At 38.1% G+C, this 72,089-nt stretch overlaps 3 protein-coding genes across 9 annotated transcripts in view; all 3 read right to left on the bottom strand.

Annotated features, from left to right (window-relative positions):
- Positions 1-7,717, bottom strand: part of pcmtd1 (protein-L-isoaspartate (D-aspartate) O-methyltransferase domain containing 1) — a 14,244-nt gene extending 6,527 nt beyond the window's left edge. Inside the window, exons 1-2 of one of the 2 annotated variants that reach the window (XM_034888038.1) lie at positions 7,475-7,717; positions 282-750 (exon numbers count right to left, since the gene is read on the bottom strand). In XM_034888038.1, the coding sequence (XP_034743929.1) occupies positions 282-588 (307 nt within the window). In that variant the 5' untranslated portion in view covers positions 589-750; positions 7,475-7,717. The remainder of the gene's footprint in view (positions 1-281; positions 751-7,474) is intronic. The other variant, XM_034888039.1, reaches the window with a different exon arrangement.
- Positions 7,718-11,357: 3,640 nt separating this feature from the next.
- Positions 11,358-51,620, bottom strand: st18 (ST18 C2H2C-type zinc finger transcription factor). Of its 5 annotated transcripts, none has more exons than XM_034888313.1 (23): positions 51,490-51,619; positions 50,321-50,495; positions 32,262-32,377; positions 29,324-29,375; positions 28,452-28,482; positions 28,006-28,193; positions 23,578-24,288; positions 22,735-22,869; positions 21,789-21,879; positions 21,602-21,694; positions 20,878-21,086; positions 20,406-20,605; positions 18,263-18,508; positions 16,963-17,072; positions 16,311-16,373; positions 15,926-15,994; positions 15,626-15,688; positions 15,243-15,323; positions 13,676-13,897; positions 13,436-13,524; positions 13,218-13,321; positions 12,959-13,105; positions 11,358-12,835 (listed from the first exon to the last, which is right to left on the bottom strand). In XM_034888313.1, exons 1-23 carry the CDS (start codon positions 51,541-51,543, stop codon positions 12,695-12,697), a joined length of 3,390 nt encoding a protein of 1,129 aa, XP_034744204.1. In that variant the 5' UTR covers positions 51,544-51,619; the 3' UTR covers positions 11,358-12,694. The 5 variants fall into 5 exon arrangements, with proteins under 5 accessions (XP_034744204.1, XP_034744205.1, XP_034744206.1 ...); XM_034888314.1 differs by having other exon boundaries at positions 12,959-13,102; XM_034888315.1 differs by lacking the exon at positions 15,243-15,323 and having other exon boundaries at positions 51,490-51,620.
- A 6,844-nt stretch (positions 51,621-58,464) lies between these two features.
- rb1cc1 (RB1-inducible coiled-coil 1) lies at positions 58,465-71,600 on the bottom strand. Of its 2 annotated transcripts, XM_034887757.1 has the most exons (23): positions 71,270-71,600; positions 70,180-70,312; positions 69,962-70,088; positions 69,685-69,855; positions 69,317-69,519; positions 68,633-69,074; positions 68,355-68,525; positions 68,084-68,268; positions 67,728-67,914; positions 66,957-67,038; positions 66,783-66,847; positions 66,586-66,689; positions 66,054-66,180; positions 63,969-65,896; positions 63,561-63,747; positions 62,607-62,715; positions 61,982-62,279; positions 60,863-60,914; positions 60,717-60,764; positions 60,224-60,282; positions 59,903-60,030; positions 59,594-59,664; positions 58,465-59,364 (listed from the first exon to the last, which is right to left on the bottom strand). In XM_034887757.1, the coding sequence occupies exons 2-23, from the start codon at positions 70,248-70,250 to the stop codon at positions 59,287-59,289; spliced, it is 4,893 nt and encodes a 1,630-aa protein (XP_034743648.1). In that variant the 5' UTR covers positions 70,251-70,312; positions 71,270-71,600; the 3' UTR covers positions 58,465-59,286. The 2 variants fall into 2 exon arrangements, with proteins under 2 accessions (XP_034743648.1, XP_034743649.1); XM_034887758.1 differs by lacking the exon at positions 60,717-60,764.
- Positions 71,601-72,089: the final 489 nt, after the last annotated feature.

The following is a 72,089-nucleotide window of genomic DNA, read 5'->3' as shown; positions in this document are numbered from 1 at the left end:
ATTTTATTCATTTTCCTGATTTGCTGATTTTGTTTGAGTTTTGGGTTGTTGAGGAAACAAGCAATTTGTAGATGGTGCCTTGGGCAGACCACACCATTTTTCCATAAATCTGAAAAATAATTGTCATTATCAAATTTAAATCCTAGCAGTCCTATTATCACTGATGGTGATTTGTGTTCACACAGTGTACTTTAGTATAGTAAATTTATTTAACCTAGATTTTACAGAACACCTGAGCACTTCCCACACATGATAAACACAGCTGGGTACACTATGCTTACCTATGATAAGGGCAACCATTGTGCTCAGGTAGCCAGTTCCACTGCCCAGATTGAGGAAAGAAAGTCCAGGCTGCAGTTTAAGGGCCTCCATCACCTCGGAGTATATACACGGAGCAGACAGGTGGATGTTGCCGTGCTTCCACGCCAAGTCTTTGTAGGCACTGTCCCTGTAGCCGTCCAGGTAGTAGTCACCACGGTCTATGGCTCGGAAAGCCTGTTCAACTTTTTCTGTGCGGATATACTGGGCCTCCTTCAGATTATCAATGAGGTCGTCATTGTCCTCCCCAGCGCTCACGGCTCCCCCCATGGTGAAAAGAGAAAAGGAAACACAAGGACCAAAGTCGTACTCAGGCTAAGTGATTCCTCCTCAGACTGGCATGGAGATGAACGGCCGACCTGAAGGATGCTGCCGGTGTGACTCCTCGACCGTCAGAGTTTAAACTTTGGACATGTCCAGGCAGACGGTGACCTGAGGAATAATAAATAAACACGTTAGGGCAACGTGCCTGTTAAGAAATACAATGGCTACTGATGAAAGAATAGATGTATTTATCTTCTCCCACAACTGGGATCACCTTTTTGAAAAAAAAAAATTAACAGACTAAAGAATGAATGTAAATTTCCTTTCAGGATGAAGTCTTTTTTTTTTTTTTTTAAGATCCAAAGAAATAACTGTAGCCATATTCATTTGCATATTTATAGCAAACCATATACTCACCAGCAGGTCATTGTTTGAAAACAATCCACTAATACAACATTAAAGCCTCTGTAAACCCACAAAAGGTGATTTCAGTTTTTCTGGCTGATTAGACTCTGCTCTGGTTGAAGGGGGGCCGGAGCTTTGAAAGGAATTTATTACGTCACAAATTTCATCTACCAATAAGGGTGATAAAGATGTCATTTGTCCTGCCCTAACAGATGCAACAAAGCTAAAAGGAGGCTCAGGAAGATGTCACTCAATCGGTCTTTACACCCCCACACAGTCCTGGGAAGAGGTCTAATCAGCCAGAACAACTAAGACACCTGTGTGGGTGTCCAGGGCCTTTTAATTGATCATATAATTTGCGAACTCGTAAAAGGGAGCCTTCAGATTACTATATTGCATATAAAAAATTGCCTCCACTTCACAGAGATTAACCTCTTCCCTTACACCAGTTGTTTACTCATATTTAGAGCATATAGGCCTTCTTCACAACAGATATTCTTCATGATGGCTCTATACAATTTAGGTTTATGGTCCCTGGTATAATACATGATGGCTCACTAGCAGAGCTTTATGGAACAGAGCCATCCTTTGTTACAGCTGAGATTTTCCTGCATATACATTTTAAAATATCATACTATGTCCAACATGCACAATGTAATTTGCTGTATACTGAATACATTGTTTTTAGAGCTGAAACAATTAGTTTATTGAATAGTCAAATGCCAATAATTTACTGCTTCACTCAATCTGGTTAATTAAAACTGATCTTTGCTGATCTGAAAGTTACTTAAATTGTGAATGCTGTGCTACCGGCTTCAATATGTGATGCTATTAAGTACCACATTGTAGCAATAAAAAGAAAATTCCTACCACATGATGGTTTTTACACATTTTATTGATGCTTTGATGACTAAATGCCCCATACTGGCACAGAGTGAAAGGGTATAGCTGGAGATGCAGCCGAGGGAGACAGGTCTTGGATTGCCTCTCTGCCTTCTCAGCATCTCCACATCTGACTCAGCTAATAAAGATTAAATTCAGGGGTGACTTTGTAGTAGAGGCTTGGTAAGCGTAATTTTCCATTGGCTCTTTCTCACAGACAAAAAGAATCGTTGATTCACTCCCCATCACTAATTGTACAAAAGTGTATTTTTTCCCCTAGTTTTTCCCCTCTACCCCCTCTTTGTTGCTTAGTCATTTGAGTTACCTGTAGTTTAAAGAAAATGGGTCAGGTGAGGTAGCTATACTACAAGCAAATTGCTTTTGGTCACTGCTGTACAGTCTTACAATGAGTCCAGAGTCTTGTAACAGAGGTCCTCATTTACCCAATTGTTTAAAATAAATCAAAAAGGACCATCTAGGTAATAACATTTGTTGCTATAGTGAAGCTATTCCTGTACAGAAAAGAAAACCCTCTTTGTAAACAGGAATTCACTGCTAAACACACTGGATGTCCTGCCCCTGGTGTGAATGGAAAGTGCATTGACGCCGTTCCAGGTCATGACTTGCTGCTATGACCCAGCTAGGGACAACTCACTGAACCACACAGGATGACGAAACATGTAACGGATCCCCCGGCTACACAAGATAAACTCTAGTGCTGTAACTAAACACCAAAGGCCTGTTTAGGCAGCAAACCGGCATGTACACACTGCCAATCAGCAGACCTGTGCGAGGTACACTGATAATCTTCATGATTACCGGCATTTACAGCTTAAAGTTAGTCATTTTATCAGCTAATATGCAGATCTAGCAGCAAAAAAGATTACGTCAATTCCTCTGCAATATATAGTAGTACAATCAAATGTGTTTCAATGAATGTCAAATCTACTGTCTCATGTTTGCATTTGTCATGTTGTAATGACAGCAACTTTTTTTGTAATGATTTGTCTTTAAAGCTGCAATACACATAGTTTTTGTAAACATTCAAATCTTGCCTGTGAATTTACATTTCTTGACTCCGGTGAGTGAATGTTTTTTCCTATATCCACTGCAGCAGAAATGTGAGCATGTTAGGTTCTAGGGGTGTGACGAGACGCTTACTCCACGAGACGAGACACATCACGAGATTGGGTTCATGCGAACGAGACGAGATTTTTTTTAAAAATTTAAAGAAATCCTCGATGACTCAACTGAAAAATCACAAAATGCAAAACAATTTAGGTGCATTTTGAAATCAACTATTAATGATGAATGTTATTTAACTTTTTTTTTACTATTTTAATGAATTATATGCAGTAAAGGACGTGCAAACACTGCAAAATGTTTTGTATAAACTCTACCAACTGGCTTCTGCCCTGTACAATTACACACGAGAAATCTAACTCCTTTCCACAAGCCGAACATAAAAAAATAAACAGTATAAATAAAATAAATTTGTAAATAACAACAGAAAAATAACACTTTAAATGCAAACAGTGTTTTTGCATAGTGCTCGTGTTAGCCGCGGTATACGGCATTTTTTTCTTACAATGTTTACATATTGTGTTCGTCTTGTCTGTCACTCTTTCGCCGTTTATCATTTCTGCAGGAAAACCAAAACGTTGCCACACAAATGATTTAAAAGTGGCAGGGGGATCTTCAATAGTAATTTCACGTTCCATCACGCTGACATCACATCGCCTCACGAGACAACTTTTCACCTCGACGAGAAATCTCGTCACGTTTTAATCTCGCGAGATCTCGTCACACCCTTATTAGGTTGACATTGAAGAATAAACATCAAAGGATAATATAACGTGTAATAAATGAGATCTAGCTGTAGGGAAAATAAATCCAGTGACATTTTTCTCTGCAATGTCAAACTTTATTTATTTTAGTAATACATGTGAGCAAACACTCCCCAAAATACAAATTCCTCAGACGCACTCGTGTTTCCTCAAAAAATAAAAAGGTATCCAAAATGAATGTTATTCAAGTCATACACCAGCATATTTCTCTGTGCAAAGAAGCAACTAATAATTACCTGTGTTTTGTTTCTCTTCGTAGTGAGTGAGATAAATAACACCTGTACATTGTATTGTAAATCAAAACAACACTTCAAATATTACCTTTTCCTCAAAAACTAATGAATTCCAAGGGCATGCACAACATAAATCATGATGATTTTGGTCACCCTATGACCTGTTTTTCTAGCACCACTGTTCCATGGAAGTTTTACATAATATACCTCAAAATCTAAACAGAGGAATACTGTGATGTTTGCTGAATACGGTTCAATAACCTACAGTGCTGACCTCTGCGCTAGTGTCAAACCTAGAGGAAACCCTTTACACATGATGTCTAATTTCATGTTTTAGGGCAGATAGTTACTGTCCGATAGTTTATGGTTTAAAGTTTTTTTTTGGCCTTTATTGACAGGGAAGTTGAAAAAATGAAAGGGGAGAGAGAGGGGGAATGACATGCAGCAAAGGGCTGGAGGCTGGAGTCAAACTCTGGCCCGCTGCGTCGAGGAGTAAACCTCTGTATGGGGGCCCGCTCTACCAACTGAGCTATCCGGGCGCCCGCAAGTTCATGCTTTCTTGAACATAGAGCATTTTTCCATTTCTGTTAAAAGGCCACATTGATCTTCTTTTGGTACAAATCAGTTGTCTATCCGATCCTAAAAATCCATTACAGTGGTATGTCTTCCTCTCTAGTTATAAAGTTTTTGGCAATGTTTGGTAGTATAAGATCAAGACTTTCATTCCGACAACTACCCAAGATGTCCCATATTCTAACGAGTCGCTCACCATAACGAGCCATTCCTTTAGTATCGTCCTCAGACTGGAATATAAAAGGACTGGCATGAAAACCTGAAGATTGTTATGCTCAGTACTAGTTGAGGATAAATCCTTTTAATCTGGGTAACAATGGGACTTTCCTCTGACTCCATCCCCAGGCTAGTAGTAACAATCTTTATGCAACTTTGACCACTAGACTGAGTTAAATAGCCACAAACAGCCAGATGATGCGACAGTAGAAACGTTAGTTATACCAGGCGACAGGAACCATGTGAGTGTGAAACGGAAGCAACTCAAATTTTCAAGATTTACCAGGACTTTGGTGGTCACTTTTTGATCCTATTGACTCTGCATATTTATTTTTAAAGAGGTCATACAGTTTTGGAATAAACATTTTCAACTCAACCAGATGTATCTTTCCTTCAATTTGTGGCACCTGGATGAACCTGCAACTCGGTCTTGCATTGCATACATTTTATTTATCTGTTTTTGTTTCTCTAATGTGTGATGAGAATGATTGCATCCCAAGGCCATTAACTATAAGTGTCTTACAATGCTGCAAACACTTTAACAGGAGCTAAAGGTTCTAGTGGAATAATTGATTAGTAGATTGACAGACAATTACTGTCATTGGCAACAATTTTGATGACTTTAAATAGTCCTTAGTCTTTTCTAAAAAGAGAACTGGCAAACAATTGTTTCCAACTTCTGAAATGCCAAGATGTCCTTTCATATATTTGTATTAAACAGAATATATTTGGGCTTTTGGAATGAAATAAGACATTTAAAGATGCCTCTTTGGGCGCATTTTATATATAAAACTAACTTGACCAAAGAATAACTTAATTGCGGCCCTAGTCATTAGGATTTGTGTACAGTAGATGATTCAGTTGTGAGGATCTGCTGCTTTTCTTTGCATGTGACCGTTAACTGAATTTTTAAATTGTGAAAGAACATTTAACCATTTTTTTATAAAGAACAAACAAGAATGTAATTGGCAGATAAATGGATATTGACAATAAAGAAGCACCACCTGTGCGTAAGTTCAAACTTAACCATAAATGATTACTAATTAAATACCAATTATTAATGATACTTGAGTTATTCCTTATGCATTACTAAAATAAAAGTAGTTGCATGACTGAGCTCAGTTACAACATAAATAATAAATAGTTACACATGCCCCTAGGGTATAATGTAAATCAAAATGTTACATGAACTGGAGTTTTTTTGACACACAGCATCATCTTTCCATTAATTGGATGCGGTTTTGCAACACAGTAAAAGTAGAGACCTAATTTACTTAAATGTAATACACGATCTAGACGTGCTACAATGCCATAGTTGCACCCCGAGGGTAGGCTTTTATCTAAAAATAAGGCCCTATTGTCACACTGTAATGTTTTTATTTTTAATCTTTTGCATGTTTTTGTGTGTAACAATTATAGTGCACTCGCCGTAAAGGAGCATAGGCACATTTTACTGATGCTCTGTTAAAATAACAATGAAATGCTAAGTTACTGACTTCATAACAGGTTTTTGTTGGTCAATAGTGCGATCAAGTTCCGCTGAACCAAGATAGCAATACACAAAGAATGCACCTGAACACACCTCTCTGTAAGACCAAGCATGCCCATTGGCGCACAGATGGGCGAGGTGCATTTCATTCAAATCATGTGGGCGCTGGATAGGAAATTAACTGCGTCGGACTTGAACTAGCGAAGACACTTGCGTCGGGCTTTGCGCTGCGTCAGGTGCAAGATAGGGCCCCTAGTCTTGTTTATTCAACTGTATGGTACTTTGCATTATTTTCTAAGGTGTTTCTAATATTATTGAACACACCTTCACACAAACTTATAGCAGGGACGTGGTTGCTTCACGTCATACAGATGTTTCTAGCCCCAAAACTGACACCTGGTGAAGCCAATCAGCTCTCCACTTGATCACGTGCTGCAGTTGCCACACAGACAGCGGCGCATCAGCCAATCAGCGGCCTGGACACTTTCTGCACTGCGTGTGACGATGGAGCAAAACAACAGCGTTTTCATGAAACGTTTTCAAGCGAGATTAGTCACCGCTGTTTTCTTAAATCCTACCTGACCACTTCTGTGAGAAATACATGGCGAGAGAAGCATGCATTACACGAGTTGACAAATACTAAACAGAGACTGTGTGCTTGTGCATACACAGCTTTTGTTCCTACTTGTCGACCATGAACGCTGCTGGCCAGCTCTCTGCAGTGCGATTAACCTCAATCTTATAGCAGAGACTAGCTAGCTAAGTATGTTATAAATAAAAGGAAAAAAGAGAGACTGAAATATCCTTGCATGTTGGATTTGAACTGCTGTGGAAAAATCCCACGAAAAAAACATAGCATTGATTCCTCGGAGTTTCTTCCGCTTATAAACTAGAAACCGCACACACATCAAAATAAAAAAGCAAAATATGTCAGTTTTGCAAATGTTGGTAAAATTGGTTTTACATTAAAGTGTTTTACGTTTACATATATGTCGGGACAACGCCATCGAAGTTGCCAATAAATCTGGCTTACGTTCACTTTTGTGGGCCTGAGTGCGCCATCATCAAAACAGACAAAGCAGGTTAGGTAATCTCACGTCTTTATCCTGCAGCTAGCAAACACACAAAAACAGCGAGTGTGGAGTGTCACCTTTTGATGAAGCTAACACAATTATTACGCTGCCAACTCTACAAACCCAGCTAGCTAACTCACATACACAAACTAATGAATACATACAAATACTCACAACAATGCCGTGTCGCATTTACTTACTCCTTGTAACTGGATGCTCAGTGTAATGCGACGGTCACTGACTTTCATACGTTAGCAGTGTCCTTTTAAAGGCTGACTGCTAGTAAACTCTGCTAATCAGGTAGCTGGTTCGGATGAAAAGGTAAACTTACGGCGAGGCGTTGTGTCGAAGTGAAGAAGAAGACGACAGAAGCAGCTGAGAGGATGTAAACACACGTCACGTGGTTTAACATGTCGATAGAGGCAGGCACTGTTACTCACATGCATCCACAATATGTATCCTTCTATTGAACACTATATATTTTTCACATGCAGATATTAGTTGGGTCAATCAGTCCGTCATAATCAATTATCTGTCCAGGATAGCATTTATTTTAAAATAATTCTACCTAGTTTTTTACTATTTCAAAGGCTCTTCTACCTCTAGCTTAGTGCAGGCCCTGCATGTACTAGCCTACTTATATATGATATGATATAGACTGCACTACAGACAACAGATTTTTTTTTTTTTTTATCATCTCTCTCCGAAAAAGGTTGACTAAAAACAAACAGAGTAAGAAGTTCAGGAATATTATACTGTAGCTGGCCACACTGTGACAAGCCTGTTCATTATTATGTCCTTTAAGAGAGGAGTGCATCATTTTAAATTTCCTGGAAAGTTTCACCCACCTTGTAACCTCACAGTTCCCCAGAGGAAAGGTTTAAATTTAGCGTGCAGCTGGTTTTCTTGCCTGTTCTGGAAGTCTGGGAATGGACGATCCCCAGCAGACAGGCCAGGTTTCAGCGACCTTGCTCCACCTCATCTTTTGATAATACTATAGGTTACGTGTTTTCAAGAAGAATGTTTTGTGTTCAAGATATGTAGGCAGTTCACGAAAATTAACTTTCAATCCAAGCCGCACTTTTTTTCTGATTTCAGTGTCTTTGTTTAGAGTGCTGGAGCCCGAAGGTCTGCATATACGTTTCTACAACAACGGCAAAGATAGTACACTAGTATTTTATATGGAATATTAAAAGGCAATTCTCTGGTTTTTCCAGCCCAACTTGTTTTTAGATCAGAAAACATTATGGTTGATTAGTTGCCAAAGTTGTCTGAGTAGAGCTCTGCAGCTTTGGTGTTTCTAGGAGTGACAAATTTGTTAACGTCCTCAGTTGGTGGTTTCAATGCATAACACAGACGTATTGAGCTTTACTTGCATGACCATAAATATACGAGGTCGCTGTCAGTTTAACGTGGGTTCATTTAAGTTTCAAGCAATAGAATACTGCTCATATAGCAGGATCATTTAGTGTGTAACTCAGGCCATACTTGGAGGGGAGATGCTGATTAGTTGGACCTGTTATGGCCCTGTTTGTTATATCATAAATAATATGTGATATCTGAAATCAGAACCAGGATTTTAGAAATACTGAGGTCAGGATACTCAACAACACTAAGTGAATTTTGACTAACCACCGAAAAAATCTTTCTGATTTTACTGAATATTTTTCATGCACCTTCTCCACGCTGCCTTCAGTGTCCTCAATTGTATTTAAGGCTTTCAACAAATATTACTTTAAAAAAAATAAAATAAAAGCAAGATCCTGGATTTTGTTACACTTGCTTCTAACATTAAACCAAATATATTGTAATCATCTGTATTATTAACAGACATTGTTGACTACAGCAGGGTTAGCTGGGGTGAGAGTATGTATGTGGCCATCAAGCTTCTTAATATATCTGTACCAACACTCTCACAGTTAACACACACAGCATATACATTACAGGAAGACAGGGCCACAAGTGCCAAGACAGAAACTCTGTGTGGTGGTGTTGAATGTGAGCCAACAGCCTCATATTTTGAATGTTGTGTTGTGACTACACCACAAGTGAAACTTATCTGGGTGAAATGCTGTCTTTGTTTCAATGGCACCTTGCATATCCTGACTCTTATTTCGCACTCGAATGTAAGTCAATAAATGCATGAAAGATACAGAGACTTAAATATGTATTGGAAGACATTTCTGCGTGTGTGTAATACTCACTTGTATCTCTGAAACATCCATGATTGCAATCATTGCGTGGTAGGGTAACAAGATCACTGATGATGATCGAAAAAGGATTAAAGTTAAATAAAAAAAGGTTGCTTCTGCAACTGACTCCTGATTAATTAGGAATGGTTTCAGAGTTCAAACCATACTTTTTGATAGTTTGAAGGCTATCTCCTTTATTGGTGGTTTAGTCTTTAAAGTGTAACATGTAGAGTTAGCGCGTTGAGGTTCAAGATTGTTTGTACAACTCAAGTGTCACAGCTGTGCGAACTAACTGAGATATGTTTTTTTTGTATTGGATACTTTTATGATGTTTATGTTCAAGGTTTCATTTTATATTTAATTTTATTGGTTTCGTTTTCTGTTATTGTTTCACTTGCGCTACACTAATATCCTCTTTGAGTATCTATGAGTGGTGTGTTAGTGTTACTACTGTTGTGGCAGTGTGTTTTCATATGTTGTCTGACTTGTGTCTCTTGTCACCTATTATACATGGGCGACCAAACTAGATTCTCCATTAATAAAGTAAAAAATTAGCCTAGTCGTTTGACAGAAATTTCATCAGCCACAGTTTTGATAATTGATTGATGTTTAGTGTGTATGTTTGTTTAAAAAAAAATGACCCAATGACTTACAATTCCGAACAACGTTAGTTCTGAATTGTAATTAATGTGTTAATTAAGTGATTGAGAACATAATTGGGGGATTAAGTGATTTAAAAAAAAAAAAAAGTCATTATTTGCAGGCCTAAATTGCATACATTGAAGGGGATTGTAGTGTGCCATATATTTTGATAGATTTAATGTATTTTTGGTCAGTGTGGAGAGATAAAATGAAGGTAATGCAGGGGGATGACATGCACCAGGACGTTACAATCACATGGTCAGCATATTTAACCTTTTTCTTTTAATTTATCACTTAAGCAGCTCTTAGTAGCTTGACTCCATTAGTCTCTTCCTGTTTCCTCTAGATGTAATACCAGGTATTCACCACCAGGTGGTGCCAATGCCTAAGGAAACGTGATACCTAACTGGAGCCTTCTTGGGTGACTGGGTTTATACTTGACTGACAGTGGACTTCAGAAGCTTTGAGACAACAGACAACCATTTGAAAAGTTTATTTCTACCATACACAAACTGTACAACACAGCGCATATCTGTTTATTATGAAATAGTAAAAGTAATAGGAAGTTTCAATTTACAAACTACTTCAACTGAAAAAAAAGCATTACATTTTAATGTAAAAGAAAAATGAAAATACAATACAATTTCATATCATACTAATATCGTTCCACAAAAAAGCATTTCACATTACAAAACATCAAATCCTAACAGGGAAAAAATAAATATTATTCACAAAACTTCCTGAGCAAACAATGTGTGGTATAGGAATTAAATATAATAAATTATAAATAAGGGATTGTTGGGTTTAAAGAATTTGATTCAAATTTTTTAAAAGATTAAAAATTCTTTAAAACATATTGAGTATTTGGATAAAATAGGGTCTTATTTTTCTGTAATTTGGCTCTTTTGCTGATACATTTTTTTTCTCTCTTCAAAATGCCCTAGGCTACATGTCTTTGTGTTCTTTTTGCAGAAATGAAAAATGTATTGCTCAAATGAATTACTGTCATTTTTCTTGTGGGATTAACTACATGTATAATTGAGACATTGTACAGTATTGTACTGTGATGGGAGCGTCCCATTTCCCTTCTCTTGTTGAAGTCCAGGGCAGTGTAGTGAACTAAAAACACAAAAGAATTGAAAATACAAAAGTGCAATTGATGCAAACTAACAACTGATTAGCCGGCAACTACCATTTGTCTATGTTTTAATTTCTTTTTTTCGTCTTCTTTTTTTGTTGTTGCATTTAATGATTGAAACCAAAATGCATGTAGTGGTAGTCAGCTTGGTTTTGAAATAGCTACTATTCAAATCTGCCCCAAGCATTACAAGAATATTCAAACTGTAAGACTGGTTGAAATGAATAAGGCTTGTAAGCAGTTTAAGATAAAACATGAATAGATGTTTTGTTTTTTTAATTCACTCCTTCCTTTTTTCCCCTCTCCATGCTAGCAAAAGTTAAAATAAACACCAGACTTTTCAATCTCAGTCGAGATATTTCAAAACCTGACTCTGAGATCACAGCTACGGAGACAATGGTATTTAAACAGTCGTCAGGATCGTTTCCTCCTATGAAAATAATTGTACTGTATAATAAATTAGACACCATCCACATAATACTGTCCTACCACAAAACATAGTACTTGTATACTTTTATGGATTCATATACATTTAGGCACATACTATATGCACACTCCAAAAGTGTGTGCACAGAAGGCAGTTTAATATCTATATTAAAAAAAAAAAAAAAAAGACATCTTGACAAAGTGGATTTTTGATTTTGTGTTGCACTCTTCTTGTAGCACGCTTTGCAAAGCGGAATCTGTCATTCAGTTCAGCGAATGATGTTGCTTTTTTGCTCAGTGTCATTTCCTGGTTGCATTCAGCTGTTATTGTTAAAGAAGAAAAAAGGTACAGTACAGTTGCATTGCATTTTTTTTACATCAGTGTTCACTTTGTCTTACCATACATTCAGTTTCCAATAAAGAAAGCAAAAGCAATGCTTAAAAATATTGATGCTTAGTCGTTTTGGTAGGTTTTTAACTCTAAGGGAGATTCAACTTATGGTTTTATAATAATATTGATAAAGTCTTTCAACACTAGATGGCAAAAGTATGCCATGAAATTGGAATGTGCTTCTATGTAAATTTACAATGTGCAGAAAGTCGAACAGATTTCTCAAATATTAAGCATTTACAATTCAAGAAAGAAATAAAAATTAAGGAAATAAATACACTGATGAACAAATATAATAATAAATAGCGATAATATAACAATGACATGAACACATACCGAATAAAATCAAGCAAACCATACAAAATAATTAAGTGCAAGAGGGGTAAAAATCTCACCAGGATAAACATATCAAGTGAATGCAGAAACAGTAAAAGCATTACAAATCTGGCTGGTCATTTTCTCAGTGTGGTGTATTCACCAGGAAATGCCAACACATTTCCAAAAGCCTTGTCTTATACATGCAGCTGAGCCAGCACTCTTCAGTCAAACAGAGCTATGTAGTGCCTTTATCCCAAGTCAAAGAAACCTCTTGGTGCTGCCACAGCTTAAACATGGATACCCTTAATAGCCTGTTTGATATTATCCAAGAGGGCCTTGCACTCTGGAGAGTATTCGTGCTCCGAGTTGTTGTACATGTCAGTTAATGTGTTCACATAGGCTTCGAAATTATGCTCACTGATGGGTCCCTGCAACAAAAACATGTTTGACTATTAGTGAAAACAGCACAGCAGAAAATTACAATGGATAGAACATGTGATTTCTTAAAGATATAATGAGTTGTAGTTGTGTGTTGTCGAGGCTTACTGTACCATTTGAGGCAGCTGAATGTCTGTTAGACTGTTAATGAGAGCTTGGCTAAGGCGAGCAAGCTCCTTCAGAAGGCTGTCGTTGTGCTGTTCGATCATCTTGTTCTCCTCTTCAATCGTCCTCAGGTTACATTCCATAGATGATATCTGCTTTCGGGTACAAAGAGAAAAGAAATAAGACATTCTTTAAATTGTGCAAGCAAAGCAAACCATGTGTATTTATTTTTATTTTTTTAACAAACTTGTAAGAGTGGATATTTACCTGGGTTTGAAGCTGCATCATATCTGCTTCTATTTTCATGTTGGATTCATTCAGTTCCTTGATTTCATGATCCAAATGTTGAATATCATCTTTGTTTTCAACACCTGAGTCAGAGCATATAATCTAGTTTATCATGGTCAAACTGAAAATATTGGTATTTTCTATGTCAAGATACATGTAACTGCAAAAACACAACACAGCATGTCAGAGTAGCTTACCACTGCTGGCTTTCAGTTTGATGGTCATCATCTCTTCTTCGGAGTGCTTTTTCTTGATACTCTGTGCGTTCAGTGGGCAACCTGACAAGCTAGTTCAGCAGGTCATAAATTAGATTTCTTTTTTTTTATGTGGGAGACTGTCACAAAACTTTAGCATAGAGATTGTGGATGAGAGTTAAGAATGCAACATGTCGACCAGCAGTATTGTTTAGAGATAAAATGGAGGACAGGTGACCTCACCTTCTGTGAGTGGCAAACACATTATTGGCATGTCCAAGGCCGTTGCAGCCAGGCAAGGGACAATGGGGCAGTTCCTGTTTATTGCCCTTCCAGGCAAAGGGCAGCCCGTTGATGGACGACTCCTTCTGTCTTTTGGCAGCGAGTGGACAACTGCCTGCGCTGCGATGGGATGTGTATTTTCCCGATATATGGCCCTGTCCGTCACATCCCATTACTGGACACCTACCAGAGAAACACACACAGAGTCGTACATGTTGTAAACACTGCTGGCTCACGCAGGAAAAAAGTAACTAACTTGCATTTTATAACATGTTTATGCTACAGAGAAAACAAAGACCATTGACTGCTCATAAAATAACAACCACATCATTAAAAAAAATAAAAAAATCTCTCTTTCAATAATTAGACCGGAAGATTTGTCAACCATTAAGTTGATTAATCCAGCCAAATGCTGATTAAAAATGAAGTTTTCATTTATTAATGAATAATAAAAAATAATCGCATTAACAATAAGTTACTAATCCACATAAAACTTGGGTTTGCGCGAACGCTTTGTTTAGTGGATATGTTTGTAGGTTGCTGATATTTGGGCTTGGAAACATAAGCACAAGTCACGCTGCATCTCATTAAGAGTTTGTCAGTTGCATTTTCAGGCCTGTTTTCTGCAGGTCAGTAATGGAGTGACATGAATTACAGATAATTGTCATGTATCCCCTCATGCGAAAGAATGTAATTTGGAGGTGGCTAACCCTTTCCCTTATTGATAAAGGTGAAAGGTCACCTGAGATGATACAAATGGCACACATGCTGTAGAGTGCTTCTGCAAAAAGCCTGTTTCAGCATTTTGTTACTCGACAGCAGCAGCACTTAGAGGACAAAACAACATCAGTCCCATTACTTACATCTACTACAGGTAGGTAGTTTGATGCAAGGCATGAGGACAATGGAGATATGCCATATGGCCCACTATTTACAATAATCTAGGGACATTTGCCACCCTCCCCCTTTCTCTCCCTTTCTCTCTTTATGTGTATGAGATCTATTCCAGTCTAATTCCTGAGCTCATGCCCGTGCATTAGTAATTAAAAAGAAAAAATCTGTGTCCAGATGTATAAGTAAACAAGGGCACATATATCTGACTTTGGATTTAAACTGCAAATCAATTACATTAGTTTTTTTTCCAATAACACTTTCCCAGACAATGATTAAGCTGCAAATGAGTGCAATGCCATCAGAGCGGGCAATTGGACATTTTCTTAGTATACTATAATTATGAAGAAAGCACTCCATGGAGAGTAATAAGCCTGATATTCCATTCAGAAAATAGGAAAAATACAAAACCCTGAAAAATCCCACAAAACCACGCCGCTAATCCTTAGAAAATAATTCACTAATGTGATGACAAGAGAAGTATTATTTTCTTTGTTTAACTTAATGGCCTCCAGGTATAATGCCCTGGGCACAAAAGCATGAAGCACTTCCACAATGTTTTAATTTTAAAAAATTTTTTTTTTTAAACAAAAAAACATGACAGCATAAAAAAAAAAAAAAAAAAAAAATCTCTTACTTAAGCTCTTGCTCATCTTTGTCATCCTTGTTTGGTGTGAGCTTCAAACCTCCCTTTCTGGCACGTGGACATCCTGACAAGCTAAAAATGATCGGCGACAGTATGGGTTAACATGAAGGAAATCTATTTAAGAGTAAAATTTAAAAGCTGAATTGTCATAAGTATTTATTGAGTTTGAATTGCACAAGCTAAATCTAAAAATTTAGATAAATAAATGTTTAATCACTGAAGAAGTTGGCAGCCAAGTAAATCAATTAAAAAAAACGAGAATTCAAAAAGTGCAGCATGTTTGCAGCATAAAGTGAGACTTTCACCATCTGTTTGAATGTCATGCATCTGACAAATGTATTTCATGCTCAGTTGTGATCATTTTTCTCGGCTACCTTCTGTGCGAAGCATAGTTCCCAGTCACATGTCCAGATCCATCACAACCAGGTGTTGGGCACCTGCAGGTTGAGAGACACAGAGACCAGGTGCTTTTTACAGCAAAGGACTGCGAGCAGAGCAGTGGATTCATGCTAATATGCAGAAAGGTAGCATAAATACCAACTTAATGTAGAGTACATAGAAATCATGCATAATGTGTAGTTGAAGGGAAAGAAAAGCAAAGCATTGACCCAAGCTGAGGCAAAAACAAGCTGCCTAGTTTAATGTGCAAAATCCTTTAGTGACAAAACACATACTTTAGTTCCTGAGAGTTGGCTGCCATCAGTGATTTGAGTGTTTTGTCAGCCAGGGGACATCCAGACACACTAGAGAGGATAAAGAGCTAACAGTCACTTTAATGCACTCTTTGATCACAGCTGAATTAAATAATCTTAATACAATGTCTCAAAGCATATTCATACAAGATCCTTCGAAAAACACAATTGTACCTCCTCTTTATGTGAAAGCTTTTTCATGTCATTTTTTATTTTTTTTTAAATTATAGAATTTTAAATCTAACTCTACAAGCCATGATTCAAATGTATCAACATAATTAACATAAATAACAATCAGCACGGTTTCCCTTTTCTACTGTATGTGTCTGCTAGCTGGTGCTAATGAGAGTGTAATTATTTACAGTACCTTCGATGAGATGCATAATTTCCCGTCACATGGCCACTGCCGTCACAGCCTGGGGTTGGACAGCTGCGGGAGAACACAAAGCGTTTAATACACAGATTACCCTGGTTCCCACAGCTTGAACTGAATCTTTATTTTACACTGAGGACCTATTCATGGACATTCAATAGAAAAAAGAGTTAGTACAGCGGGAAGTTTAGTAGAAGAATTATTATTAAATTGCTAACATTCAGTTCATTAATGTCTCTGAATGTCACTGAGAGGGGGAAGAGGGGGTGGGGGTGTGCTGTGCTGCGGAAACTAGAGGATCCTACTTTTTCTTGTGATGTGATTCTCAAAAGAGACCCAGCAGAGCATGCACTCTAACTACGAGAGTCAAAAGTTGTAAGCTTGTACGGAATATACAGGGAGAAAACTCACTTTTAAATAGATACATTTCTGCTCCACATGAACCTGCAGACATACCAGTTACAATGATATGTAACACGGTGAGTTTCGGTGTGTTTTTACTCACTTAAAACAAACTGTCCTATTTAAACAAAGGTATGGCTTGTCGTTAATACTGACCATCTGCCAGCTAAAAGGGAAGCTCACATTATACACGCTCGACTGAATGAAGATGCTTCAAGATGTTTCATTCTTTAACGCAACGCACCTCAAAAGCTCTTTCTTTGCATCTCGTAATAGCAACTTGGCTTTAGGGCTCATCATGCTGCCGTCTCCTTGGTAGTGTTGGTCCTCCAAGGAGACCTGATCGTAATCCTCCTGGTGAGACAGAAAAAGTAAAATACGTGGCATTTATTGTCTGAAATAATTAAACCTGTCCTGATCTGCAATGCCCTAAAAGTGAATAATTAGTGGAAAGTATAATACTCTGGATACAAAAGCCCTAGGGGTTAGAGTGTGATTATGCTTAGGGATACTTATACTGTAGTAAACCATCCATCCATTTAAAGGCATACTTAATCCGCATTGTGTTTGAGGTATAGCCATGATGTATGGATTTCTGTTTTTTTCTCCAGACAAGATTGTGCAGTTACTAGATGCTCTGTATGTTTTTTTAAAAGCAGGTCAAATGTGGTTACTCCTTATAACAACTATGAAGGAGTGTGTATCTCATGTGAAATGAAGGAAAGAAAAACCTTTAAAACCAAGATTAACATTCATTCAAGTACTTCAGTGGTATTTGGAAAACAGATTAGAGACCAGTCCTTAGAGTGAACAGATTTAATACATTTAATACATTTTAGAGATTTAAATCTCAGACTGGAGAAGATGCTGCTTCTGTGTCTTAGAAAATGTCAGAAAATATCAAATTTGGGGAATTTTGCAACCTGGAAAGAACACTTATGAAATGTTTTAGGAGGTTTCAAGTATTTGTATACTACATTTTACTTAAGTATTTTACACAAAAATACTCTGAAACTTTTTTAGACTACATTTGAGAATGTTTAGGTCTACTAAATCAATAAACAAAACCAGGCCAGGAGAGGGTTTTGAAACAGAATTTAGAACCTTCATGTTTAGAAATGAAATGCTAAAAGTAAATCCATAGTAAATTTCCTAAAAAGAACTATGGAATCTGGTAACAATATAAAGAGAGAGTTTTGAGAAAGTAATTTTAGTTAGTTGTGTTTACTTCAGAGGAAACTTGCAGAAAATATATGTAACTGAATAAATAGAAAATAAAAAAATGATTTAAACATTTTAGAGAACTTTAGAGTATGTTGGGGGAGTCCAACTCATGTCCTTATTATTTAGAAACGGTTGCTTATTCTCCATCGTGTGTCTCTTAGTCTTTTCCTTGTAGTGCTGCTCAATCTCAGTGTTTCATTTGCACTTTAGTTTGGTGACATGATAACTCTCATCCTTCACCATTCACATTTCCCATGCACTTAATGCATATCTTACATTTTTAGATTACAACCAAAGTGTCAGTGGTTGTGTTTTTCTACCTCTGCGTCCTGTAAAACGTGTGCTTTGCTGAAGTTGACAGGGATGGGGCTCTCCCAGCTGTCTCTGTCACACAGCGGCTGGTAGAAGGTGGGGCTCACAAGCACGCTCCCGCCTTTGACCACAGCAGACTCCGAAGGGGACAGTGGGTCTTCCAAAGGTGTTTTTGTCGAGGCTTTTACATTTTCCTTGCACTTCTTCATACTCAAGTCCAGGGTTCCATTTTCATCCACCTCTATGAGCATGTCCTAAAAACAAAGAAGTTTAATCTATTAATACATGTAACAACATGTGAAGGGTTCAGTAAATAAAGTATGGCTCACATATCATTGCAGTGTGTGCCAACATATGAGAACAAATGAATCAGAGGCTAAAAATAGAACCTATTTTCTAATTACACTAAAAGGGAATGTAAATAAAACAGTACAATGTCTTATTAATATGACAGCAGCGATATGGTAAACTTGACAACAACATTTCTCTGTAAACATGAAAAATGAGTTGAAACGCAGAGCAAACAAACATATTTAAATAATACATACAATGGTTATCTCACACCAGACAAAGTACCAAACTAAGCCAGCGTTAATTCTGCTGAACACAAAAAAAAATAATCACTGGTGTGTAGTTTTTCAGTGACAGCTGTGTCATCTGTTTTCTAGGACACACAACCATGATGGCAGCTGGGGGGTTGCTGGTTTTAGGTCATCATTATTATAGCAAAAATTAAAAAGCTTAATGTGGCATAAGTTTCCCCGCTGACAGATGTGTTTGTCGTTTTTGTGCTGAAACGCAATAGCATGATGACTTTTGGCTGTTTTATGGTATTAAAAGTTTTACCTCATTAAATGCTAAAATCCTTTTTCCTTAAACGAAACCAATTATTCAATGCATATGTTTCATTAAACCCTATACATCATTATTTTTTTTGGAACAAAAGGGAGCTTTTCAAATTAATTAAAGGGGATGATTTACACGAACATTGGATGTGGCTGTCCACTTTAATTATCCATCCATTTGATGATGATGTGTACCTAGCAAAATAACACCAGCGTAAAACAAAAGACTTTTTTTGATTTATTAAGATTTTAATGTTGTTTTTAGCTGCAACTAATAACTACAACTCTTTTCTTGCAAGGATTGATTAAGTAATGATGGCATTTAAGCGTTTCACATTTTTAAATAAGGAAAATTAGCTTGTATTCACGCTTTAAAGGCAAGCTGTTGTGCTTTTTGTGTGCGATATCGCAACACGTAATATACATATGCAGATAAGGTAAAGCATCCGACGACATATAACACTCTAAATATGGCCTGTTTTTTTTTTCAGACTTGAAAGCTGTTCTTCTTTCTTTTTGTACGTCTCTCTAAGACAACTAAGCTGTAAATGAGAACGGATGATTAACTTGCTAACACTGTTTTATTCATTCAGTGGGCTGGTACCTGGTACAGGGCCACCTTCTCAGCTCAACAAGCTGGGAGACAAGGATCTGTGCTGTGTAGGTGTGGAAACCTTGAATCATCCACAGTACAGTGTGCACGTATGTAACTAACAGAATGTGATCAATATTAATCATGAAGTTTGGAAAAAGACGAACACAATGGAGATAATGACAGCAGAAGAGATTTTGGATCTGCCCACATATCCAAGAAGAGTTCGGATTTTGTGTGAATTAAACTTTTCAGATGTTAACTCCTTTAGCTGATTGGCTTAATCCATTAAGTGCTGTTAAATACTATCTGGTGTAGACACACAGCCTATCCTGGATCATATAACTAAGCAAAATATCCTCTGCCATCTGCAGTGGGCAAGATGCAGTTTCAGACAACAGTTCAGGGTTTTTACATGCCAGCTGATGTCGAAACAAAATACAGTACCACATGTTTTATTAAAAAAATAGACGAGTGGTTGTAATTGGTAAAGAATGCTGATTGTATTTCTTCTTTTTGATGTGATTACACATTTTCCTTTGTGTAAATTAAAGCTTTATGGAAAGAAAATCTCCTTGTTTTTTTTTTGCCACCAGAGCGCCAAGCTCCCTTTGCCAAATTTTGTCTTTTGATGTCTTCCCCTTTTATACACAAATCAGAGTTCCTTTAAAATGACCATATTAAATACCTTTCCAAGTGGTTTAATTTGATTACCTTTGTGGAGGTTGCCAAGGGCCGGCCGGCGACACTGTCCATGTTCTTCCGGTAGCGAGTGGAGAGGTTGAGGATGGCGGCTGTTGCTGCTGCGGCTTGGAGACCGTCTTCTTTTCTGAATTGACTCGGCGGGCTGTGATGACCAGAGGTGGGCAAGCGGCCACCTGGAGCACCAAGGAAGCCAGGATACTGCTGAGGTGCTAAAGAAGTAATAATTACCAAAAAATATATAGTTACTGAGACTCCAGGTGCTAATACCCAAACTTGAAACTTGATAGTACATGTAAAACAAGTTAACAAGATAACAACAAGATATATAGCAACCATTGATAAAAAATGAAAGATGCAATCCTCAAAATGTGTGCTAGTAGATCTGTGATTGTTGTGAATTAATATTAATATTGTGGCTGAACATAAAAGTACCAATGTTAACAAACAAAAAATCCCGTCAAATAATACTTATGAAACTTACAATTCGGGATATGTGACATTTCCTGGTCCTGGTTGGTCCCCATCAGAGGCTGTTTGCCGAAGACCTGTGCATCAAAGCTGGCATAATCAAAGCGGATTCTGCTGTACTTGTCCATGCCTTTTGTGAAGCTAGTTTGCAGGGCTGCTACTGGATGGGAGAGCCTGTAGTTTAGCTGGTTCATCTCGAACTTCTTTATCAAGCCGATGGCCCTACAAGGACACAAATGGAAAAGAAATGTTAATTTTATCGCGCAAACCACTTGAAATAACAAGTGCCCAACAAGCACATACTGTGTTTAGCAGTTAAGTATCAGGGATGCCAGTGCTTTAGTACACATAGAGTCTGGAATCTGATGTGTATTGTAGATCCACAGCCAGGTTGCCAGACTAATTAATATACTAGAAGTGGGCATCCTGCCCATGATATATCCACAGGGAACAAAGAGTTCTGCTCTTTTATCATCTTTAATAGAGAGGACCAGCAACCATTGCTTATGCCTGCTTGGAAAGCTTGAAATAGACTGCGTTCTGCTGGGATCAGTGAATAAAAATACCCCACTCTCCTTAACAATACTAAAGTTTATCACTTTTTTGCATAACCTCAGTTATGCTTTTACAACTTCAGTTCAGACCTGAATATGATTTCTGTGTGCTTGTTGTAATTATTTTCCAGCAAATGTGACCACAATGAAAATCTCCCAGCGACATCTGGTGGTGCACTGTACCTTGGTGAGCGGTCAGGTGTTTGTCTGCATTTCAGGCTCTCGTCCTGAGGTTTGGAGACTTTCACTGCAGCAGCGATGGGGCAGCCTGAGAGACTGGTTGGGGAGGAAATCAAACACATTAGCCTAATACTGTAAGTCACCTATGAAAAGGGTGCAGATTTCTAATGGCTTTCTCCTGTGGACGAACCTCCGGTGGGTGCTGCGGTTGCTGTTGACATGGCCTCTTCCTGTGCACCCGGGTGTAGGGCACTTGAGGACGTTCTCATGCATGGCCAGGACTGAGGGGATGTGGACAGAGAGAGAAGATAAGCTCAGAAAAAAGTCTAAAATAATTCAACATGTAAGACATAATCAAGCTGAAAGATTACAAGATGCTGACTACATCAATGTACATATTTTGGATATAAAGCGAATACATTTTCATACGTTAAATGATGATTTATGTAACTGGTTGGTACATTGGTGCCTATAGAGCAAAGATCCTTCAGAGACAGAAACGAGAAAAAAGCTAAAGGCTTTTTTCATTGTGAGGAATGCTGTAGTGTGCCTTAAATGTAAATAGCTTAGTGCAAAGAGGAGCGTACCAAGACAGCTGATTATATTCTTCAAAACAACCGCGTTGTTAAAGGTCTGCTCTGTATCCTCAGAAACTTCTTTTCTGTATATATTCTCCAATTAGTTTGTTGGAGTTGTCTATTTATTTTTGAATGCTGCGTTAGCTAGCCCTTTGATTTGCAAATACTGCCTCCAGTCTAAGAGCATGCGCTTTTTTGAAAAAGTTAATTACTTTTTCTGTTCCTTTTGTAACATTAGTGTTTAATGTTGAATGTTTGTTGAGTTATAGTGAAATGACTTAACAATCGCCAATGTGAGGGGGGGGGGAATTCAATATTCAGAGAGAGAGAGAGAGAGAGAGAGAGAGAGAGAGACGGACAGAATCCTTTAAATTTATTTGAAAAGTTTCATGCACATCTTTGAATTAAACTAAATGTATAAGCAGGTCTTTCTTGTCTTTGGGTCTGTGCTAAGAGGATTTCAATTACTGCGACTGATTATAAATCCCACAACTGGCAGTTTTTATTTAAATCATGCATCATACAGTATGTGTACACAGAACAGTTTGTGTGACTTACTCTCTGGAGGAACTCTGACTTTATGAGGACACCCAGACAAACTCCTGTGGTGTGGGTACAGGCCGGTGACATGACCAGTGCCATCGCAGCCAGGAGTTGGACACTTTATGTCCTTTTTATCTGTACGTGGAGAATCTGCAGACACAATAAAACAAGATGTCCCAATAAACAAATATAATAGAACCACTGTACTGCTTAACTGCCTTAACATACCAAAGAACTTCTGTCTTATAAGAAATGTAGAATTACATGAAATATACATATTATGCACCGTATACACAGGTCAACAGCTTAAAATATCATGCAAAGCTAGATACTTTTTTAACAGAATGCATCTATTAATCTGTCATTTTAGTTAAGGCTGCAGTTCAACATTCACTTCTTAATGCCCATCCATCGAAAGATTACATCTAGGATTACACGTTTAGCTGCAGTCATTTGAAGAATCAGAGGAAAACATGAGAGGTACTTTAGGAGGATTTACGACTTATGGTCATGGTTAAATATCCAGTTGATTCCTATCAAAATCCAATATTCTGAGTAGTAGCAATTCCATCAGAAAATTTTGGTCTTCTTTATTTTAGTCTGTTTTATTTATTACTTCACTTGTTGCCAAAATGTTTTTAGTACTTAAGAGGATTTCCTCCCTCTGGTCCCCCCCCCCCGTATACTTCTTTTATTCCTCTTAATGTTTTGTTTTTGAGTGCCCAGTAATTCAAATCACAAGTGGTCTATCTGATTTACGCTGGATAAAGGTACATTCGTGAAAACCGATCGTTCAATGATAACTTTTGATTCTTAAGACTTAAGCATCATATTGCATCTTTCCCTCCATATTGTTACCTTTTCCTCCATGATAGTTGAGTCTGCTGTCCATGTCTATCATCCTATGGTGCCTTCTCTCATTGGTCATCTGCTCCATGAGGAACCGGTCCATTTCCCTGTAGGCATGATGCAGGACCTGCCTTTGCTCTGTCTGCAGAGCTATGGCCTGTTCCAAAAGGCTGAAGTTTACCCTCCCTCGGCCCATTTCCAGGCCTCTTTCATGGAGGCCCAGAGCCCAGGCATCCAGCTGAGGTGGCCTCTCCACTTCCGCCTCCCCCTCACTGTCCTCTGTAGGGAGCAGCCTGTATCTTAGAGCCTCACCCTGAAAAATACTTGCCCTGCCCATCGGACCACCTAATTCTAAGTGAGGCTCTTCTTTCATGTGACCATTTCTGCCTGAAAGGTCTTCCGAGGCTCTTGAGGAACTGCAGTTGGAGCCGTTCATCTTGGCAGGCAGAGACAGAGGCTCCCATTCCGCCTCTCTCATGTCTTTGTATGGACTCTGTGGCGATGATGTACCGCTCATTCTGTCTTGACTTTGGACATCTCTTTCATTATTTAGGAGCTCCTCATCATCTTGGTCCATCAGAGGTTCAGATGTGTCCAGTTCACATTGTAGAGAGCCATTAGATGTAACTTCTGACCATCCAAGAGAATCACTGGACTTTGGTGTTGCATCATGGTAGCCATTGTTGTAGCTAACTCCATTGATTGTACTTAAGTTCCTATCTAAAACAAAAACAAAAACACATATTATTGTATGTGTTTTGGAGACTTAACAGACCAAACTGATTGTATGTTCTCGATAATCTTCTCCAAATCCTGTTAAAGGTTTAAGATTTTGTTTTACTTTTCTACAAATACTTTCTTGAGAAAAACATGTTTTTATAACCAAGAGGATTTAGAAGAACACATGCTGCAATAGAAATGATAATCATAAGGTTGCAAGATTTCTAAGCAATTCCTTAAGTATATTTAAGATAACATATATGACCCTTCTGTCTGCTAGTTGAACATGAAACCTGGTGATGAGAAACACCATTTTTTTCTTCTTCTTCATGCGTCTCCGATCGGAGCAACAACCCAATATAGATTTCTAACCCCATTATGGAGGGATTTACTGTGCGGTGGACAGTGAACATCAGCTTTTAATTAAATATGTGTATTTTTTAAGTGTAGACTAAGCAGCAATGTGTTGTCATCTGCAAGGAAAAACAATTCAAAAATTGTTGTTGGAGATGTGAACAGGGGAAGCGAAGAGGATTCCTGAAAACACAGATGGAGGCAACCACAAACATGCAGATAAAAGAGAGAGATCTCGGTTAGCCTCTGCTGTCTGTGTGGCAGAACATAGTTTAGGAGAAGAAGAAAAACTGACAATAATTTGGTCACAAAAAAAGCCTTAAAGGACCAACAAAAATACTTCGCCCACAGAAATGAGTGACTGAAAAATGGGTCCATACAAAGGAAAATATGACCGCTATTTTACAGTTGAAGGTACCTTGGTTTGTGAAAAGATGAACCCCTGTCATTCTAGGCCTTGATTTAGAATAATAATATAAACATAGTCAACATAGGTGCTGAATGAAGCTCAACCACAAGGTGGCCCTTTATTATTATTTATTTTTGTTGCTTTGAGAGTGTATTTGTAATGCCAATTACCCGCAATGTGTAATATGGGCAATAAAGGTTAAAAAGAAGAAGAAATAAGTGACATACGTGAACTTAAAAAAGACATGTGTACATTTTCATAGGAATGTGTATATTTTACTCTTTATCTGCAGTTTCTTTTAAGAAAATAGTTATTGTAGCTTGAAAAGATATTTTTAATGTTTAAAAGAGGTTTTTGTTCTATTAGAAATAGTTAATTGATTAAGCACACAGCCTATTATTTTCATAACAGACCATTACATTGCAAGATGCTGCAGGAAAAGATGGGTAGATAATTTAATTGAATGTGTTATCAAATTAGAGAGTTAGGAGAGCTTTTCTAATGTCATGTATTTATTTTGGAAGATAACTCATTAACTTCTTGGATTATTGAGTTTTTAAACCCTTATGGGTGGGATAAGATACCATATTTATATATGATAAATGTAGCACCACTATTGCAGATTAATAAATATACATGCATTTCTTCTTAGATTTTGCACTAATTTCATATAATCTCTTTTCTCTGGCTTATTTTGCTGAGTGCTCTGAATGATTTAATTTGCAATGACCTTTTGCCGTCTATCTTTTAGCATAAGTCCAGAAATCCTGGTCACATGTACAGAAAGCCACAAGATTGCTCAAAGCATCATGCACTGAAAGTCTGATCAGTGAAACAGACAAAGAGGGTTAAGGTTATCCTAAGTGCATTTGAAATAACACAATATTAACACTGCTGATTATATTAAGTCATGGTCAGTGATTAACAATGGGAAGCTATCATCTGGATTGATTTGACAAAATCTCTCTTGATCCTTCAAAACCATTCAAACTTCTGCTTGATTTAGGCTTTTTGGACTGTGAGGATTTTTCCTTTCAGTAGGCTGTGGACCCATATCCTCTTAAGTGGCTAGACATCAGATATTCGATAGGTTGAGAAGAGATAGATAGATAAATGGATAGATAGAGATTGTGAGAATCAGATCACACACTGTTGAGGATGATACAGATACAGACATTATTATTAACGGGAGCAGCACAAAAACTTAATCCCTGACCAAAAGAGCTTTAACATAAAATATGTGACACTAACAAAAAGACAACTGTTTTTGTAGATATTTGATTTTGTACTGTTTTAAGTGCGGTGGAACTTGGCATGTCTGCTTTCATACGCATTTTGCAACATGACAGTGTGTTATCATCAGTTCCCTGCTGTAAAGAAATATTTGAAAAGAGGAGTCTAAAAACAAACCCTTTTGAAAGACAAATTAAAACCAGTTACACATATTTACATGTATGAGGCAAGCAACAAGGGTTTTGTTTTTCATCCAGATGGACTCCACGGCCCGACACAGCCGCAAACAGTCAGACGAGCACACAGGCGTATACACACACACATACATGCAAACACAGATACACAGAAGTGCAGTGAAAAAAGGAAAGAGATGGAGGAAAAAAACTTGGATCCCTCCGGTGGTTTGTGTGTTGGAACAGGTGAACAGTTTGTACTCCAGAATAGCCATTACCAGCACTCTGCAGCAGGGCTGCAGTTGGCTGGAGTTGAACGCAGTGTGGCTCGACCAAACGAGAGGCTTATTTTTCTCCCTTTTTGTTACAATGCAGATATGAACAGCTTCCCACAGCAAATATTCTTACTGCATCCAGTCTACTTTTCCAATTTTTGTTTTTCCACACAAAATAGCCCCCAAATCTGACAATAAAAGCAAAATATGTTCTGAATCAATACCTGTGTTCATTTGACACTCTTCAGACTTTTCTTTGTTATTCTTGCAGTATTTTGTTTTATTTTAAAAGCTAGTCCGCTAATGATCAGGTTCAGATAAGGACAATGTACAGCAGTCCATCAGCATTAGATGATACAAAGAAAAAATATCACAAATATACAACAAAAGGAAAAACTAATGATGAACAGTGAATTTTTTTAGATCATTGAAATGTAATATGGAAACAAATACATTTCATATCCAATGAATCCACACAATTCAGTGAGCTACTCTCCTGGTCCATTTAACTACACACATGTGTACTATAATGAGCTGTAGACATTATGCCTAATTATGTATTAGACTGTGTTAGAGGGCCTAACAAAAGCTTTTGAAAGGGACAATTACGTTTGTTGCTTAGTTACATCGTTAAAAATATACCAAATCAGTGCAGATTATAGTGGGCAAGAATGCACATGTACACCACGAGCATTGTTGCCAAAATGCACAAAATTTAATTCATTAAGGGAAAAAGAAAACATTTTTGCGTGAAAGTATACAATTTTGAACTGTTGTTGATGAAATTATTTTGTGGTTTAGTTAAAATAGAAAATGTAAAACATTAGAATGAACGCCAAGTAATGTTGACGCCTCATTTGTTTCTCACAAAAGGCAACTTCCATGTTAATTCAGATTAAAGAATGGAGGAAGTTTAATTTAAATTAAAGTGAACTGGTGCACTCCCCCATTCAGTGTTTCATTCTATAGATTCAATGGGTTTTGGACTGGCTATTGAAAAAGGGACAGATGAGGGGTCTGAAATCTGGCCTCATCAGAAGAGGGTAAAGCCACGCCAAAAATATCATGGCAGATCAGCTGTCAAAACTTCAATTTGTGGACGTGAGACACAACTAATGTGGACCCAGCAGTGTAGTCTTTCACTTCCACTGCACAATGACTGCGGCTGCTGGCTGATGGCAGAGGGAGGGAAATATGAATGCAACAGATGGGATTTTAAAATTCAGCGTCAATTGTTCATCAAAACAGACAAAACAACAGGACATCTGTTTACCTGCTGGAGTGTCAATGTTCCTCAGCTCTTCTTTGTCCTGTGGCGGTGCCAGGTCCTCGCTCTCCTCTTCACATGCCTCGCTGGGGCTGTAGTGGCGGGGCTTCATCAGTAGGGACTTTCTCTTGTTGACGGGGGCGCCCTGCACCCCTTCCTGAGCACTCCTCTTCCTTGCCATGGACCCATATGGGCTGGAGGGAAGAGGGGAACGGACAAAAGGCACAGCAGGGTCAACAGAGGCCTCAGTTGGCTCATTTCAAAGGTCCACCTAATAAAATTTGAGACTTATTTTATGAAGTTAAAAACCCCTCTCAATGAATCACATCAATGTTTTGGAAAGAAAGACAATGTTGTCTATATATATATATATATATATATATATATATATATATATTCTTTTTTAGCATAAAAATAAAAAAGATGAGCAAATTCACATCATAAAATTTTACCTGTGAATCTCAGAGGTGCAATCGGCCAGCCCTGTGAAATAAAGGCCAAAACAGAACAGATAAAACGTCATGTTTACATTTCCACTACGGTAGCACAGCATCTGTCGATATATTCATCAAAGGATCAACCGACTCACTACTTTTGGGCGATTGTTAATGAAATTTTTTACAATGTTCTGTAAATATTTGTTTTGTAGATAATGATTTAGGGATGATACCACCTGGGTTAATCCTGCTTTATGCAGCCTTTAGCCATAGATTTTATTCTCTTTTACAATGCCATTGGGTGTAATCAGCACAAGGATGGAGAAGTGGTCTTGTCATTGATCTGAAAAGCTTTTCAGTCTGCTCATTCTCTGGGAGACCAACGGTAGTTCATCCTTTGACAACGTTGACAACATGATCTAAAAGGGTAAATCAATTTTCCCTGGGGCCTGCGTGAATCTCATTCAAGTCCAACCCCTACTCCCATGAAGCACAACCAATAATAACACTTTTCATGAATTTCCCCAGATGTAGTAATAGCTCCAGCGTGAGCAGGCGGGCCTCAGAGGCCCTGAACACTTTCATATTGACATATCCAGTCTAGAGTTTTTTTCAATCACACAATATATACACACTCCTTAACTAATTTGAGCCAGTGTTCCAATTTAATGAAGTTATTCCCCTCTGAATAATGAAATGGCAGTGCAGTGCTCTTCAGACCGGTAAGATAATATATAAAATTGACAGTTATAAAGTTGGATTGTTGAACCGATACCCCTAACCCATGGCGATAAGTGGTGTGTGTGTGTGTGTGTGTGTGTGTGTGTGTGTGTGTGTGTGTGTGTGTGTTTAGTTAAAAGCAAACTAAAACTGAAAGCTGCACTCACCTGTGCTACTGTTACATGTGTTCACGGTTTGCTCCTCACCTTCAGAATCCATCTGTAAAAAAAATACATAATGCAATGCACAGATTAGCCACTAAACAAACAGATTTTAATGTATTTCATTTATTGTTTTTGTTCTGTTTTTTATTAGAAATTGAAAAAGAATTTTAACGTGTTATAGATCATTGGGTGTTTTTTGTCAGCCAGTGAAAATTAAAATCAATTTGTGTGTACAACAACATCCCAAAGAGCTCCTAAAACATCATCATTATGCAAACACAAAGTAAAATGTTAGGGGAAATAAGTTTCAAAGGTGAGTTAAATGTAATGACACTAAATAATGACACTAAAGTACAGACAGCACCTCACTGTGTGTGTTTAGACAAAAATAGTTGCTAAAATCCATCCACTCTCGCTGGCTGTTGCTTGTGGGTCCCAAATAAAACCTATTAAACATAATTATTCCAGGCTGATGGTGGCTTATAGTGGTCACAGGCCAGTGAAATCTGTGAGTCATAGGATATGCTGTTACTTTTCCCTGGTAATGGGAAACATGACTCCTCTCTCTCGTTTGCTGTTGTGATTGAAGGCACTGACCTGTCATACATTTATAATAGGGGAGCAGGTGTGGCAGTGATGGACCTTAATTTCCTTTAATAAACCTTTTATGTGCCACACTCTTAATGCCACGCCGGGCCCTCAGAGGTCCTGCTCATAATAGGTTCATTACTTTTGATTACTACAGCCTATTGAGACAAACAACTCCCAAACACTATAGATTACATTCTGTAAAAACGAATGTACCTCATTAGTTTGTAACACTTTTCCACAGACATGCTTCAACATTTTTGTATAGATTTGTTGTTTTGAAGGCACAATGTTGCTCTTACATCCTGCAACCTGAGATTGTAACATGGACAATAATCAAAGTTCAAATGATGTTATCAGTGTACCGAAATATCTCCACTGACTGACACACATGTATCGCCAGGGTGTTATTTGTCTTTGACATATTAGAAGTGCCCGTCTTGTGTACATGCATAAAAACTAACAAATTCTTTTCATTTTATGTTTATTTTTTTTAATGATCGAATGAGTAATCAATAAAAAGAAACCTTAATGCTACAGGAATAACCTTTTGATGAGCATTCTAAAACCTCAGTTTATAGTCAGTCCTATGCCTGTCTAACTAATGAAACATAATTGCGCTTTAATATACTTCTGATTATAGCTCAACATATTTTTTACCGCAAGCTGCGTATCCAGTTTCATAAATTATATAAGTCTGACAAGTAAATTGCACCCTTTCTTTCAGTCGCAGTGCTTCACATGTGCCTTTCTGACATAATTATGAAACCTACTAGCAGATTTTGACAAAGTAAAGGCTACTGTATATCAAATTCACATAACCAAAAGTGACAAGTAACAAGAGAACAAGGAAAGCCTCCGTAGATGCTCTGGTGAACTAAGAGGTAGTCCTGGCATGGCAACATCATGGACAAACATGACGCTGAGTGTTTACAAAAGCAGAACAAATATTCAGACTCAAATGAGGGGTTTTATTTGACCTTCCCTACACAATCTGGCTGATGACTTTATATAATTTACCTTTTCATTATTATGATAGTTCCTTTGCTCAGTATATTGTTTATTTTTTACCGAGTGCTATACCGTGCAGGTTAATAAAATTAGAATTTGGTCCTGAGCATGTGAAAGTTGAATGATAAAGCTTCAGTTTAACCCCCCATATTTAGTTGTAAGCTGTTAAGTGTTTCTCAATGTATTTGTCAACAACTATAATGCCTCCTGGGGGAGCCCACGAGTGGGGGCTGGTGTATAAACAGTAAAGAAGTGACAATATTCAGTTGTAATAATGTAAAAAATGTTTTTTTATGAGAGAAGTTATTTGGTGACAATCGCAGTATATTATAAACACTTAAATCAACTTAAACTCTGCATACAACTTCATTATAATGTGATTTATGAAATTTTTATATACTGCCTAGAAATACTAAATATGGGGTTACCAGTTACCAGTGGAATAAAAAAAAAATGTTTACTTAAAAATCTTATTCCAGTGTAATAACTGATATAATAACTGACTGAATAACCATGTTATTACAGTACAATTCTTTTTTTCTTTTTAGTATTAAACTGCACGTGTTTTTCACAGATTTTGCTCCGTTTTTTATTTTCTTACATTAAAATGATGTGTAAAAGCAATGCGTGTTTATCTAAATATTGTTTCCTTAGCTCTCTTGGCATGTTCTATCACATTTTGAGTAGTTGCCTTTTATTCACGAAAATTGTTGTAACAATTGGGATTTTTAACTTTTCCAAATAGTCATCAAACTGTAATAGGGCCCCCAAGTACAAACTTAAAGGTTGATAGCAGTGTTTAAGCGTGGTTTACTACGCAACATATTCATTAGCTATCACTGCAAAGCATTTCCCAAAGCATAAGCTCTTATATCTCGTCTTATATTTGATCTTAACAGTATGTTTGCTGTATTCTCGATCCCTCTAGGCAGTGTATTATACCAGTGATCCTATTGTGTACTATTAAAACCCTGGGATGGTCCTTTTTTTTAGACCTTAAGACCTTGTAGCAGATCTCTGTAAACTTTTGGTATGATTCAAAGTACGTTTTTGATCAGGTACAAATCCAGCCGAGACAACCTGACTATCAACCATCACTTTTGAATACTCAGCAATACCTTTTAAAAGAGTATATTATCTGGCAGCCACCCACAGCCCTGAATAAAAAAATAAAAACAATCTCCGTTTGTGATCAAAGGGGTCAAAAGACCAGTGACACCCAAACACTTAGCATGCTACTTATCCAAAACACTGTTATGCAATCATTTAGAGACCTTTTGTCCCTGACAAAAAGTTTTTTTTTTAGTTTGTACTATTCAAGCGCTGTAGTCCGATTATTTACCTTTGATTGTAGTTTTCCGAGCTCTGTGTAGGATAAGATGCCAGATCCGCACTGTCCACCCTGGTTAATGCTTTCCCACTTGTTATCTCTCAGGAGGTGATCATGTAATTCATTATCTATAACAGGAAGGAAAAAACACCAGATACATATATACAAACCTGCAACTTTTTTTGCTTTTGTAGCATATGTGAAAATCAATGATATGTCTCTAAACCATCTTCCTGGAGGTTTTTATCATTACTTTTTCCTAACCAAGAGGCGTGGATGTGTACATAGTGCAAAAAAAGGTGGAAAAAGCATATTAATACCTATCAGGAAATAAAGAACACGATGCAAATTGATTGCTTGACAGATCAAATTGCTTACTTCTAATTAATACAAAACATCCAAGAGGGAAAACAAGGATGAACACAATGAGTACATTAAGCCTCTTCACTTCACAGATCTTATTATGGAATTATTTATGTCTGTTAACTTTGAAAAAAAAGAAGAAAAAAAACATCTTCTTAATTATAGCTCACTGAGTGCTTCCCCAGAAAAACAAAACTGGGGGGAGGAGAGAGAAGAGAGGGCAAGTGAGGGAGGGTTCTTCACTCAATATCATTAGCATATGAAAAAAGACTCTACTATTTGAGTTGGTTCGTCATCTGCTGAATCATATTCATGCACTCTCCCCCCCCCACCCTCATACACACACCCCAAATCCAACACAAATAATGCTTCTCAGAGGACTGTTTCTCTGCGTCTAGGGCAGATTTCTCAGGGGGAAAAGAGGCAGCCTGATGCTGAGGGTCTATGAGATTTTCTGTGTTAATCTGGCTGCTTGCTGTCCTTGAGCCCAGCCCATTCCCCCCTAACCCCATCTGCTAGCGTTCCCACCACAGAGGAGAGAATAGGCTGCGACTGGGGGGTAGAGAAAAAGGGAGACCTTCCCAGTCTAGCAATCATGAATAACCATTGGCTAGCACCATTATCAGAAAGGCTGGATCCAAGCTGAAATAGTGGAGAGGAAATATCTGTAAAACACCCCAGCGGCCCTGTCATTACTCTAACCACAGTCTTACATTTATTTGTAAGTGTTGCTATTATTATTATTATTTTCATATACTGCCTTATTAATACTGTGCAGCTGCTGTGGATATTCATCACTGACCTTGAGTCTTTGTGTCCCCTTGTTCCCAGCTTATCCGCGCACTTGGGACGCTCTCTTGTAATTAACACAGACATTATTGGGATGGAGTAAAAAAAAAACTCAGTGGTACTGTGCTGATACCTCATCTTGAAACCAATAAAGCAAGCCAGAGTAGCAAAGTAAGATTCTGGAGACCATAAAATTAATTACATTATTTACATTTCCTTTAGATAGTCGGGTACAGGCGAGATGATATTAGCAATTGGCAAACGAGATTACACAAAATAAGATTTCAAAATGTCAGTGCTGCACACTCAACCGACCAACTGTTATGATTAGATTACTCTTTTAATATAATTACTGTCTAAGGCTGTGTGTGGAAACAATGCATACATAAAAAACAGGAGCCGCATCTTAACTGATTCCCATCCTTTCCTCCACAAGCCTTTTTCTCTCAACCTTTCTTCAACAGTATCATTTTGAATTATAGGGAACGGATGGGTGCTCTGTGCAAGGTCACTGTCTGGTGTGTCTCAACCCCCCCCCCCCCCCCCCCTTGTTTTTGTTTCCTCTTCCAGAAGCACACTGAGTAAAGGGTTAAAACTGGAATGGATTTAATTATGGAATGAATGGAATTATAATGCGCCTGCAGCAAGTTTTCCTCCTTATTTATTAAAGCAGCTGATGGGCCAGGTTTGATGAGCCACTTCTGGCATAATTGAGTCATCACACAAAGAGGGTTCCTCGCATTCAGAGTGGTTTTATCAGCAGCAAACAGACCTGATTACTGGCAATTACACTCTGATCTAGGGGAAGGAGAAAAAAGGGTAAATGTGCAGGGTAACTTCTGTGTTTATAGTTTACCCCAGGAATAATTTTCACATTAATTTTACATGCTAAGTGTTTTCTGTTTATGTATAATAAAGAGCAAACGGCAAGGAGATAGCACCCTTTACTTTCATATTTCCTTGTAATGAATGTCTTAGGATATAGTGAACGGATCATGATTTATATTTACCCTATAGGAGGTTTGAGGTGTGCAGAGAAGCAGCTAAACAGAAAGTCTAGATGAAGCAAAAAGTGAAACTGGCTCATGCTCACATCCATTCTGTGGAAAGCAGGTAAAGTGTATACAGCAATACAATTGCTTTTGCCATTTTTCATTGAGATGCAAATGCATTTGCGGAAATAAATTAAGCTCTGCTCAGAAATTGAAATCAACTTCTGTTTAGAGAGTATTTAGATAAACAACTTTTCTTTTTTGTCTTTTTTGTGAGGTGGCCAGGGAGCCATCAGACGCCCTGTGCCTAAATACCAGCTGGACATTAGAATAATGACTGAGATATATTTTAGGAGGGGGAGGGGACTAAAGAGGTCTAGGATGTTTAATTTATGTCTGAAACTTGGCATAAAATCTTTTTTCACAATGTTTAATCACGGTCACCTACATGGTAAAATGGACAGCTGAACAACACCTAACTACACTGGAAAGTTTCCTGTGTTTATAGAAATATAATTTTTTTGCAATAGAATTAAGAGACATAAGATACTGAACAGTGTTTATAAATGTACTTCCTTATACTCTCCTTTACTAATAAAGATTAGTTAAATTAGTACAATCTCAAATTCAGTGGAAAGAAAAATAACAGTCTTTTATTTGTGCTGTGTATGGTTATGCCCTTTCAAATAAAAAGAAGTTAAAAAAAAATACTGTATCTGAAAGAAAATTATTCTACCGGCAATTTATGAGCATCCCTTCGTCTGATCAAGGTTTCTGGAATTATGAAGACACAGTCAGAAATCTTGAAGTCAACTGCGATTTCAGATATAACAGCCTCACAGCTACCCTGACGGCCAAGCAAAGTGTTTGTGCCTTTTGCCAATGAGTACTTTTATAGAGGAGCGTATTGGCATCTTATCACTTCTCCAAGACGGAGATGCTTCAATAAGAGAACACAGCTCACAGAATTCTTAACAGACAATTAGGAGCCTGGCTAGCCGCTATCGCTTCAATGATTTGTTATGATGGCATAACTACAGGGGAAACTTGTTATTGGACGGAGTTAGCAAGAGTCCCATAAAAGAGTCAGATGGTGACACCTTTGCCGAGGTGATTTATGAATCTTGTAATCGCTTTCCAAAGTCATCCCAAAGCCTTCCCTCTAAATTGAGTTCATCTGGAGCCGGACCACACAAAGGCACCAAGTCCAGAACGTTTCTTCTGACATCAGAGAGCCAATTTCTGTTTTTGACCAAATTTCTGGTGCTTTTAGTTCCCTTATCGTATGAAAGGAGCATAGATGATATGCTATTTTATTTGTGAATTTCAATCCAATTAAGAACACCAAAATATTGAGACAAATACAATTAGTATCTTCTTGACTACGCTATACATCAATAGCATTATAAATGGAGTGGCGAACAATCCATCCATTGGCAAGTCTCCAGTCTGCCTAACCACTCTCATGTTAGTTTGACTCTTAGAATTCTGTCATGAACATGGTTTTTAAAAACCCGTCTAATTTGGGGACAGGTGTTTGGGGAAAAAGAAGTTCCAGCCCCAGTGTAACAATGAGCAGAGTAATCCCGCTCATTGTTCCTGCCCAAGGAGGCCCTTTCATGGAGGAGGTTGCATGAATGCTACCAGGTGGTCTGCAATTTAGAGAAACGTAGTAACAGCTCCAGCTAATCCCCCGTCACAAAAGGCAGGTCTCCAGTGCTCTGGGGCTCTCCGGGGCAAAGGGAAAAGTTTACCTCGAACACACAGTGTCTGAAAGGAGTCAGGGACTCGAGCAGTGATTCCTAATCAGATTGCGCTGAAGTGAACAGCTCGCATGGCAGCTGTAGTTTTCCCAGGGTTAATTACCTTTCACTGCTCTCTCTAAATGAGTCAGCTGTTCCTGTCATTAAACAACTCCACTCTATCTCTGCTCCTCTGTCCTCCACACACATGTGCACAAGGGTGTGCGTGTTCACACGCAAACACACACGCACAAACACGAAAAACCATGCAAATGTAGAGACGCACTTTTTGTATTTCTTTTGGTATTTTTTATCTATTGGATAGGTTGATCAAGTAAAAGACTATTAACACATTGATTATTTGAATATTATGGCAACTTTGATTCCTTTGCCAATCAGTCAGAGGTCACTGATATGGAGGATGCTGTGTTTCTATTCATGCTACTGATGTTTATGCAGATAGAAGGCAGTATTCCCAATACACCTCCCCTACCCTAGCAAAATAATACCAATCTGTCAAGGTCTTATTCTAAAGAGCCCATTAAGTACTAATTGAGTGTACATATATATGAAGCAAACATGTTCACATATGCGCACACGCAGACACACACACACACACACACACACACACACACACACACACACACACACACACACACATAGAGTCCAGCACTGATATAGTTGTGCTGTCATCAATTCTGAACAATCTGTCTGCTTACTGAGCTCAGTGGCTTAGGATGTTGGGGGAGTTTTAAGTGATTTTTGCCACTGTATGGTAAAATCCCTTGGCCACCTGGATTACAAACTCTAGTCCTTTAACTCATGCCAGTATAAATCCGTGTTAACTCGGATTTACCTCTGGCATATGAATTCTCCATCTGCGTAAGCTTTGTTTGGAATGAGTCGAACATAAGTATTTCATGCAGTAAGGATTTCCAATGGTGAATTCCTATTTCTGTGAAACACACACTGGGAGATAGTTCACAACTAAATTAGTTATTAGAATAACTAGAATAGCCTTAAGCACTGTTTCATTACACTCAAGAAGTAAGGCCTGTATAGCCGTTCACAACCAGGTGGAAGTGTGCAATGCTGCACTGTCAAATCCGAGTCACCATGGCAATGGATATAAACTCAGAGCTATACGCTGTGATCAAGAGTTTAATCAGATTCTTCGTACCAAGATTTTGCTTTGCTCATTGTCAGGCAAACATTATTTGCTCAGTTGTTCAAACACAAGCCCTGGTCTGCTACCAAAAGCGATCATGATAAAATAAAATATGGCATGAGCAGCATGAAGGATCTAAATTAAGTATTATCCAATATCCATACAATCTCTCACACTTTCACATACACACACACACACACACACGCACACACTTCGGGGATAGCAGATAGTTAAGCCAGACTATTTTGTACTTAAAAGGTTAGCAGGGCTGTTTTGTGAGTTTGATCCATGCTTGCCAAATCAGCAGATGGTCCATGAATATCATTATATGCATCAATAAAAGGAGTAATCTTTAACAAAATGTAAATTTGACTTAAGTCCAGGGTATAATATACGCAACGGACTTTAACCCAGTTTCCACCCTGACAGTGGAGCATGATAAGCTAATGCACTTAAATGTTTCTGTTACAGCAATCACTTCTGATGCTCCAGTGCTACTAAAGATATCAGAAAGAGGGGTCCGACGGAAGGTACAAGATATCTGCATTTTGTTTAAAATGTACATGTTTGTGTCAAAATGACATCTATTTGTTTTTGAGTGAGTGATTAAACCGGTGACTCTCTTGTGCTGTCATGCCTTTCTGTATTATGCCTCAGTGCTTTTTTTTAGATAAATCCTTGGACAACACTGTGTCAAGCTTAACTCAGGGACCAACAACATTAAACTATGTCTCAGTAACCAACAGCAATACCAAGTACAGGCACAGAGGCAACAAATACAAATCTTTTTCCTTTTTAAAACATAAAGTGCAATTGGCTCACAGAATGAAAAGTTTTAGCGGCAATTGAGAAGTTAAGAATGTGGTGATCTGATTCTGAGTCACATAAAACGGCATCACCGTTACTGACCCTTCAATGAATCTACTTATCTGAGCCTGAGGCTTACACAGCACAGCACATCCTCATACAGACAAACAGAATCACTTGTATCCTACATCTAAATGAGCCCATGTTAACATGTCCGACAGGGCAGAATCTGGAGCTTGACTTACCATGCCCCCTTTAGCCTTTGTTTTGCATCTCATAGTGACATCGGGGAGGAGACGGAGCAGAATGATATCGAGGTGGGGTACAGGGTAGTCCAGAGTCTCGCTGCTGAGTGTGTGTGTGTGTGTGTGTGTGTGTGTGTGTGTGTGTGTGTGTGTGTGTGTGTGTGTGTGTGTGTGTGTGTGTGTGTGTGTGTGTGTGTGTGTGTGTGTGTGTGTGTGTGTGTGTGTGTGTGTGTGTGCGTGCGCGCAGGGACACGGGGATATTCACCCGAAACGCTAAGCTTTTTTTTTTTCTTTTCTTTTTTTGTGTCATTCACTTAACAACCAATCTCATTAGCTGCTGGGCTACAATAAGCAGAATTATTTTCTGTGTAAATACACCACATGGTGATCCTCAAGGTAAGACCTCTGAAGGTCTTTATAATCACATAAAATATAGATTCAACCTTGATAAAAAAAAATCAATGGATAAGACAGACTGCTCCCTAAAATTAAATTGAATAAAACAGTAATTTAGAGTATTTTAATTGAGAAGTGACTTATATTCTTAAGGGTCTGTAGTAAAGAGAGTGGAAATGTCTAATTATGTGACTGTAATTAATTAATATAGCATGGTGATGTATAAACGTATACATGTAGCCTTGACTTGATCATGATACTCTGAGCACATACAGTATGTAATGATATAAGAAAGGATGATGGATGGATGCTAAGAACTGCTCCTACTTAGCTTTAAAAAAAAAAACTTAATGGATTTTGAGGGTAAATTATAGGATAGGTAATAAAAACTGCTTTCAAAATTGTTAACATATTAAGCTTTTTAACAAATCTCTAGCTGCTGTGTTTGTTGGTGCTGAACCATGAATTTGTGTAAAATGTAACTATTGTAAGTACTTGAAGTCATGACAGCTGTCTATAAGCATCAGGGACATGTCTATTGGCCAACTTGACCCTTGTTAGAAAACAAAACAAATACAAAAAGAGAATACTGCAGCCTGGGACTGCCGAGCCGGGTCACTGGAGATTTTCCAGACAAACGCCGCACAGGGGAGGGGAGAGGAGGAAGAATAAAAAGGACAGGCTCAGAATCTCATTTTAACAGACCGCACACAATCTGGGCTCCCACAGAACTATCTCTGCCTGACCGCTTTCTATTTATCCCTTATCAGTGTTTACCAACCGCTAGTTTTCTTTCATTCACACTGTGAGGCAGTTCTCTTACTATCAGTCAACAGCTGACACCGTGGAACAGCCTCAAAGGCGAGAGGAAGGGATCAAAACTAAACCAAAGCTGTTTAAACAATACAACAGAGGAAATAAATTCATAAATCCTAATTCTTCCCAACCCACAAGGGTATAAGCAGATCCTTTATAGTTAGGCCAACAAACAAAACCGCAGCCAATGAGGTACATTACAATCAAGGTAAATTCTGAAATATATTTTTAAAACAAGAAAGGCAGAATAAAATCCCATGTAATATTAATTGGGAACATTTCATAGTCTTGCCCTGTCAAGCAAATATAACTATTCACTAAGAGGTTTTTTAGTGTTGGGATTGTATTATCTTTTTAGGAAAATCGCACCTGTTTTAACATGGTTAACATTTTTAGGCCATTTTGCTGTGAAGTAGAACCAAGCTAAAAAAAAATATGAACGTGATTCTAAACTTACAGTTTATTCAGATTTTCTAAGGATTTATAAAATAATCAATGAATCCTTTTGGATCAGTCCATTTCTAAAAGAACAACTGGAAGAAGAAAAAACTACTTTAGTTATTTCAGTGTAAGCCTATATCATATACTGCATATCATTAGGGTTACTTTTATCTAGAATTCTACACACTTAATTATATATTATGCTAATTAATTTATTATAGGCTGAGGTTTAATTGATGCAATATTTATATGTTAATGCCTTTTATTGACATTGGAAAAAATTCCTGAAATATATATGGATTATACATTACACCAATTATAAACAATATTAGAGGCTGCCTGGAAAGACTAATTAACTTATAACGTGTTTCTAAGAACAAAAGTGAAAAGAATACATTTGAAAGGTATGTTGCTTTACATTTCTTTCTTAGTAGGACACACAAACAGCACTGTTTTTTGGAATACTGTTCAAAAGTTAAGTAATTAATTACATTTATCCTTTCACCAGCTGCTCAACAGCAGATGGATCATTCCTGAGACCTTGTTGAATTAAATCCACATAATTCATTTCCCTGGATTAACTAACTGAAAGTTTGAGTGGTGCAAAAACAGGTACACAATATGTAACAGACTAATATACTGAAGCTTTTTCGTGCAATTTTGTTGTTAGCTGACGGCAATTGACTTTTCAAAATCAAAAGTATGAATAACTTTTATATTTTTGTTTCTTTGAAAGAATGATGTATATAGACAGAAATATATTTTTCCATCACAGAAGTTTAGTGTACATTGCAGCTATATGACTAAGTTTGTGAATCCAGTTTTGTTTAGCAGCAGGTACCATGGACAGTTCCTGGAGGCAAAACAGAGGTTGCATTTATGTGTTGTGTAGCAACTAACATCCCTGTGCTTTGAAGCAGAGGGTGGGGATCAGAGAGGAATAATGCCTCCTTACTTATCACTGCTTAACCACACTTCCCTGCTATAGTCTGGGCTGCTTCTCTAATCAATAGAGGTGTAACTTTATAAAGCCGCTCACAAGTTCTGTCTTCACAGGTTATCATCTTTGAATAACTTGCCAAACTTTTCAAAGGATAATTGAAATGTGACACAGCTACACAATGCTGTGTTATTCAATGTCTTTTTTGTGTGTTGAGATGTGAGTTGACTGAAATAAGCTGATGAAGTTGTGATTAAATGGAGTCTAACAGGCAGAATATTTTTTATTTTGCCACTACTGAAATTCTCCAAACCTAAAGATGATTTAACACCTCAATCACAGAGTATACTGTCTCCGAAAGACATGGCATTTAGAAGTGACTGGCAGACACAGCAGATGGTTACGTACCTATTCTCTCACATACACCCTAAAATGTTTATTTTATGTTTTTCAAAAGAATAAAGAACAAAATTTAAAAAGACATTGGAGTTGTGATAACAGGACAATTAGTTCAACCGAGGCCCAAAGTCTGGTCTAGCTTAAAAAAAATCCTACTGTTGTTTAGCAATGATCAACTTAAAGTTGGTCGTAAAGCAGGTTGTGAGCCATTAGTGTTCCGCATGTCACTAGTAAATGATGAACTTTTCTAAACAGCATCTGTCCTCCTAAATCAATAGTTGCTCTGGATCCTGTTGAGTGTTTTGACCCCTCTGAATTTATTAAGACTTACCAACATATAACACAAAAGTTCACTTGTAGACTGGGTTACTAGCACACTACATTTAGCTTTACCGGACCGGAACAGGACGCAATAAAAATAATTCCGTGACTGTTCAATTATGTTTTTGGAACATAGAGTCAATGTTTAAGTGCATTAGGCTCAGTGGTCTTGTACAGTATGTACAGCTGTCACTGTCAAAGCCACAGGCAACCTGACAATGCTTTGTCTCTGCATACAATACAAACATGTGCTCTTCTAAGACGAGCTTATACTCCACACAAATGCTATGAATTTAATCTAGATAGACGGTATCTCCTGCTATCTGGATGATCAAAAATAGGTCATGCCTCTCAAAAAACAGTTTGAGCCATTTAATCTCCTCTGAAACTGTCTGAAACCTGGACAGAAGCTGCGCTCGCTTTTCAGCAAAGATTTGTAACATCACTGATTTGTATCAAGCAAACAAATGTTCATCACCAGTGCAATATTTTCTAAATACTCCCAGACACACTATAAAACAATTGCCAGCATAATAATATTTCACATAATCTTGTAAAAATCCACAGAACACAAGTGTAGCAGCTGAGTGAATCTCAGTGTAAATCTAAGTAAGTTTCTATCGCTCCTGTTTTCAGATGACAGCATCTAAGCGTGTCGTTCACAAATGCGATACAGAGTATCAGTGATGATAAATGCTGACCAAACCGACATTATGTATTAAATAAAAAGAACTTTGACACCAACCTAGTGCTGTGATCCAAAAAGTTTGATTTTCTCCCAGTCTCTTGATAGCTGAGCTGGTGCTGTGGCTTTGAAAGGTAGTCCCCAGGAATATGACATACTGTGCCTTTGACAGCCTCGAGATAAGCACCTGCGTTCGGGTCCCTTTTTACGTCACACCTCCCCATTCACAGCCCTTCAACATGATGCACATTTGCACATCAACAGCCACCAACCCCCCTCCTCGCTCTACTCCCACATCCGCAAAACACACAAACAGGCACACAAGAAGGCAGATGCGCGCACTAGCCTCTACTCATGCGCGCATACACTCGCACAGACGCCACAGATTTGTGTGCGCTTAGCGAAGATGCAACATACATGCAGGCATATACACATGTATACACACTCACAGGTGATTTATTTCCTTTTTTTAGCTCATTCTTCCAGTCTTATTGATATTTTTATTTATACACTGATCCTTATTCTTAAATGTTAAAAAAAAAAAACTTTCTCTTGCTTTGTCATAAGACCAGGGCATATGCCCTCCCAAGCTCCTCATACATCACTCATCATGCAAATGAGAGGGAATGTCACTCCTCAGCAGCAGATGGCCAGGGATGATAACAATGGCTCAACAGACCAGTTTCAATGTCTGCGACTTTATCGCTACGGCAACAACAAAAATAGATGATATGAAATCCTTGTCTGTTAATTTGATTTCCCCCCTTTTTAATGTTTGTACCTGTCAGTCTGTTTCATTTCTCCTAGACCATTTGAATGTAAAAGCTTTGTCCAGGCTTTTCTGTGACAAGAAGTCTGGCTATCAGTAAAAGGCAGAGACCTGGAAATGATTTTTGGTGACTACGGAAGGCTGCCTAGCAGTTATTCAAGTAATTAGGTATAATTCCTCCCTGTAGGCCATGTTACACTCCTGAGTTAGCTCATGCGTTCGACAGGACTGGATAGAGACAGGGAAGAATGAAAGAAGAACGGAGCCCCGAGAAATCACAAATGCAGCTTTTCAAACACCCCCCAGCCAAAGTGATGTCACCCTGCGTCCTGCTGACTCCTGTTCATACAAGCCCCCATAGCAGAGAGTAAACAGTGGAAGCGTTTAGCAAACAGGGCCAGATTACAATGACAAAGGGAACCACACTTCTGGGTGGAGCCTGGGGCAAAGGAGGGCAAAAGAGGGGGGTGGGATGGTGTGGCTCAGGATTTAAAATAAGTGATACCCATAAGGGGGCCCACCCTTTAAGATCCAAGCATAGCTTTCCCCAGCTGATGGTTGGGGCCACCCATACATGCTTATCTGTCGCTGACGTCCCCCCCAGTCCCGGGGGACCGACGTGTGAACACAATATGTAATAATACTATATTTTCTGTTCTTTTTTCTGTGATTTGTGCATTTGATTATGGCCGGGGACTTGAGGACGGAGAATATCATTACTTAAGGTTTGGCAGTTGATCATCACCTTGTTTAATGCCTCATTTAAAAGTCTAATTTCTAACTGTCTTCAAGAGCCAATTCATGGTACACTGTGAAAGAGACATACAAAGAGAGTCGACCTGCTGTGTTTTCCCCTCTTTTCACCATTTGTGCCTGATAATCGGACAAACATATGAAAGTAAAGAATCTTCTATCTAAGCATCTTATCAAATAACATGTTCTTTGTTTGCTGTTGCAGACAATCTCGCTGTGAGGACACAAGCTTGTTCTAGGGATGATTATTTCATGTCCTGAACTAGACATCAATATTGTTGGGGGAAAAAAACACAAAAATCAACTCATGTAAAGCAATCTTGACAAATTGTGAGACAGTAACATATTAAGGACTACACTGCATCGCTATTACAAAATGTGACATTTTATTTTGGCCCTAACATCTATTTGAATCTGAAAAAATAAAAAGAGAGAGAGGGAGAGAGATAGAGAGAGAGAGAGAGAGAGAGAGAGAGAGAGAGACCTAATTTGGAGCAGGCATAGAACACAAACTAGTGTTTTGTCAAGCTATTTCGTCAACTGAAAATGTGGGCATAACTGGAGAGAGCTGATGGAGAAATGAAAGAGTGGGTTGGACAAAATTACATGTCAAACAAGGGTTCACATTTAAAAAGTCCTGCTCATATTTGTAGAAAGTGTTTGATTGCATTTAGAAAGGTATTACAGTGGGTCACATCTGTGTCTAAAAGCTTTTTGCATTCTGCTGCAAATTATGTAAGCAACGTGAAGGGTCACATCACCCTGTTGTTTCGAGCACTATACCTTCCTCCTGTGAAACCTACACAAATATGTTTAACTGAATTCTTCTAATGCACTGCAGGATCAAAATGTCAGCAGTAAAACTTCAACAAACCCCCTCACTCAACACCCCGCCCCGTAATTTTAACAAAGCAAAGCGACTAATTTCACATGGCAGCCCATACACCCAAACAACAATGCATATTCACACTGTGCCATTGAAAATGATAGATGTGTAAAAATCTATATTAAACTGTGGTTAATTTCAGCTATAATGCTTTAAGCTTGGTCTAAAATGACACAAATGCTTCTTCTTGGTGGTGCTGAACCCTCATTGTGCAACCACTTGATGCCGCTTGTTCATCACACAAAGTCACATAAAAGGACTGAATTAAAATTTAAAAAAATATTTGCATATGCAAATAGCAGCAACCAAACACAAGTACATGTTGTTGATATGGCTCCAGGATGTATAACTATCTTTATGTTAATGTCACTAGACAGGGAATATTCTTTCGAAAATATAGTACATTTTTCATGGGGATCATTATCTACACTGGATGTCACTGTGTTTTAGTTAAAAGAAATGATTAGATTACTTCCCAGCAATCCCCTCTGGGGTGATTTACGTGCGACCATAGGCAACCTTACAATATGTTTATTCAGTGTCCTTTGAAGACACTTGTATAACATTTCAAACGTTTTATGGACAAATGTAGGTCTTCTATCTATGCCTTGAACTAATGCCTTTTGGAACTAACTGGCTCTGTTATATTTCAATTTCTTGTCCAAGCCCACTAAATCTTCATCTCATGGGATGTAATATACTTGGGTAGTCTTCAAAAACTAATAGAACAAAACAAAGCGGTCAAAGATACAGTTTTACTACATGTGACGGGTTACCAAACATGGATGTTTGTGTGTAAAAATCCCAATGAGACTGTATGTTGCGTGCATGGCAATAAATGCAATCCCTAAATCCACATGGTTCCAGAAAGCTAGTTGATTTAAAGGGTTGCCTTTCATAATTATACGTATAATTGCAGGTCTAAATCATTTACCGTAATGAAAAGCATTAGTAGCCCCCAACTGGTTCCCTACATTTACTGCCCTGAAATAAGAGCATCTCGTTGCAACAAACTGGCTAAAGATCAGTGACAAGTAACCAAATTTGAACTTTTGTGGTGTAGAAAACACAATACCGGCTGTAGATTGTGTGCATGGAAAGACAAGTTTACTCCTAAAACCATGTAGATACAGAGAAATGTAGATTATTATGCTCATATTTCATAACTATTTGGTTACCTGGGTAGCTTGCCTGGTAGCCATATATAGAGGTTTACTCCTTGTTGCAGCGGTTGCAGGTTCAACTTTGCCCTGTGGCCTTTTTCTGCATGTCTTTCCCCATTTCATGTCTTCAGCTGTCCTATACAAATAAAGGCCTAAAATGCTGGAAAATAATCTTTATTTTTTATATAACTGCATGTTTATATGATCCAATAACAACTAAAGGCATCAGTCTTTGGTGGTCACTGTTGGTTCCTTATATTTACTGACCTCATATGAGAGCATCTGATTGCTTACATCTAAGAAATTAATGGCATGAATGGTTAGTTAATTTCTGGCTTTTGTAGTTCATAGGCCGTGGACTCATTGTGTTGTGTCATTGAGAGGTTAGGTCCAGATCTGTGCGTCTCTCGGGGTCCCTGCCCATCTTTTTTACTCAGGCGGGCAGACAATGAAGCAGACACGCCTACAAATGGCCAGATAAGAGCTTGGATGTTCAGCCAAAAACGAGCATCTAAACAATGGTAACAGGTGTGTATAATGTGTGCTTTGATAATGACCTTGGTGGCCATAATAGTATGTCTAGACACAACTAACAGGAGGCATTTCTGTCTGGTCTCAGAAGTCCCGTGGGTGCTCAATTGCAAGATCCTAAGGCACAGATATTGGTTGGTTAGTCATTAAAACTAAAATAAAATGTGTTAGATAATGTAGCACACAGATTTGTTTTTTTATTGTGACAACAAAAGCATGAGAAGCATCAGAAAAGTTAAGTCTTCCACTCAATAGAATTTTTTTTTTTTTTGTCTTTAAAATATTTGTAGGGTAGTTTGCATAATAAGCTAAAATCATCTTGAGTATTCAGAGATATGCACTTGAATAAATAGAAAAAAACTCCATTAATGTGGATGGCTTGCAATTTTTGATTGCACCAGACACAGGAAGCTTGCTGACATGAACTAAAATGCAAATGTCCTTTGAGCAAAACAAAGAAATTGATTATGAAGTTAGTTTCTTCAGCACAAGTAGCTGGCTTTGAGTGATTAATGGGGGTGGGTCATTGATTTCTTTTTGTTTGGATCTTGGTTAACTTTCTGGAGACACAATTATAATTTGTTTCTCAACAATAAATCCAATCTAGCTTGAGCAAATTAAATTTTCCCTATGGCCTCTTCTGTGTCATTTTACATCTAAAAAGGATTGTTATTAAAGGCATTGCATGTAAATGTCTGCTTTTTTGCTCATATTTGTTACATTTCTGATTAGATATTGTTTTTGTTTTTATATTACAAGGTGAGAAACTCCTAAGACTTATAAAGAGCTGTTTACAGGGATCTGTTTGACTTGTTTGCCATGGTGCCAGGGGTTAATCTTAAATTTCTCACTTCATTAGCTGCATGTCATAAACCACAACATTTCTGATGAGCCATCTATCTACAGTATTTGAGAAATAGTGTCTACATTGTCTGAAACATGCCAAAATGTTGTGTATTTGTTGAATGAGCACATATTGTCTATCTCTACACTAACTCTGCAAAAGGTCTGTTAAATGTGTTTGAGTGATCGGCATACTGTACTTTATATTTCTGCATATTTGCAAGTCAAATTGCAGTGTTACAGACTACTTTATTAAAAGGCTTTTGCCATATTTTTCAGCTTTGCAACTTTGGAAACTTCCACAGATCCAGACATTTATACTTCCTGATTTCTCGCATCATCTCTCCAAGATAGTGATAATACGATTTCTGTGTTTTTCGCTGTTGAGAAACAAACTGGATTATGAACAGATCACTACATAAACAGCTTTCTAAAAGGAGGCAGCTATTTTAAAAAAGGCTGAAGAAATGCAAAGAGGGATTTAAATTTTAATTTGAATTTATTCCAGCAAGTGAAAGGTTCTTTTGAGAGGGGATTTCAGCAAAGATGATGGTATTTAAAAGTGATAAACAAGCATCTAAACCTCCAGTGGAAAACAGTCATTTTGCTCCTTTCTAGTGTAAGGGAGGAATTGGGCTTGCTATGGTCACATCTAAAAAATAAGAATAAGTAATAGTAGTAATTAAAATGTTAATAAGCGATATCCATGGAGATATTTCAACTGATTTCTGTCCTAAATTGTGTAATTAACATTTTATCTTGACACACCTTGTGACTCTGGATGTATAGCTATATGTCCTCAGGTGCATATTCCTGTTGTCTGTGTACTTGGCATAGCGTACTTCATACTGTATATGGATGCTTAAAAAAATCGTTCACACTTATCACATGCAATTTAAATCTTGTGCCGCAACACTGGAGAGGAACATCAGGCTAAGTTTAAAATGAACTGCCTTACAAATCAGGACTTGTGTTAATTAAGGATTGTTGGTGTGCAGTTTGAAACAATATCTGGAAAATCTAGTGAATTTAGTGAGTCGTCGAATGTCAAATTTATGTGACAAAGGATGACTAACCAAGGCTGTCATCTAGTGCATTCATAATATAAGGATTATAATGATATGACTGGATTTCAAATGTTCCTACTCCCTTTTGGATGACCACTAAACTTAAGCAGAGAAACCTATGCCACACAAGAAAGACAAAGAGTTACATCATTTTGTTGAACAGTTAATCCGATCATGGACAGTGTTTGTGCATTTGCTATCTTCGGAAAATGCCAGCAAAGGCGCTAAGTAAACCTATTTTACAAGACTCCCTCACAAGGATACAGTGCCAGTATCGGGATACAATTTCACACAGTGGCATGGCTCAGTCACATAACCTAAGCAGGCTTAGGAAAATGGAACACTACAAAGTATTGCACTTTCTTCCTGTATGTCTGTTGCGGCAAATAAAATGCTTGGATGACTGATGTGAGTTTGAGCATGAAAGCCAAAGTGAACTAATGGCTGAATAGCATGTAGATACTGTTGTTAATGCTCCGAGTTGTTTAAAATGGTAGATTATGAACGTGTGCACCTGGCATTCTGCGGGCTAGCCTGGCAACACTCCTCCCTTGTAATTATAATGAACAAACAGTAATTCAGGGTTGAGGCTGAAAAACGAATGATGTCCTCTGAGACAGCTTGTTTTAATGGTTATGCAGAAGAGTTCCTAGAAGTACAGATGGCAGATGCAATGCCTTTTAAGCTATTTACAGATCGTGCACTTCAAGGTATGGAAAGACCCATAGTGTGAGGCCATATTGCTCTTTTGCGCTCCTGGATTATACATTAGGCTGGTTCAACTAATGAAAGATATATTTTAGAGCATGTTTATTGCAATTTTGAATTCTTATTATACTTATAATTTATATACCATTGCAATTGCGCCATAAAAACTGCACGGCCTGTTTTATACCCCACTGTTCTTACTGTGTCCACAAAGGGGTGCATTTGCTCAGGACTTGGGCCTTCATGTAGTCTTTAATTGCAGATTGTCAGAAGCCATATTTCAGGTTTTTGGAAGAATACAAATCTACAACATACTGGAGTCCCCATTATATACTATATGGAACATAATGGGCTGCAAATAAGATAACAGCCAAATGCTACATGGACTAAATCTACCGTAAAGAGTAGGTAGCATATAGTACAAAGCATACTGTCTTTTTACATATTCAGGCCTATTTCCATATAAACACTGAATCACTTCCTCCAGAAATCTATAGTGATGTCAATGTAAATGCTTTTTAATGTATAAAAAACAAAACAACTACACAAACATGTCTCAGAATCATAATTTTAACACACATAATGACAAGCTCTCTGTCATATTTGTAAAGCCAAATGTTTACCTGTTTGTATAGTGTAAAATCTTTATTTACTTACAGCACAGTTAATATATCTCTATCCCTGGCACAGTTCCAAGCCTATATGAAAGAGCATGAAGCCTTTGAATAAGCCCACTATTGTGAGACAAGAGCAGGTATTGAAACAACAAAAATGTTAACTCCAAGAAAAAGTTTTGCCGCATTAAAGTCACATAGGAGCCACATTAGCATGTGAAAAGAATAAACCGAGGCATTCTCAGTTACACACTCCACCTGGCTGCTAACCAACGTCCTTGTCAGAAGTCCACCCACCGCACTGGCTAACACTGAAAGACCTCCTGGGGACCGCAGTGACCATTTACTCGGTTCTCTCTTTTTCCCATGCACCTGTGACTGTTTTTGTGTTTGCTATTTTTTGCTTTGTCTTTTTCTGGCAACACTGTATCATCGGAGACACACTTTGCCTCAAAAGGAATTCTCCTGCCCAACAATGTGGTTTGTTTGTTCACCGGATATGGCAGGCCAGAGAGTCAAATGAAAAAAAAAAAAAAAAACACCACAGTAATAATTAAAATTGCCACAAGAAAAATAAGCTGTGAGACACAGCAGTGTGAATGGACTTGAAATAAGAAAATAAGGTACTTTTACCAACTGGTTTCTTGCCGAGTTGGGGGGCTTCACAGGTGCAGTTGGAAAGGCTCGTCTCCTTACTCTCCTCGGACGGCTCATCCGGCTTCTCCATGGTCCTGGACCTTAGAGAGCTGCTTTTCCATTTTCCAAAGGACTTTGCCACAATCGCTTTGTCCGCTCCTTTCATTGTTTTCTGTAAAACACATTTACAGCATGACTTCCCAGGTTTATCCCTCTTGTGAGCCATCTGCCCCCTTTTTTGGCTCTCAATAAACCTGGGCTCATCTTTCCCAAACCCAAAGTAAGAGAGAATTAGGGCATTGTGTGCATATGCATTCTCTTAAGCATTCCAGAAAATATCCTGATTGCCCTGGCATCTTTTTTAGAGAGCGTTTGGACATTGTTTTCCTCCTGACATTTTGCAATCCTGTGTGGAGAGAGTGGTACTGATTGAAACAGTATAAAACAATACTTTGCAAAGTACCCACACAGTAAACAGAAGAAACTGAAAAAAACTGTTTTTCACATTTAATCCAACTTAAAGGAAATAAAAATAGCACATTATGCCCTAATTGAGTGCTGTACAGTCCGCAAATACTATTACAAGGCCGATCAGGATTAGCAGTGGAACATACCTAGTTATCTATTTCTGAGTGCCAAGACTGCTAGCAGTGGGCAACTAAATTTCAAAAGCTGGCAAATCCAGTTGTCTCCTAAATACAGAAAGTACTTAAATCCGGAGCTAACAGAAGAAAAAGACGGATAAAGGGTGCTCTGCATATCACCGAAAAGCTTGTGCACTTTTCAGAATCACTGGCTAGGTTAAACAAATATGCTAAGTAGAGATCAAAACAATCCTTTGATCTGCAGCCTAGTTTCCAGAGGAATGGCTTGGCTGTTGTTGTAAATAACTTGTATAAATCTATATACCATTTGCCTTTAGGTAATATCAAAAGTGCCAGGGATTCACAGGCAAATACCTTGTGGTTAGGAAATAGATCAGATAAAAGCATATAAATATTTTAGCAATACTGCACTCTGTCATTTTGTGTACTGTATCCGAGTTGTTAACCCCATATGATAATTTTACTAGTTTAGTTCTACAGTAGAAACATGAATCAGTAATATTTGATAGAAAAAATACATTCTTCCACTTTCTGTTTTGTAGTTGAGAAAAATGTTCCTACCTCCAGCATGCCATTCAGGTCAAACACAGTGTAAAACATTGTGCTAAACTTCATACAAAAGAGGCTTGAAGAATCAGAATGCAGAAGCTTTGCAACTTGCTGACTAACTTTGCCCTCTGTTTTGATCGAGCACACAAAGAAAAACGCTGTCCATTCAAAACAGACAGCATAACTCTTTTCAGAGAGGGGGGACCGTGAACAAACGAGGCCATGTCCTGAGCTGCAGTCAGTTTCCCGTCAGGCCTGGACGGTGAGGGCCACAGGGACTGGGACGGGCTGACACCACACTCACGGGCAACAGAACAACTTTTGTGTACACTATCCTTCTCTGGAGCTATGTTTTTCTTCTCTCTACCCAAATTGGACGAGTGCGCTTTTTGGTTTGCAGCTTGCTTTACCTCAAGCCCTTTGGTCGTACTTCATAAACACGTTGGCAAATTTGCCAAACTCATTTAATAGCAACACAATACTCTTTTACCAGTAGTATTATCATTATCAACATGATAAAACATAGCACATAATAAACATTCCACTGAGTCACTTGCATTGGGAAGATTTTGACAGAACATTCAACTTGTTATTCCAGCAAAGACCCACATATGACAAAGTAAATACAATTAAAGATTCAGATGTAGCTTTACCAAAAAGTAAATGTCATTAAAGCTTATTTGAATTTGACGTTGTGCTCACTAACAGAAATGTTAATGCTAACTAGCTTACACAGGCTTACAAACTAGCTAACTTACTTTCTAGCTGGCTTAACTAATTACACTGGCTTGCTAACTAACTTAATTAAACTTGAACTGAGCTCAAACCATACCAAATTGGTTAAATAAAGCCTCCTACAGGAAAAGTACCAATTAAACCTAACTAAAACTGCAAGTATCATGGATCAAACCACCAGCTACCTTTTATCATCAGGCTAGCAGACAATGTTAAAAAAAAAAGTGAACTGCCTTGCTAACTGGTTGTTCAAGTATATACAGAACTTTACGAAAGTAAGAATGCCGTTATGGTCATTAAGAAATACACATCCCGGGGCCCAGATACCTCAGTTGGTATAGCGGGCGCCCATACATGGAAGTTTACTCCTCGAAGCAGCATGCTGCATGTCACCCCCGCCCCCCCCCTATCTCCCCTTTCATGTTTTCAGCTGTCCTTTCATTAAAGACCTAAAATGTCAAAAAAAGTATCTTAAAAAACTAAACCAAATTACACATCCCAAGGGTTCTCCTTTATTTGCTATGTTGTTGCAAACCGGCTATAGCTACTAGCAAACAAAGCAGGTAATCAAGGATGGAAATGCTTTAACACACCTAGACTAAACTTCATGTGGCCCCATATGGTTGTTCAAATATCAAAATTCTTAATAGAAACATTTTTTTTTATAAAGAATGCCATTATGTTGAAGGGTTTCCCAATTATGTAGCCTACCTATTTGCTGTAGCATCGTGACTCTTGTGAACTTGTGTTACTCAGCCTGGGGTTGTAATCATTTACATTGGCAAACACTACCTAAATATCAGTCATTCAAACGCCACACTCACAGCATGTTTGATGAGGAATTAAACTGTTTTAAGCAGTCAAGCTTTCTTGTTCATGCATTTGAGGTCCTATCTTACTGTGAATGCTATGAATATGCTATATGTGAATGTAAATTTATTGTGTGTTTAATATGTTAACCAATTTTGGCCAGGTCTTTCTTTTAAAAGAGATAATGCATCCGTACAGTATTGCTGCTTTAATGAAGGTAAAAGAAAATCACAGTAGATTAAGGGAAAAGTAGTTTGAGAATTTCATTTCAATTTCATTATTTCATTATTTCATTATCACAGACTATTTTACCTGGTGAGTGTTTTGAATCCTGAAAAACTCATCTTAGATGTTTGAAGGATATCATGGGAGCTTCATCTAGCTTCTCTAGAGTCCTGGAAAGCCATTTTGAGAGAGAACAGAATGTACCATATTCTTGACCCGTCTGCCTCAGATGCTTGCTGTATATGGAACTGAATACTGGACGTGAATTGTATCATTCTCTGTGTCAACTTGTTAGATGGCAGTTGCTGTAGTGGAGTGGTGAGAGCGGCACATATGCATTATAGGAGAAAATTGTGAAATGACAGATTCCGGGTGTGATACTGAGGGAATGACTAACTAATAGGAGGGGTGCTCCAGGCTGTTAGCTTTGAAAAGCAGTTTGCACATTACTTTATCTTGTCAATCAGATTCCTGGAATGGAAGAGGTGACTGATAACTTGAATTAATTATTTTCTTATTGCATGCATGTGTTAATTCATGTTAATTTATGTCCCTTACAGGCCCAAGCCAGAATATCCAGAGTAAAGCGCCACCTCTGGCACCCAGATCACCACTCCACTCTCTTTGCATATATTTATATCAAATGAAAGACTTTTTTTTTAATCCTGTTGGAACAAGGACTGACTGCCAAATTTGATTTTTAAATGTACTTTTAAGCTGTTCATGGTTTACGTTTGCATTTCTTCTTAACAAGTGAACAACATGGAGCAGCATTCATGGCTATGATGGGATTAGAAAGTTAGAGATAATTTTTTATAAGTAAATCCTAGCCCTTGAAACATACCTGCTTTCTTACAACAGTTAAATAATGTAGCACAGGGTCAGCAACCACATTGCATACCTATACATTTTCTAATTCTGTATGCAGTTTTTTTATTTTTTATTTCAATTATGTAGTCCATTGCCCAAAGCAAGGTTTACAATCTTAAATACATTTTTATGGTATTTGATCAAAGACAAGAGCAGTTCTTTAGAATGCACAGAGCGTACTTTAAACAATTGCATTTCAATAAACATGTTTAAACATTTTGACAAATTTAACTTCCCCTGAACACAGAGGATAAGAGGAAAAACATTTCTCTGATGAGAACAGAAACAGCAAGAAGTTCTAACAAGGAAAAGCCTGCCAGGTGGCGAACTGGCTGCACCAACAGAACGCACAATCTGTCTGCTTCTCCTTCCAAACCATTGACAGCTGCCATCACCAGCCTTGCACACTCGCACTCCGTGGCTCCTCAGCTCCCTGCCCATCCCTCTTTAGTGTTTCCTGCTAACCTCAGAGACAGGGTCACCTGGCCCCCTAGTTGCCCGTCTGTGGGGCCCTGCTGGCCCCCTGGAGACCTGCCTGCATGGGGATGCATGGCTAACAGAGGTCTAGCAAATTCTCTTTAATATGCAAACCAAGGGGCTATTCCTTTGACCTGAGACCATAGCTTTTCTAACAGTGAAATCCAAAAATATTCGAGTGATGTACAATGATGAGATTTGATGAGCAGTTTTTGATCTGCTGGTTATTTGATATTGAATATTATCAGAGACAAACAGCTCCATAATCAGGTATTTTCCTCAACCAGCCAGTTTAATTAAAATAATATGAAGCCTTATTGAATCAGACTATATTCTCCTCGACCTATTTGATAATCTACAGTTTAAACATATTTGTAAAATTGGAACAGCATTTTTCCACTGAGTAAAACCTTAGCACACAGATGCACAGAGGCTAAACTGAAGAGTGTTTCACAAAGCTAGCGTTGCAACTGGGCTAAAAATAAAACCTGGCAAAGTTATTCTGATCCCTTATTGGTCCCATAGTTTGATTTCACATTTAGCATTTGCATTCCCCTCCGCATAAACATTTCATTCTTCCCCTCCTGCAGTACAATGAGACTTGAGTGACTTTGGCAGCAGATTTTGGATCGGTGCTCCTGAATCCACCAGTGTATGTTATCAGCAGGTAAACAAGCTTTCGAACAAAGCCATAATGGAACTGCAAGCGGCATAAAGAGGCTCATCTCAAAAGCTATACAACCCATCAAAGCTGGTGTCATTTCCTCAACACTGCTCTGCAGCTGGAAAATGCATGGCTGTTAGTTACAGTTTAAATCGCCTGTCTATTTTCAGACACTTCAGAACTATTTGTATTGATTATTTACTTGTCATTAAGCAGCCAGATTACCAAAATAAGACAACAGATTCGAATGTTTACTGGATTCTTCTTCCGTTTTTTGTTCTGTGGTAGGAAATCAAAAAAACTGTGTCATGCACTAAATTAATGGGATTTGCACTATAGGGTATTTGAATAATTATTTTCTACTGAAAATGAAATAGTTCTATCTATATTTAGAAGGATTACTGATGGAATTGAACTTAATGTGAAAATAATTTCTCCTTTTTAAAACGTAGTTTAGTTCTATCCTACACTTCCTGCTCACCAGATGCAATCTTGTTAACCACATGCCTGGATGCTTGTCACCAAACTTTCCACATATTTGCCTTTTGGGTAGAGCTCAGATGCACAACAAAACCTACGCACTCTCCTCCCAGTGAGTGGAGAAGCCTCAAAGCTTTCCTTTCATATGCTGCATTATCTCTTTGGCGGTAATTATCCATAAAACTATGCCATGAGATGATGATGATTTCCAATATGAACCCAATAAATGTGTTTAAAATTTGAATTATCATATTTATGTGGATATGTGTTACTAATAGTGATTATGTTCATCATGTGGGTAGAAAATCAACCATCCTTATATTGCGCATTCTCACATATTTCTCAGACATTTCATCACACATTTAATCTGCCCCTGTCTAAGATTTTCTACTGAACCTGTAGTCAAGGCAGAGAAGGGACAATAACGGATGAGATTATGAAGCATGTCTGTTAAAGCATGTCTGTTTGATCATCATTCTGTTTAGGTGAAGTTCTCTTCTTGGTCTCTTCAGTCCCTGACAGCAGATATATAACCTAATCTCTTTCCCTAACCCTTTTCTTAGGCATGAATAGGGTGGAAATGTGATGGCATTAAGTCGATTTACTCCTTGGTTTGCAGTTTCAGCCTTAATGCCTCTTGGCTCTTCTGCAACACACTCGTTCCATTTTAGATTTCAAAAATATAAATGTTATGTTAAGGCTTTCATATTTATTTTCATTTATCCATCATTTGAAGTTCATGCATATATTTACCCTACAAATAATGCTTGTTTATTTGCAGCGCCGTCTATCTCGTATAGTGTCAGAGATATTGGAAAATCAAATACAACTTGTGTATTATCTTCATATACAGAGAATATCTGTAACAAAGGGTAAGATCTGAGACTGTGTGACATTCTTTTGTGAGTTGTCTCTGACATCGTTTAGATTTTTCACATTTACTCATCTAAACCTTAATTTAGTGCCTCCAGCATGTGTTGACATGCAAAGAAAAGCCATTATAATGTGTCTTTGGATTTCAGCTGATGGCATATGAAAGCTGCATTAGTACATCTCTCCTTATACAATTATTGGAGAACATTTTTGATGAATTCCTGCTTTTGAACACAAACAAAGTTCCCTTTGAACTTGTTGTATGATAGTGTTAAAAGAGATTACTTTGAATTAACTTGTATAGGAATAAATATTGTAAGTAAAGGCAGTATGAAGTTGTGTTAGATTTTAGTTTTTTTGTTTTCTAATAAAAAAGTTTCAGGATCAAACAGGCAGTGATATCCCTTCACTATTACGTAAAAACTGTTTGTGCACAACAAACATTAAGTCTTACAGTTCTCTGTACTATTAACTATAAATGATAAGTGCATATATACATATTGTATATAATTTGCTATTGTCTTGTCCATTAAAAAAGGTTTTGCTGTTAGTACACCTTAACTCAGACTTAATATTGTCCCTGAGAAAATATTTTTATTGAAATGCTTTTTAAAATTTAATTTGGGTAATATGTTTACAGACGTGCCTATAGAATATATATGTTATATCCTACATATAAGTTATTTGTATGCATGTCATACATATGTAACACGTATTTCTGACCTTTTATGGCTTCCTATTTTCAGTCTTTATATGTATTTTTTCATATTTTCTTGAAAAGCAATATATAATCTCTAGTTTTGTGCACAAGTGCTACGTATTTATTAAAAAAAAACAGAACAGAGAATTGTAACATTTTTGTTGTTAGGTATCCTGTCTAATTAAATCATAAATTCCTTATTAAATTTTACAAAACAAAAAAAAGAGATGGACAGCTCTTTGTAAATGAATACAGCTTCCCAACAGCACAGTACTGAAGATAAGTAGTCAAGAAGTTTGACAGCAAGTCAAAGGCAGTTTTAATGGAGGAACTAGCTAGAGACTACACATGGCAATGTTAAATCCCATTCAGCCTGATGAGTGACTCCCAGCAGCACTGAGCTCAGTGGGGGGTTGTAAACATTTACACTAAGAGCCTGTCCAGTGCACATGGTTGGTGCTTGCCAGCCACCTCGGTATCGAATGTTGTGTTGCATATTTTGTCGTTCAGGCCTGTCCCGAAATTGTAGGAATCACACCATCAATTTATGAAGGAGCCATCCAAATGTGACAACAGGCTTATGCTAAATGGAGAAAATAGAGCTAAACATTGTTAAAACACCCCTAGACCCACATGGTAGAGAGTGCTCGGCAGAGAGCTGCTATGCTCCCCGCTGTGAACTGGGAAAGTGATGTTGGTGGGCTTCCTTCTCCATGAGGGCCGCATCGTTCTTGGGCCCCGATTTGAAGCCTTTTTGAAGTCTGTTTCCTGCAGCAGCGTGCCAACATTAATGTTTCCACAAAAGCAAAAATGCTAAATCAAATGAATTCACTACACTGTGCTATTCCACATTGACTCCTGAATCCCTAATACTTTTTTTAAAGCATCATTAAAAAGCTATTTATCATATACATCCTAAAAGTCACTGTATATGATTTAGTATTTTATTTCATTATAAGCTCTAATAAAATTGTTTCTCGTTAATACAGAAATCTAAGCAGGCGAGCAGTGTGTGGTAAATTTGTTTTTGTCCATGAACTAAGAAAACCTTTCACCCCCTAACGATTAGGGTGATAAAATAGATAAGAGTGAAAGGCATCATGTACATTTCTTAGCATCACATATAATTTCCAAATCATAAAATCAGCACACAATGTTTGGGATCAATCCTTTATTGTTTCAAAACTCTATCTTTTACAATACAGTCAATTATTGTTACATGTGTGAATGGATGGATAATGTACAATGTCCTCGGATAATGAAACACAGTCACAAAGTATTCCTTTCTACATATCAATATTCTATGATAGTGAGAAGTTTGTGCTGATATATTTATTTAGTTTTGACAGCTCAATTAACTTCCCTTATTAAATCAACAAAAGCATTGTTTTTGAAAGTGCATTTCAAGGATTGCAAAGACGACTGTTTCCATCAGTCAGCCATAATGTACATTTCAGTATTGACAGAGGGCCACACTGCTTTGTGAGTAACAAACAGCATTACTACATTTCCAACTACAACATTTATCTGGATAAGTAAATCAAAGAAAATATATCAATATGCATGCCATGAACATTCCTCCATAAACATTTATAATAAAATGTATATTTTTATTTAATTATGTTGATAATGACACAGTATTTTCCACAAAAGAACAAATGCTGATAATGAGAACTAATATTTAACAATTTTGTTCAATTTTACACACAGGTCAAATGGCCTAACACCACAGTGTATAGGGCAATGCCCTAATAAAGTTAATAGCATTTGGTCCACAATAACAAATCTGGGTTTAAAAGAAAACAAATGTAGTAGCAGGTGGGATCTTGAACTGAAATTGAAAATAGCATGATGACTATCTTAAATTCTTTCTGTTTTTAAGGTCTTTCGATTTTCAAGTTAAGAATTATGATGTGAAGTTTCTGTTCAAAAATTAAGCAATATAAATATACATTTTTAGCTCATTACTTGGCTATTATACTTTTCTGTTCCATGGAACAGCTTTCACTCTGTAGAACTTGGTTCCTAATGGAACTTTGAACCTGTTCTGGGCCTGGTGAAGGAAAAGAGACAAGAAAAGAACACGTTTTGAGACAGACGTGAATATAACAGCATAGAACATATCGAAAACGATAAATCCAAACCAAACCCAGTGTGGAAAGTGTCACATAAAATAAGATTTCCAGGACCACACTTTATTTATGTTAGCATATTAGTTCTTAAAAAATCGTTTAAAACACACATTTAAGGAACACTTTGGAACATTTTGTCAAATTCAGTACCTTTTTCGCCTGGCAATATTCCTTCTCCATCACCTTCCCAAGTACCCAGGGCCGTCTTGAGGTCCCTGATGCTAAATGAAAACAAATCGACTTGAACCACAAATAAATGGTTGTGTGTGTGTGTAACATTAAAACTTATGAAGATTAAGTTAAAAATGTGTGCATGTAGTACAATTGTTATAAATCCAATAATGCCTGACATTTTAAATCTAAAACAACTATGACAATTATTGCGTTAGTAAACTTAAAAGAACAAATGTCAACACTACACTTCTCATCATGTTCACAAAACGATCGGGGGATGCTGACCTGGTTTGAGGTCCAGTGCAGTGAGAGACTCTGAGTGGAGGAAGTACAGGGTGGGGCCAACTGTGAACAGCACGTAGTTGTCATGTCTTTCATCCAGGATGATCAGAACCAAATCGCCTACCTGGAAACTGAAGGGAAAAAAAGAGAGACAAAGGAATGATGACACCAACTTCTGCAAACGTAGAACACATTAAAGTAATTACACAATAATGTGTATCCTTACACAGTATTGCATGTAAACATGAGCAGAGTTTTAGCTTAAAAAAAATATATATATATATCACAACAGCGTGGCCATGCGTTATTCTTTTATTCACTTACTCTCTGATAGCGATTTTGTCTGAATGCCGTGACGACACAGACGACATGCTTTGAGACATCTACAAAGAAAAGGATTGGGATAACGTTACACGTTACACTGAGGGGTTAACAATACTGGCTATAGGCAACTTCTAACGTTTCTCTTATTGGACATTTGCTAGAAATAGGCTTGGTAATTAGTTTTAGCACGTTTACCCCCATTTCTGCATTATAGTCTAATTTCCGTTTTCACCCTACTTTGTGTACCATGCAAGTCGATTAAAAGGATTTGTCAAACCACAAAAGTATGTTTTTAAAAACTTATAGTAATAAATATGTTTTTGTTTTGAGAATTTCACTAAAATGCCTCCCTTTACACAGTCTGACACTTCCTAAAAATATTTTTTTCTTCCTTGAGCTCTTCAGCCTCCTGAGTCAGGGTTTTACTCTTTGATACTACTGCCACCTAGTGGAGCATGTGTGACATAGCCCATAGAGATGATAAATGACTGACCAGTCTTTGACTGAGGCGCTTGTTTTCTTCTTCCTTCATGTGTAAAGTCTGAAACATATATCAGATTGATTAAACAATTAAGAGACATCCAGAAACATGGCGTCTTGTGCTCTTGAATGCAGAGTGATAGAGATGTGGGTATTTACCCTCTCAAGTAGGAGTATCCGCTGTTTCTCCTCCGACATCAGGATGTTATCACTACAGGAAAGAAAACGTAGATCATTGATAAATGTCTTCTAGAAAATGTCACTAAAAATGCATGTATTATGTAGAAAATGAAAATTGATCAAACTATTAACAATTCTAATCGTGTAAGTATTAAATAGTTCTAAATCTTAACAGTAATGAATGGAAAACTTACACTGTCTGATGCTAGCCTGCCTTCCTTCCACTGTCAATTTGTCCTTTCTGTCCATCCAGTTGTTGCTATTTTACACAATGGTCTTTTAAAATCCCTCTTCAATAACGCAAACACCTCTTTCGATTCCGTGACTGGCAACTAATTTCCTGTCTTCGTACAAAAGGATTGATACCGTGTATAGATGCAGCCACTACTAGGGCTACTGTAAGTTAAGTATGGGTATACTGTATTTAACAAATGTGCACAGAAAATGAATTAACAAAATAGAGCAATCTAAAAAAAGTTTAATAAGTTTCTGTTTGGTCTTTACCGCAAAATAAACTAATTTCTTGTAAAGGAAATATTGTTATTGTGCGGAAAATATATTCTTAACCTCTGAATGAACAAATTATGTCTATAGTAATATTTTCAATTAGTTTTCTCTGATGATAGGTCAAGCAAAATTTTAATTTTATTTTTTTTAAGAAAACATGATGCGGCAGAGCTACACTGCTGCTGAAGAAACCTGATTTCTGGACTATGTATACAGTATGTATGTAACCGATTTCTTAAGAAGTGTGCATACATGACAAACAAAAGAAACTGCAGTATTACATTAAGAGCAACTCTTACTTAAACTCAAACTAAAACTTTAATTTTCAACAATAGGTTATTTTTAAAATTCATACATGTACACAGTAAGGAACAATTGTGTGCTTCTCCTATACACAGACTGTCCTCTCAGCAAACTGTCAAAACTCTAACCTGAAAAAACAACCTTTTCTGGCATTAATCCGATTAAGGCAATGCATGTATTGCCTTGACGTGTCTGTGTGCGTTAATAAATTACATTAAGAGATCACAATCACTACAGTATATCTCAAACTATCAACAAAACAAGGTTTGTTGGAGAGAAAATGCTTACTGGACTGTCACCATGCTGGCTTCCACGGCTGAATCAACCTGCTCGTCATCTCGAATGGCCGCCACAGAGGCCAGTCTGTCGGTTTCAGCCACGGGGTCAGAAGAAAAAGGCCCGGCAACAGGCAGAGCTCTAGCTGCAGCTCCTGCTCCAGCTTCTGTGTTCTCCTGAGCTGAGGGGTTAGGAGCGAAGAAGGCCGAGGAGACCAGTGTAGTGCTGCGCAGGCGGTTGAGCTCTTCTTCCAAGTGTTTCTTCTCCTGCATGACACTAGCTCGGTCCTCGGAGAGTGTTTCTATCAGAGCTGCAATAAGGTTTAGATAAATAAGAAACACTGAAAGGCACAATATGCCAATCTATAACATGAAACCTCGACGAATGGCTGTTCTTAAAATATGGCAGTAAATACTAGAGACCATTTATTGGGTATACTATTAACAAGATTACATTACCATCTTGCGTTATGTCTACACCTTTTTTATTTAACAAAAGAATTCTGCTTTTTGTTGAGCAGCATGTTTAAAAACCCAATTTGCACCTGAGGCCTCTTTTAATAGATATTTAAAAAAAAAAGGTTTGCACTCCTCTCAAAGTGCTCTGTATTTACAGAGCATTTACTACATTTCCTCACCTTTATCCTTCTCCTGCTGCTGCGTTACATTCCGCAACTTCTCTGTGAGCTCATTGATGATCTGCTCCTTCTTCAGCTTCTCTCGGGTTAGAACAGTGTTGAAATTAGTCTAGAGAAATAAAAAAACAATCATTTAGCCACTTTGGTCACAACAGGGAATTTATACCCAAGTACTAATGATTTCATAGGATGCTTTTTAATTGCTTAGGTCTAACAATGCAGATCAGCTTGCAGCCATGGTAGTTTGGAGAGAATTTTTATGAATCTGTTTTTGTATTGTAATGTCGGATCCCTTCACCATGTATTATACCCACTAACAAAACACACATGAAATGTAATTATGTGGGCTCAACTGTTATTTAATAATTATGCAATATTTTGTGCAAAACAAAAGTCTTATGAGCTTAAACTATGCAAAGTGGTGTGACAGGGAGAGGGCCAATTTCTTCATAACAGAGATTCAGAGAAATATTTGTAGTCAATAAGTGACCAAATACAACACTCGGCTGAATAGCAGCGAGTGAGCAGTTTGTGAAGAGTAAATACAATCTTTCTGCTGCCCTTGGGGATCTGGTGGTGTAAAGGAGATCAAAGTGACCACGATTAGTGCCAGTCAAATAATTGGCAGATTGAGCTGTTGGAGTGTAAGGCTAAACCTGAAATGGACAGTGCCTGACAGTGACTCATAGGTAGTATGAGTAGGTACTCATTGCTATACTGGATAGTATTACTACATAAATTGTCGCTCTGTGCTATGTTGACTTGGCAGTGCTTAAATGCAGTTAGCGTATTCACACTACACCACATGCACTCAGTTTCAAGCAGTCTACATATTACCTGTTTTTCCATTATTAGGAACAATATATCATCAATAATGGCATAGTTTTTTTTACCACTGCACTACAACAGCAGGAGACAGAACCTTTCCCAGCTATTTACAGCCTAAAAACAAACCTGCTGCTCTGCGATTAGTGATGTCTTGAGGTTCTGCATCTCCTCATTCTTCTTCTTCTCCAGGAGGTCCATCTGGGACTGCAGGAAGGCCCTCTCCTGCTGCAGCCGCTCTTGTAGTGCAGAGTCTAAAGACAGAGGTGCTCCGGGATCTGCACGCCCCTCAGCACGCAGGGACAACCCTTCGTCACTGAAAGGCACACAAAGTTTGATTGGGACAAAGGGAATTACGTGGACATACAAGCACACGCAAAGACAAATAACACTCCACTCTCAATTAACAGTACAGTAGATTGCTTACTCGTCTAATCCCAGATTTTATTTGAGTGTCATTTTAGATGCAAGCAGAATATATACAAAACATCAACTCCAGTCTACGACAAAGTGCTGTCATTTTGAGGAAACATGTACCTTCTGGAGGATTGTCTCTCATGAAGCTCATTCTCAAGTTGTCTAACTTTGTCTAACAGTCTCTTCTCCATGTCCTCCTTCTGCTGCTCCAACTCTTTAAAGGCATCTGGTGATCCAACCTTAGAGGCCTCTACTTTTTCTAAATCTTTCTCGATTGCATATCTGTCCTGCTCTAGTTTTTTGGAGAGCAGGTCATTTTCGGCCTGCAAATTGCTAATAACAGTCCTCAGCTCCTGCTCCAGTTCCTGGAAGCTCCTCAACTGCTTTTCTTTTTCATCACTTAGAGCAGCTGCTAGCTGGTCCATTTCCTGGTTAAGTTTCTGTTGCTGCTCAGCATGGTTATTCTCAGCATCCTGGGCTTGCCGCTGCAGGCCGGAGAGCTCATTGCGCAACAAAATAGTCTCTTCCTCGTGTCTGTCCACCAGCTCTGAGATGCAGTGGTCCTTCTCAATCCTCATGAGAGTCCTCAGCTCTGCTAGGCCCACTTCATACTCCTCATTTTTTACATCAAGCTGTTTTTTGATATCTGCCAGCTCTTGATTAAGGGCTTTGGTTGCTGCCTCTACCTGGGACCCCACAGTCTCTGCCTGCTGCATCTTGGCATCCTCCAATAAGAGCCTCAACTCTTCTGTCTCGGACTCTTTGAGGGCTAGCTCCACCTCTACTTTGCAGCGGAGTTCTGCTAGCTCAGTAATACGAGCATCCAAGTCCTTCATCTGGTTGTCCTTCTCTTTAAGTGCAACGGCATGGTGATCAGCTGCCTCAATTAACTTTGCAGTATTTTCATGAGCAAGATGTTCCAAAGCCTCCTGGTTTACCTTGGTAAGGGTCTCCAGTTCTGCTTTGTGTTCCTGCTTTATTTTGTCCTCCATCTCCTTTAAGTGGGACTGCTCAACAACTTCCAGCTCCTGCCGGATCTTCTGCTGGCTCCGTTCAATCTCAAAGTGCAGATTCTCAAGCTGGCTGGTCAGAGAGTCTCTTGAAGCTGAAAGGATCTTGATCTCTTCAATTTGATCACTTATCATTTGCTCCAGGTTTTTGATCCTATCTTTCTGGTTGCGCTCTACTTCGACCCATCGCTCTTTGTCATTCTCAAACTGTGTGAGTTCTTTCTCTTTGCGCTCCATAAGCCCCTCCAGCTCCAGCATTGCGTGCTGGACATCTCTGACAATATTCTGGTTTACTTGGTTTTCCTCTGTTAGTGTCTGAACCTGTTTCTCAAGCTCTTGACGAAGGGAGAGAAGCTCACTTTGATGCTGCTTCTTCAGTTCCAGTTTGTGGGTCTGGCAGATTTTGTCCACAATGTTTCGCACCTCTGTGGTCATATTCCTCAAAACAAAGCCAAAGTCTTGTTGTTCTTTTAATACCAGGCCTCTCAAGTGATAGAGGTCCTCCTTTACACTTCTGAAGTTTGAATGGGACTCCTGTGCAGCAGATCGGTACTTGTCAACCACTTGTTTGAGAAAAGTGATCCTTGAGTTCTCCCTCTCTATTATTGTGGTATCCTGTATGCGCTTATTGTCAATAGCGTTGATGACTGAAGAGTACAGCGACTCCACCATCATTTCAGGGCTAATAGGGTCACTGATGGGATTCGGAGAGGTCATGTTCTCTTCAATCACAAACTCGTTGACAGCAGACATGAAGTCAGATTCAGGGCTCTCTGCTAGAGAATCCAAGTCAAGCGAGCCTTGGTGCAGAATGGTATCCATGTTTGGGTGGCCAATGGTTTCAAAGTCAAATGTTTGCGCATCTATGCTGTCTGGGGACAAGTCCTCTAGAGGAGCTGGGATGGGAACATGTAGGGGCTGGCAGCTGGGTCCCTGAAGGTTAAGAGAGGAAGGGGTTTTGGAGGACCTCGGTGTTGTGGTCTCCGGTATGCTTCCAGACTGTGGGGTAAACACAGTTGATCTCTGACTAAAGGATGTCTGCAAAGACAGAACAGATGAAGGAAGAGGGAGAGAAAGGAGAAACCTTACTTCATAAATAAATGAGAAAAGCAAAAAAATCACACTATGTATAACAACCATTTATTTTCATTTTTTTTAAATTGACACAGCTATGTAAGTATCATTATTTCATTACCCTTTGTTCACTTAGCAGGTCAGTAATAGTTTGAGACATCTCATCCACACTTTCTGCAGCTTGGAACAGCTTGTGAAGTGTCTCTACGTGGCGATTTAAGGGCTCGAAGTCACACATTGTGGGAACCCTTCAGGAAAAAAAATCATATCAGGACCAAAATCATATCAGGACCAAAATTATATCAGGATTAAAATTAGGGACAGAATGTTGTTAAAGAGATTTTTTTATGTATGTATTTTTTGTATGTTTAGAGCTTTAACATCATTGCAAAAACAGTGTATATCTTGTATCTAATGTAATTCTGTACCGCACAGCCCTTCTTCACCCAACTTACGGCAGTGCTATTTGATTACTTGAGACTTTTGATAACACAATAAAAATTCTTACAAGTTGTTGTCTGTCCTATTAATTGTCAAAGCATACACTTCCAAATGTATGTTGTCCATGGCCATATCTTGGCATTGTTCTGGAAGTGTAACTTAAACTAAGGTGATATCCAAAGCCATTTCAATAACGGAGGACAGTGACTTACATAAGGAAAGGCTGCACCTCTACAGGACAGCACGATTTCAAGTACTGCAGGTCATAAAGTGAGATGTCTGGAAGTTCGTCATCAAACCTTCTGGGCTTTCGGGTCTATAAACAATAACAAGCAGAGTGGAAAATAAGTGCAGTGCGAACGTTATGAACATACCAACATGGTCAAAATGCTCTTAAATTGTAACTTACACAAAAGGATGTTGGAGGCCATGAATCGAGTCCTCTAAACAAACGATTTCTTAGGAAAGACTTCCCTGAAAGGAAATTAAGAAACAGATTACAACTTTGACCTTGACTGGAAGCTATGAGCTTCACAGTGACTACTCAGATGTCGTCAGCTGAGAGTTTACAAAAGACACTTACTGAAGAGTTTCCCAAAGGATTCCCTTTTGAACTTCTCCGCCTCGTACAGTCGTTTCCCATCCTTCACAAGTGCATAAGCCCACTGAAAAGATTGATAGTAAAGATTGAACTACAAAAGTAATAATAGTGTTTCTGACAACGTAAACCTTCAAAACATGTTGGCATTCCTTAGCATGAATTTTAATGTTACTGAGCTGCTATAAAGCCATGTTCTATTCCGACTTTCAATGCCAAAAAAGGAGCTCATTTAGTTTCATTCCTGTTCAAAACTGTACAATCAATGTCTTGTTATGGCTCTCAGGATTTAACCTCATTAAGAAGAAAAATATAAAAAGGGAAAGCAAAGACAAGCAAAGGGAGTAGCTTTCTGATGCATCAACTACAGTGAAAAAAACTTCCAACTCAATAAAAGAGAGGACAAATATGAACTATTTTAACTATTTCCTGTATTTTAACTCTTACTGTACATTTAGTCATGGTTCTGTATCTAGAAAAGATACAGCACCACAATGCCAGTTTATTTTGCAAGCTAACACGACTATTTTCATATTTTGTTAAGTTCAGAAGAAGCTTCAGAAATGTTAGATTAAAACCAATGAAAAGCATGCATTCCCGCCAAAACATAAAAAATAACCAAAGTGAACTTAATTTTCAAGTACGGGCAAACAACATGCCTGAAAGCTACAGATTTAGTTAGGCAAAGAGATCACCTCTTTGAATCACTATGTCTGAAAACATGACTACCGTAAAATAATGGCATTTAACACTGACCTCTCTGTAGTGGCGCATGAACATTTTTCTTCTGACGACTTCCACCACCGCCAAGCAGTACATCTGAGGGACAGTACTGAGGGCTTCCACCACCCTCACTCTTTCTATTAGCTCTGTCAGAAGTCTGAGTAGAGCCTGAAGCTTCTCCCCATCCTGGTCTGCATGAAGCATCACGTAGCAGCACCATCTAATGCAAAATCATTAGCACCGTTAAAGTTGCAAACATGTATTCGCTTGACTTTGGCATTTTTAAATCAGTAAGCCAATAGAACAAGCCCATAGCACTATGTCAAAAGCAATGACTTACAAAGCAAGTACAACAAAAACATTGGAAAAGAAGTGGCTTTCAGTTTTACTTGAGTCTGACTTGAAGGTTGTTTGCAAGCTCTTGTTTGGCAGTTGTGCACTTCTTTTTTATGTCTAGCAGCTTCCTGTGGTTGTTCAGCATGATCATCAGCTGGTTGGTGTGACTTAGACACAAGTCAGGCAGAACAGATGTATCCTTCAGGTTTTCAGCCCGCTTCTGATTGGCCAAAAATCCCTGCGAATAACATGCAGGAATTAAAATTTAAAAAAAAAAGAGCTGGCGAAAGTTGTTTCACAGTGTGTATCTCTTACTTTACGTACCTGAGCTAGTTCTTTCTGTTCATTCACCAACTTCTTACAGCTTGCAATCATTTGGTCAAGAGCATACAACCTGTCCTCAAGCCCCTTGATGGCTTTCATGTTTTGATTATCTAGCTTGGCAATTGTGTCACGACAATCTGTGAGAAAGGGCTGAATAATCCGAGGGTCAAGCTGAAAGAAAACACATTTTAGTAGACTCATGATATTTTTCAACACCATTTATGACTACATATTTAGAACACTATTTTGACATGTCTAATCATACATCTGTGACTCACCCTATTGATGGAGTCAAAGCATTTTCTCACTACCGATTCCACATCATTAGGTCGGTCTTGCACGTTGATCCAGTCTAATAGTGTGACATTGAAGCAGGTTGGGTTGGCAAACTCCTGAGCATCATCATCATCGTCGTCGTCATCGTCGTCGTCGTCTAATAACGCAGCTCTCAGCCCACCACTGTCAGTTGTTTCATTTTTTTCCGGGTCTTCAGTTGGCTCACATGCGGCCGTCACCGGGGCAGTGAAGGATGCTGATGACTTGGAGGGCCTCTGTGCATCTGTAGCGTGCCGCACAGAGTGAGTGGATTTTTCTTCTTCTGTCTCATCTGAATCCTTTCCTGGGGTTGAACTGGACTTCTCCATGCTCTCTCTGTAACTGTGTCTTGTCAAACATTCCAGCAAAGGTATCCTCGCCATTACAGAAACGGATGTGCCTAACCTGCAATCACAACAAAATATGCATTAGGATATCAAATTCATCAGGCACATTTCCCTTTAGCAGAAATATATTATTTGTGTTTATTTTCTGTTATTTCAATTGTTTAATTGAGCTAAGATTATGATTAAATAATTCTAAATAGTTCCCATGTCAGCAAAGGCAATAAGCAGATAGTAATTACTAATAACCATTCAGTACTTTGTATGAAATAGCAGTTTTGTTTTGTGCCACAAAACACTTACTTTGTTAGTTTCACCTTAATTTCTTCCAAGTCATGCTGATAAGTTGCGTATGAAGTGTCAAATTTTCCGAGCAACTTCTGATAAGACAGAGTGCAGTCGTCCAGATTAGCCATAATGGCAGCCCAGCCTTGGTGTTGAAGGTGTTCATCATGAACCAATCGTTCACAAAAACTGCAAAGTTTCTTGGCAACTTCAAACATTTCCTGGAGAAGTAAAAAAACGATAAAGAAGTTAGGATAATTTCATACTTAATGGATTAGATATAACGTTTCTCTGTGTTCATCTCACAGAAGGTAGTGCAAGTGAAAGGAAAGCATTCCAAAGCAATGAAAGGCAGCTTTAAAAGGAAAAAGAGAAAAGATAACTACCAGAGCAAGTTGTGTTCTTGAGGCAACAGTGTGAAAGACAGCTGGCATCAGTAGAGATTCCTCCACCTTAACCTGAATCTCACTCTCAATTGAGAAGGTGGTTTTGGGGATTGTTGGATCCCGGTCACACAAGATCATCTCTTTGTTGAACAGGAATATGGGGTTGGTTTCCTATAGATAAACAGAGAAACATTAGTAATATGCACATGACATATGCAAATGTACTGTATACCTTTAAGACAAATAAAACACACACTATCAAATTGTTAAAACTTACAGTGCCAGCACTGTAGCTGCAAACACGCCTCTCTGCAGCCATACATTCCCCTCCATTGACAACAAGGACTTGATGTTGAATTGCAATTTTATATTTGGCTTGGATGGCATGTTTAAGCTCCAGTACACTGAGACAAAGGAAGAATTTATTTAGATAACAACAGCCTGCAATACTGACCAGTATTTCAAACTAATATGGGTAAAATGCCAGTTTCTTACGTTTGGACAGCAAGATCAGTGTCAAATGTCAATGTGCTACCATTGTTGACCTGGAACACATACAACTTCATGTTGAATCTCCCAGAGTTCTTTGCATTTGCCTATCTTGCTCATTTAGTCATTCAAGGCCACCCTGCGGGGGAAAAAACACAAACACGAACATGAAATAGTTGATAATATATTTTTCTTATTATCATTAAAATACTTCTGGTGAGAGGTGACACTGCCATTTACTTAAACCTTAAAGCCTCAAACACCATACAGCTTCTTGGTTATACCTATGTTGTATGTATATGTATGCATACTTATATGTAAGGACATAGTCCGTTTTTTTAGATGATTTACATGATCTTTAACAAAAGGACAACATTTCAACACCTTCCACCCAAACATGTGAGGCCTTTGCAATTTCGTATCTACCGAATAATACCTTAGTAGCGTTTGCTGAGGTACCATTTCCTTGGCCACTGGACACTACAGAGTTTTTATTATGTGAGAAGTCACTTGATATGTTGGTCTAACTTTCAACTAACGTTACCTGAAAGAGTACATTTGTGGATGTTTATCTGGAGAGCCAGAAGGCTGCACTGATAAAATGCCAAGTTAAAGATGGCAAAGCAGAGTTACGGCTAAGTAACCACTAACTCACCATTGATGCTTACCAGCTAAATTGCTATCCCAGACAATGACAATGTTGGTTAGCTGATTGCCGCCGTAAATGACTGTTTGCACGTCTGCAGGCCTTAAAATGGTTTATGATTAACGTTACGGTTTTTAGGGCTGAGAACATCGATACTTAGACGTTTCTTTTATAACCCCAATGCTTCCAGTTAGCCATGGCTACAGTGCCAGAGAAGAGTTGCTAGCAAGCTAGCTGGTCAATAACAACCTGCTGACTGCGGTAACTGGCTATTAACTAACGCAGCTGTCGGGCTACCGCAGGATAGCCAACGTTATTTCTAACGTCGATGGATTTTGCAAATGTAATAAGATGAGTAAAAACATCAAACATCACATGCTAACATTTATATTGGTATAAAAGAGGGGATTCCACATTGAATTGATTTAATAAATGATTTGTTGGCCTTACCTCACTTTGCTCGCATCTCCCTGTTCTTGGTCTCGCTAACAAGCTAACATCCAAGCTAGCTAGCTAGCTAACCTGTCTTTGCTTGGCATACATAGAGCTAGCTTCGCAAGTCACTTAGCTATCGTTAGCTGGACTAAACTAGACTAGAATAACTGACAACCATGGTTGTTACACAGATTAACCATATTTGTGTAAAATAAATGTCTAATTAGTCAAACTCGTGGCGTAACACCAAAAATACCAGTTGTTTATTTCAGGTAGCTAGCTAACTTCGCTAACACCCTCTTAGCAGCTCTGTCTGTTTTGTTGTTGTCATCTGTGCGGTTCCAAAACGATCCGTTCAACAGCGATCCAACTGAAAGCCATCAGTTTTGCAAACCAAGCTAACATAATACTTTTATTTTTTAAAGTTAAATTATGCAGCCTACCATTTATCCTGACTCAAATATACAAAATATATTAATCATTTTAGATTTGAAAAAAGGTTAAATTGTTATGACAATATAAAGTTTTACTTTTCGGCTTAGTTTTTAAAGATTAATCCAAAACTTGCCAACAGTTAAATTAATCACCAACTATTTTGATAATCAATTAATAAGTTAGAGTCCTTTTTATAGAAAAAAGTAAAACGTCTCTGATTCCAGCATCTTAAATGCATTATGTTCTGCTTTCTTCACTCCTTAGTGATAGTAAGCTGAATATCTTTGAGTTGTGGACAAAACAGGACATTTGAGGATGTCATTTTGGGCTTTAGAAAACACTAAATAATTAACAGATTAGTCGACTATAAAAAATAATAATCGTTCGTGGAAGCCCTACT

Source organism: Etheostoma cragini, chromosome 12 (genome assembly GCF_013103735.1).
Source record: "Etheostoma cragini isolate CJK2018 chromosome 12, CSU_Ecrag_1.0, whole genome shotgun sequence".
NCBI classification, from domain to species: Eukaryota; Metazoa; Chordata; class Actinopteri; order Perciformes; family Percidae; genus Etheostoma; species Etheostoma cragini.
Note: the sequence above shows the minus strand (reverse complement) of the source record. Positions and strands in the feature narration are given on the sequence as shown.

Bases quoted from the DNA above. Each gene is read 5' to 3' on its own strand.
- st18 (XM_034888313.1), bottom strand. From the start codon at position 51,543: ATGAAGTTTAGCACAATGTTTTACACTGTGTTTGACCTGAATGGCATG. The intron at 22,870-23,577 runs GTAACAATATGG...TTGTGTCTGCAG, and splicing joins CAACTATCATGGAGGAAAAG to ATTCTCCACGTACAGATAAA. The intron at 18,509-20,405 runs GTAATCAAATTA...CTTTGTTTTTAG, and splicing joins CCTTGGCAACCTCCACAAAG to GACATGCTCATAGAGGTGGA.
- rb1cc1 (XM_034887757.1), bottom strand. From the start codon at position 70,250: ATGAAGTTGTATGTGTTCCAGGTCAACAATGGTAGCACATTGACATTT. The intron at 59,665-59,902 runs GTCAGCATCCCC...GTTTTCATTTAG, and splicing joins TGCACTGGACCTCAAACCAG to CATCAGGGACCTCAAGACGG. The intron at 59,365-59,593 runs GTACTGAATTTG...TTCCTTCACCAG, and splicing joins AATATTGCCAGGCGAAAAAG to GCCCAGAACAGGTTCAAAGT.